At 32.1% G+C, this 72,089-nt stretch overlaps 4 protein-coding genes, 1 long non-coding RNA gene and 1 pseudogene across 5 annotated transcripts; 2 read left to right on the top strand and 4 right to left on the bottom strand.

Annotated features, from left to right (window-relative positions):
* The first annotated feature begins 1,472 nt into the window (after positions 1 to 1,472).
* Positions 1,473 to 3,571, top strand: LOC125812235 (uncharacterized). The gene is made up of 2 exons (XR_007441989.1): positions 1,473 to 1,561; positions 3,515 to 3,571. It is a non-coding gene; the product is annotated as an uncharacterized LOC125812235 (long non-coding RNA).
* Positions 3,572 to 6,528: 2,957 nt separating this feature from the next.
* LOC125812233 (rapid alkalinization factor-like) lies at positions 6,529 to 7,344 on the bottom strand. Its single transcript, XM_049491759.1, has one exon. It carries the CDS (start codon positions 7,205 to 7,207, stop codon positions 6,803 to 6,805), a length of 405 nt encoding a protein of 134 aa, XP_049347716.1. The 5' UTR covers positions 7,208 to 7,344; the 3' UTR covers positions 6,529 to 6,802.
* Positions 7,345 to 39,987: 32,643 nt separating this feature from the next.
* On the top strand, positions 39,988 to 44,256 carry LOC125812222 (probable 1-deoxy-D-xylulose-5-phosphate synthase, chloroplastic). Its single transcript, XM_049491748.1, has 10 exons — positions 39,988 to 40,387; positions 40,851 to 40,979; positions 41,067 to 41,231; positions 41,335 to 41,485; positions 41,806 to 42,077; positions 42,163 to 42,436; positions 42,720 to 43,027; positions 43,155 to 43,436; positions 43,534 to 43,818; positions 43,903 to 44,256. Exons 1-10 carry the CDS (start codon positions 40,244 to 40,246, stop codon positions 44,050 to 44,052), a joined length of 2,160 nt encoding a protein of 719 aa, XP_049347705.1. The 5' UTR covers positions 39,988 to 40,243; the 3' UTR covers positions 44,053 to 44,256.
* A 3,702-nt stretch (positions 44,257 to 47,958) lies between these two features.
* LOC125812226 (peroxidase 24-like) lies at positions 47,959 to 49,375 on the bottom strand. Its single transcript, XM_049491752.1, has 4 exons — positions 49,154 to 49,375; positions 48,893 to 49,084; positions 48,610 to 48,775; positions 47,959 to 48,356 (listed from the first exon to the last, which is right to left on the bottom strand). Exons 1-4 carry the CDS (start codon positions 49,373 to 49,375, stop codon positions 47,959 to 47,961), a joined length of 978 nt encoding a protein of 325 aa, XP_049347709.1.
* Positions 49,376 to 63,442: 14,067 nt separating this feature from the next.
* On the bottom strand, positions 63,443 to 68,743 carry LOC125812273 (uncharacterized; annotated as a pseudogene).
* Positions 68,744 to 70,058: 1,315 nt separating this feature from the next.
* LOC125812309 (SKP1-like protein 1B) lies at positions 70,059 to 70,514 on the bottom strand. The gene has a single exon (XM_049491821.1). It carries the CDS (start codon positions 70,512 to 70,514, stop codon positions 70,059 to 70,061), a length of 456 nt encoding a protein of 151 aa, XP_049347778.1.
* Positions 70,515 to 72,089: the final 1,575 nt, after the last annotated feature.

The raw sequence follows: 72,089 nt of genomic DNA, 5'->3' as shown, positions 1-72,089 counted from the left end.
CAAATAAGTACTAATGTATCAAGTGTATTTGCACATAGACACATACTTAGAAAAAGAAGATACAATTATTATTATGATGGTGTAATATATCACAAATATAATAAATTACAGTTGAAATTAAAATTAACAAAATGAATAAATAATTATTTAGGTTGAGGCACAAATATCTCGCTCTCTTTAAGGAGATTCAAGCCCACTGCGGCATAATCTACATCGATCCAGCAGTATAACTCTTGACTTGTCCCCTCCAGGATACAACAACCCAACAACATGTACAACTCAAACAACTCTAGATTAGTTGAAGAATCCAAAGCTCCACATAAAAACACCTTCCTTTAACATACAAATATTCTCTTTTGTATAGTGAATATAGTTGAAGACTTATTTTCTATTTCTCAGCTCTCTCTTTCACTACACTAAACTCAATATAAACTTTTACCACAATTTATAGTTTTACACCCACAATTTATACCCACTAGCATATGCACTTAATATTTTATTTTAATAATAAAATGCATATACACCAACATATTATCTAATGACATGTATCTTGTATCAAATATACATTGATTTATTTATCAAATAAGAAAAGATACCATCTAAATACGTGTATCCAATATTAATTATACACTGATAAATTCATCACCTCCCAATATCTGCCATCTAGTAACAAATTCTCATATAATTGTAATGATCACACCTTCAATTTCCTTTTCAATAATGAATCTTGTCACGATCATCTTCTTTCAATATTCATAATAACATTTTTTTCTCAATCCACTTTCCCAATTTTGATCGATTAGTTTAGATAATCGTCAAAGCTAAAAACTTGTTCAATAATTCACTTGAAAAATGATTTATAAAGAGCTTTACTTTTTGAAATTTTTCTAGAGAAAAAAGTTACAGGATAAAAGGACCAGACAGAGAGAAGGAGAGATCTGGAAAGAAAAAACCATTGTTGAAAGTGTTACAAGAGATCTAGAATGGAAAAACCATTGAAAACTTAGCTTTAAGAGAACACTAAATAAGACTACAATGATAAACTTACCTAGTTTCTTAATCGACGTGAAATTTAAAATGATGACAACTAAATAGAAACTTAGAATGTACTCCTCTATCCGGGCAATAATTATCAGCTATTGACTTGACATAAGAATTAAGAAGCGGTAAATGATAAGAATAACTTTATCAAATTACCTTTATTAAATATAAGTCATTTAGATTTTAAACATTAAAAATGAATAATATTTAATAACAATAATAAAATAGACATAATATTATAGATTATTCATTGAAACACCTCAAAATAATATAAACAAATAAAGATGAACATAATTTGCCCGTAATAATTCTAATCAGAGATCCTTTTTTTTTTCCCTCTACACATGAAAGCATAATTGGGTTGGGGGCCCAGTTTGGTCATTTCAAATTTCAAATATATTTGTTTCAAATTTTAGTCCCTTTCCTCACAAAAACAATTTCGCCATTTTTGTACTCACAATCTCTTCCCTATTCTCTCTGCTCCGATTAACCTGAAGCTTCTCTCTCCGACGAACAAATGGTAAGGACTCATCTCTCTAGCACTCTCAATTTCGTCCAGAAGCAGAATGTCAAGTAAATTCCTACCTCATTTTCTTCAGATTTAGGTCCTTTATTACAATCGAATTCCTGATTTCCTTTGTTTACATTTCGCATCGCGATCTATATATACTTTATTGCACAACATAAGGTAAATTTTTTACTGTTTAGTTGCTGATTTGTAGTATTTAATTCACCTTTTAATATTTGAGACTCAATCGTATTTGTGACCAATTATTTTCAATTTGAAAAAAAAAATTAGGTTCTTCCTTTTGGTAAGTGATAAAATTCATTATGCTACTCGCAAATTTAGAAAGGATGAGGAATCGAGTACGATGTGAAACTGGCTAATTTTTGTCTTAAATTAGATATTTATAACTAAAAAGGTACTGGTATAACATACTGAAACAGTTTCAGTATGTTAAAATGAAGTACAATGAGGTTCTTATAAGAGCATAGGGTTGGGAGATGAATTGAAGTGTTATTAAATATTTTATATCTTTAATCTGTTAGATTATATGGTTGCAAAATAATTTAGAACAATGTTTTAGTAGCGTTGTATTAAATGTGGCACATGTATTGCTTTGTTTAAGCAAATAAGAAACTCTTCTGCGATGTTTGTTAGGTGGGAGTCCGTGTAAGAAGAAGGTTTAAGAATACATTGAGGGAGAGGGATATGATAGCTTCTTTTGAAGTTGGAGATATGGATATTTGCTTTTGTTTTAGTATGTAAAATAGAGCTGAATCAGCTCAATGTATGAAGATTCATACGCATGTGATAGGATTCACTCTATGTTCTTTGAGCTAAGAAGAGTCGGTGATAAATGAGATGAAGAAGAGAGAAGTAGGAGGACAGGGGGATTTTCATTTCTGCAAAACCTTAGCTATTACAAGAATCAGTTAGCATTTATACCCTAATGCTAATCCACATGACTATATGAACTAGGGGTGTCAAATGGGCGGGTTGAGTTGAAATTTGAGATATTAAAATGGGTTGAAATAGAAATTGGTTTGGGTGAGTTGCCTATATTTGGGCTTGTTTTGACATCCCTAATAACAACTTTTAAACAAACTCCACTTACTTACTCAACAAACTCTTCTGACTAGATATTACATAAGAACTCACATAAAACTGTACCTTTGTTGTGGTGATAACACATTGTTTGGAGGCTAAATTGTGTTACTTTGCATTCTTGACTGATTAAACTTGGATTTATATGATTTCACTTATAAGCTCGGGCTTTGTGTACTTTGAAACAACTATCATGGTGAACTTTCTTGTCACTTAAGTTGAGCTTCAATCAGTTGAGTCGAAGCACTAGGTTAGAAAATGGCAGTGACTATTAACTCTAATAGAACACCAATTGGCATCAACAACATGCTTTGTTAAGAGCCAGTGTAGCCAAATTTTGATTTACATATGGAAGAATGTCCACAGTAACTTTTGTATTGACATCATTCAAGCTGCCTAATGTACTAGGCCTGTGCAAAAATAGTTACAGAAACATACATCTCAAAACGTGGTTTTCTCCTTTGCAATTTTGTTAGGTATAAGACAATTCCTAGACTCCAATTAAACTTCGTAGTATAACCAAATGACTAAACCTTCAGCAGCATTATCTGTGGGAAATTAGATTCACTAATTCTTCAGTTTACATCTTTGTCTGTTAAACATTGATCAGAAATATAATTGATTAAGAGAGGGTAGAGGTTAAGGATTATTGTGCTCTGAGAACTTCTGGTTATGTTCTTCTAGCTGAAAGCTAGTTATTCTGGAAAATAAGATAAATAGTACAGTAACAGATTTCTGGATTTTAAACAGAATTTGTAATATGGAGGTTGGAAGATCAGTTACATACATTTCTACTTTTCTTCTGCTTCATAAGCTTCTTAACTTGGCTCCCTTCTGACCCATAAGAATTGGATCTTCTTGCAGGATGGGCAGGATGCAGATAATACAAAACAAAGCACCGCTGATATGACTGTATTTGTAAGTTTTTTTACTATTTGAATTTATTTGATTGATGTTAAACATTGAATTTTCCTGTCTGGGAGATTTATATGCGAGTAGAAAATATTGACAACTCTGGCGCCTTTAATTTTTATTTTACATAATATTGGTCCGAGAAAGCCTAAATGTAGTGACATGGACGGTGAGGATTCACATAGTCGACCCCAACTTGGTTGGGATTGAGGCGTTGTTGTTATTGTTGTAGGTTATAGACTGAGTTTTTACTCCAGTCGATACTCAATGATAATCTGGAAAGGTTTCTATAATCCATCTCAATCTGCTAACCTCTCTGATACTGAAGTTTGAGTCTTAAAAGTTGAATCCAGGAGTCATTAGTTTCTATTGTGATATTTTCATCATTAAATGCAATTTTAACCTGCTAACCAGATCACTTATAATCTGTCTAAATTAAAATTTAAATGTGGCTATATGATGTTAGGACAAAAACATCAAAACCAATTGTGATGCAATTCTCGGTGGCTGACACATGATACATTTGGTTCTCTGCTAGTTTCTCCTTTATTGGCCTTATAAACAGCTTAGTGTTATTCACTAGCACGATGTTATATATGACATCACAAATAAACACATCTATTTTGCTAGCTAACTTTTCCTACTTCCTTTCTGCTCTTTGCAGGTACAGAATCTACTTCAACAAATGGTGAGTCTACCTCTCTGCACCAATTGGGTCCTTCACTAGTTTTTATTTGATATATCTTCTAACTGGTTTGTTCTCTCTTTGCAGCAAACCAGGTTTCAGACTATGTCTGAATCAATCATCTCAAAAAATATCCTTTTCTAATCTGTTGTTCCTTTTATCTAAGTAACTAGTCATTGGTCTTAATCTAGTTTAATTAGTTGGTGTATGAGTGTCATCTAACAAATGAAGTAGGTTGTATATAGCATGTCATAAAGCTCTGATTTTAAGAACTAGAAATGTGCCCACAGTTTTGAGACTCGAGGGTCTCGTGAAATCATTTTCTACTTCAGTTCCAATTTGATTATAACTTTTCAAGTTAGTATGACTTCTGGTACACCGTACACCTCAACCAGATTTGATTATATCAGTTCTGGTACTCAATCAGAATTTAGCCTTCTTTAGCTTCATGAAATTTAGTTCCTGTCATCTTTTTTTCGTGTATTCGTATGTGATGATTTCCCTATGTCCTGCTGGTCTGTTTTTTCTGATTGATTGCCTTTTTTTTGACGACAAGTTTTCGTTTTCAATCTTAATGCTGGATATGCCTACTTTGTCATTCTCTCTAGTACTAGTATATTATACAAAATATCTGTCTTTGTTTTGTGAGATCAACTTGGAGTCCTTGACAATGCTGCACTAGATGATATGGGGAACCGAATTGATGAATTGGAGCAGAGCATCAATGATTTGAGAATTGAAATGGGCCAAGAAGGTTCTTCATCACCTTCGGCCGCAGTGAAGTCAAAAGATGACACAAAATCTGCTGATGATTCTGCCTAAGACGATGCATCGAGGTGGTTTATGTGGTGTTTGTTACGATTGTTTAGCTTTAAAAAAGAGTGTTATCCTTTTCTGGTTGTGTGCTGGTCATCGATGCGATTATCAATTTAACGTTTTAGGTATGAATCATATGAGACATTAAAGGGTGTGTAACAAAGAGTTATTTTTCTGAGATTTTAGAAATTCATTTATCCTTGTTCAAAAAGTAAAAAAAGAAGAAAATATTTGCAATTGTATGAAAAGGAAGTGGGCAAAAAAGAATGAAGGGAAATTGGTTGGATCACAGTTGTAAATGAACTAGTGTATGGAAAAGATGATAATGACAGGGTTCACTTGTGTATTGTCTTGTCTATGAATGGGTAAAAAGTAAAGTAAAGAGAGTTTACTCGTGAGGTTTGAATTTTGATTATTAACACTTGTCCCTACACAAATAAATCTTCTTTTTTTCTTTTTTCTTCTCTTATTAATGTGGTGCACACATTCAGATAGTATTAAATGCCTGTCTATGCGTAGATGTGCCATATTCCACATTTTCATACCCCTTTCAATTATTGTATTCCAAATAAATCTATCTCTTCCTTCTTCCGGAAAAATAAATGGCAATTGGGCTCTAGTTATTTCTTGAGTTTATTTAGTTAAGAAATGAGTATTATATAAATACCTCATCAAAATATTAATAAAAATGAACATAGAAACTAGTAAGTATTAAAAACTTTTGAGATTTGTTTGGTAGATGGATAAGAAATACGTTATAATTTTCATATAATTTATACTACGTTTGATAGGTAGATAGAAAATTAATTATTCAATATATATACTTCATTAAATAATACATAATTCATTCACAACTAATTTCAATATTACACAACTCTAACCAGCTACTCAAACTTCATAAATTAAGGAGTAGCTAGTAACTTTACATTGTATCTTTATTTAGCAATACATATTTTCAAAGCTAGTAATGTTATTTATGCGTTGATTTTGAAAACAATACTTATAACTATTTTTAATAAGAACGACAGATAAAGATAAATAAAAATGGAGGGAGTAACTTATTTGCCGTATTAAGCTCAAGACGAGATTCCACTTCAACCTACTCATATCTCAACATAGAAACGGCAGAGCTATTATTTGTATCTTAAATTCGGTGCTAAACTTATAGACAAACATTTAAAATTGACATGAACGTTTCATTTACGCATCTAAACTTCAAGTTATTCTAATTAAACACTCAAACCTACCAAAAAAAACTATCATATCAAACTCCATAGTAAGCAACATTTACATAGAATAAGATCACATATGTATGCACTTTGGACATATTTGCAAATTAATATTTGTCTAACAATTGATTTGCTATTCCAACTCAACTTCAAATAGAAAATCATTTGCCAAAACAAATAACCTCTAACTTAATTATTATCCCACCAAAAAAAAATTAAAAAAATTCCTCAACAAGTGCTAAAACCTCATTTATTTCAAATAAATAGTAAAAGATTATAGTAAGTGGCATGATAAATTAAATATTATTACAACATCATACAAAAAAAAACTACAAGAATGTTTCTCTACCACACAATTCACAAATACATTAATAATAACCATACTCGATAATAATAATAATAGTAGTAAATAGATCACACAAAGCTCAAAAAGAATTTTTAACTTTTTTACCACTACGGTGAAAAAAGTGTAAATACAGTAAATCGAGGAATTTACTGTGTAGAGGGTTTTCAATTACGGCAGCGCGTGATGGCACTGCATCCACGTTGGTAAGGGTTCGCCTGAGCTCCGGGACGGCAATTGTAGTATGAAGCTCCTCTCCTTGAACACGGCACTCTGTTACTACTAAGCGCACCGTAACTAATGTATCTCCGGCGGTATGCTAACATGCGCCGGCTGCTCTCCGATTCCATCCCGAACTCATCATCGTCTTCTTCAGCCAAACAGTCCCCAATCGAACCGTCACAGATCGGTGAAGAAGAAGACAATGTCATCGGAAAGTAACCCAGCTGGTGGGACCCACTAAATGCTACTGCCGCAGCGGAACCAGCAACGGCCGGCGATGAAAGCGCTACAATAACGATGAAGAAAATGGATGAGATGAACATAATAGAGAGAGATTTCACTTTCGCCATTTTTTTTTGGGTTATGGAAAGATGGGAGAAAACTAAAGGAGGAGATTTTTGATAAAGAGAGAGGAAAGTGGGAGTGGGGTAAATTTATAAGGATTTAAAAAGGGTTTTTTTTTTTGAGATGTGGAATAATAAGGGGAGAGGCATGTGATTTTTGTCATTTTGTTTGTAAATAATGCAAAGGGAAATTTAGGTTGGGGAGGAATAATATTTTAGTATATGGACAGCTATAATAAACCTCAAGTTTCATTTTTTTTCTTTGTTTTTTTGGTTAATCTAGTTTCTTTCCTAAGGTTGTTATGTAGTCAACATTAATTAATATACAACCCACACATAGATATTCTTGTAATGTAATGCTTCTAATAAAACTTTCAAATTCAAAATAAGATATATGAGTTGCGAAAGAAAACCTTAATAATAAGGGAGTATTTGTTAAGTGTTGAAAACAGTTTCAAATGTCGAAATTGAATTTGGAAGTAGTTATGTGCTTGGGTAAAAAATATTTAAATTGATAGTAATAAGTAGTTTCAATAAGTCGTTTAAGATGGCAAATATGTTAGAAGAAAGAATGAGGGTGGAGTATGATGGTTCTGTTGTACAAGAGTAAGGGTGATATTCAAAATTGCAGTAACTATAAAGTTATCAAGCTGCCATTTAAGTTACATTATAAAGATTTGAGAGAATGGTGGAAACAATGGTGAGGAAGAATATGTATATTTTAGTTCGAATTTATGTCAGAGGTGTTTAACTACATAAGCCATTCATCTGGGTACGAAACTGATGGAGCAATATAAGGAGAGGAAGAAGGACGACTTCACATGGTGTTTATCAACTTAGAAAAGGCTTATGGCAAAAAACTGAAAAAGGTTCTACGGAAGTGCTTATAAGGCTTTCGTGTGGCATACACCTGGGCTACTATGGACATGTATGATGGAGCCAAGACTCGGATAAGGACAGTGAGTAAGGACTGAGAGCACTTTCCAGTTGTGAACGGGTTGCACCAAGGATCAATTCTTAGTTTATTTTTGTTTTGCCTTAATAATAAATGGATGACACATAAATTCAAGATGAGGTGTTATGGTGTATATTATTTGCATATGACGTAGTACTGATCAACGAAACTCGGGATAGAGTTAACACTAAGCTTGAGGTTTGGAGACAAACCTTGGAGTCTAGAGGCAAATGAACAGGACCAAAACAAAATACTTGTAGTGCAAATTGAGTGACATACGCGTAAGGAAGGCATGGAGGTGCGGCTTGATGGACAAGTCATCCATAAGAAAGGAAGTTTTAAGTATCTTGAATTTATTATCTTAAGTAATGGAGAAATTTACGATGATGTTACACATCGTATTGGTGGAGGCTGAACGAAATGGAGGCACACATTTGGAGTCTTATGTGATAAGGAGTCACTAAAATTTAAAGACAAGTTCTATAGAATAGTGGTTCGACTTACTATGTTGTATATGGAGCAAAATGTTAGTAGTCAAGAATTCTTATGTTCAGAAGATGAAAGTTGCAGAAATGAGAATGATGAGATTGATGTGTGGGTATACTAGAAAAGAAAATATTAAGAATGAAGATAATCGGGGCAAGGTAGGAGTGACCTTGATAGAAGAAAAAATGTGATTAGTGAGGCTGAGATAATTCAAATATATAAATATATATATATATATATATATAAAGTGGAGATGCACCGATGGTGCGGAGGTGATCAAAAGTTGACTATAGATGATTACATGAGAGGTAGAGGTAGATCGAAGAAAGTTGATTAGACAAAACATGGTGTAGCTTCAAGTTACCAAGGACATGACCTTAGATATAATGTTATATATAGAGGACCCAAATTAAGATAGAACACTAGTTAATTGAGAGTTGTCTCACTATTCTTTCATACTAGTTGTTAAAGAATTGCTCTTCAGTTTCTTGTTATTTCATTTCTGTTACTAGTTAATGTTTCTTGTACATCAACTATCGTATTCTTTTATTTTAGTTATTGTTCCTTTTTTAATATGCATTGTCATGTTTTTATAGCAATTTGTCTCTCGTCTTCTTCACTTCCGTTTTTTTATTGATCTGTTTTGTAATACTTTTACTTGAGTCAAAAGTCTATTGAAAATAATTTCTCTATCCCAAATAGAAATAAAATTTATGTACACATTATCCTTCAAACCCCACTTATAATGGTCATAATAAACAGTCGGTGCATTTGGTGAAAAAAATTGACGATAAACACTTTTTCTATTAAAACAACTAAAGAAATCCTTAAATTTTTTTACACAAATTGAAAATTCAAAACTATTTTACTCGAAAAAGGACGTATGACAAAAATGAAATAAAGATGAGCAAGGGGTTTTGTTTTTGGAAATAATATTTTTAAAATTATAAAAGATACTACTATATATGGACAAAATAATAAAAGAACGGATCAAATCGAAAGTATTTATTAGTTAAAAATTCACGAAAATAAGCAAATAAATACTTGTAAACTTACTCAAACAATTTTCAATGTACAACATGTAAGTTTGGCATTCCCATCATCTTATCTTTGTAAAGCTTATAAAATGTAATGAAGGTACTACCTTTTAAAAACCAAAATTCTAATCATTTTATACTTTCCAAACTAAAATTTAAGTAGGTAAATTCGTCATTTCGAACATAATTTTTGAATTTTTTTCAGTATTACACCAAAATTACTAAAAAAGGTAAAGTTTTTTCGGCTTAAAATCATAAGAAACTATATAAGCTAATCAAAGAGTGTAAAATAACAAAAAGATTACGGCACATGTAAAATTTAATCATAGGTATATTTTAATACTACTATTTTATTAATGAGCACATTTGAGTATTTGATCACGTTCTGTCACGATCCTGACCGTTATGAGTGATACCTACACTAAATCACTTGATGGGAGAATCAAAACTAACTCAAACTACCCAATACTATATAAATAAAAAAAAGTTTAACATAAAATAAAATAGTTTGGTTAACTAGAGAATTGAATCCTCACAAACTCAATCCAATAGTCAAAACATTTAACGCGTAAATAAACCCCTAAGAACTGAAAATCATCATAACCAAAACTGTAAAATAGTCAAACTAGGGATGCAAGAACTAAACATAAAGCTAAAATTAGTGTGTGTTCGAAAAGATGGACAAGAAAACCAGAAGAACCCATAAGCTTCTTGAAAAATATAGCTCATTCTTGGATTCAGAAATCAAACGTCTCTCAATTGAGGTCTCGGATCAACAACTAGAAGATGCCTTGTACTCCACATGGAAAAGAACATGTTCAATATCAGTATTCAAATCACAGTGTACTGATAAAATTTGTGCGACCAATCCAAGATATGACTGTAAACTGCCACTATGATACAGTAACACAGAATAAGGCACAACACAACAAGAAGTATCAACCATATAGGCTTTCGGTCACATGTCATGAATAACAAAACTTGGGTCAACCAATGCATAACTATATGTCCCACATTATTATAATGTAAATGTGTAGTCCTCTCACAAAATCCAAACCCAAGTTGTTAAATTACCGACGGGTACTCGAGCCAACCAACAATCATGCACAATCACATATCACAATGAACAAGACTACTTGAAAATCACAAGTAACAATCACAAGTTCATTGCATGAGATTACCTACATGATGTCATTTCATATATTTTCTATCATGCATTGCACAAATAATATTACGAAGCAATAAACATGCATATATACATAAATCGGAAACATACAACCATCACCTACCTCAAATCAAGCCTCTTGAAAACTCTAAATAACCCGACCTTTCCCCTAGCAAAGTGTCGTGGTTTGTTCTTGGTCTAAAACAAACAATATAACAACAATCAATCACTAGTACTGACCTATTAATTTACCCTAATTATTAATAAATCCTAACCTTAGACCAAAATATGATCATTTTCCCCAACATAGGGCTCCTTCCCATCATGGAATCATGTCAAAACCTTCCCACAATACCAATAACCTAGATTCTAAGGCTTAAGAATCAATGCACAAGGTTGGGGAGTCGAATTTTTACCCTTATCAACGAACTATGTGGGAAAACAAGTGTTAACTGCCCAAATAGCCCCTCCCAAGTCCAAGAACTTAAACGGCAACAATAGGAGTTTTGAGGTTGTTTCTGCACTGAAACTCGATTCGGCCCGCTATAGCGATGCCACCATAACGACAATTAGCCTCGTTATAGCGGTCTGCACACTCCACCATAGCGAGACGCCTCCCGCTATAGCGGGATAGACAAAAATTCAAAAACTCCAACTTCAAAAAAATGTCATTTTTACAACACAAACTCTTTTCTTGACGTCCAAATCTAAACCTTTCATGCCAAGTTCAATTTCGGGAGTTCTACTTACCCAAATTCTATTCCGGAAGGCCAAAAGGACCTCTTAATGTCTTGGCTACAAGAATATGTCAATCAAACCTCAGAATCACTCCCACCCATTCCTGGATAGCCCTTGACCTCATCTAGCCCAAACTTTGTCTGAGGTTGGCCTAGCCGAAAATTTTAAGTCACTTTCCAAAAGTTTTTTGACTCAATTTCTTTCCCTATAGATGCACTCATAACGATTAGGTTAGGTCGTTACACTTTTTTTTTTTGTTCTTTTTTTTTTTTAGAATTTTATGATCTATATTTCTGGTATAGAGTTCATTTGTTTTTTAGTATCTAAGATAATTATTTTTTGGGAAAATTACTTTGAGATACAAATTATGTTCCTCTTTGTTTTTTGGAAAATGTTTTTGAAGGCCAGCTTTATTACCAACTTATAGTAAATATATATATGATTCGATATCACTACGATAATCATCTATAATGATAATATTTCACTAAAAAGCTAAAAATATTTAATATAAAATTGACCATCATATTATGTTTAGAATCTAATTATAGAAGTTTAAAAAATTAGAGGCATTAATATTGGGGAGTGGGACATCAATTAATTTAAATGGAATAAGAGGAGTACAAATGATGAGCTGTGTTTACTAATTGATGAAGCAATAGTTGGTACACGTGTCTTGTACTCAATGCACATATTTATTCTTTATTTATATTTTTAAAAATGTATAAAGCTAGTCGCCGTTTTAGTCTTCTATCATTGAGTTAATTTCGGCTTTATTTGCGGCATTTTAAAAAATAAAATAAATAGATAATAATAATAATAATAATCTATTACCAAACACTTCAAAACTAATCTTATCTTGGTTATTAACTTCAAATTATGTTTCCAATAAAAAGCCTTCTCAAAATTTCAAAATATCTATCACCATTTTAACTAAGTAATATTGAAAGTGGAGGTTCAAAATTTTCTAAAACTGTGTTAATCTTATTTGGGAGCCACCGATTTTAAAATTATGGTATACAATGGAATTTTATTGATAAAAATAATATTAAATTTTGGATTAATATTTAATTTTATGATATGTTGAGCAAGTCAAATTAGTTAATAAAATTGGATTAATATTTAAGTTGAGATTATATGATTTAAATGAAGTCTAAATTATGTTTGGGTCAGTCTATTAAAGTTAACAAGATAATCAAACTCATGCTTTTCAAGCCTAAGATTTTCTAAAATTTACTTGAGGACCAAAATATGCTAAAATCCTAACTCACAACTATATAAAGGGATCTTCATAAGACCAGAAAGAGAGGAAGAAAAGAGAAATACATAGAAAAACTATGCCTCTCAATGGTAATCCGCAAATCTTCCACATATATACAAAGGATTCTTCGTTTTCAAATTGTGAGCCGCAAGTTTTTGTATAGATCTCTACGGTTGTGATCAAAGCTTTGGCTCCACATTCGTAATGAAGTTTCAACAAGTATTCATCGATTCAAGAACAAAGTAAAGATTCTTGAGTTGATGATCGTGAGGAGAAGAATCAGAGGATTACATCTATTTTCTTAGATTTCTTGTAACATTCGCACTATCATTCGAATATAAATATAATTTTTTCCTTGTTATTTTCTTTCTTGATTGCTATATTTCAGGAACAAAACTTAGTCTCTTATCATAAATACATTAAGATCAAACTTAAAAAATAAAATCTATATCATAAAATGATGTCACGCAATAGTACTTTAATACAATGAAATGTATTAATATGTAAAACAAAACTGAGTATAATATATATACATAATAACTGATGAATTGTGAATCTGAATGTCAACAATATAAATAAAATAATTGAAAGACCGAGAGTCAAGACAAAAGCATGTGAGATAATCATTTAACATTCTCCAATAAATTGATATCTTAAAATAAGATTAGAACTGAAACTTTGAGTTTGAGACATGTACTGAAAGTGAATATTTGTAATACATCATAAGTGATACTTTAAGTAAATGAATACAAAGTTTTCTATTTGGAGAATTTTATACAACTAACATACATTATATGAGATTATGATGTTTAATTTATGACCCGATAAGGAGAGCTACTCTATATCTTATCGGGATATAGAACCTAATAACTCTAGATTCGAAATTAAGCCTCTTAAGCTATAGAAGAGTTGTTTGGACTAGCAGTATGATTCTAACCTATATTGACAACATAATTTTAGGTCAAATGTAATCAAATTGATACACATCTTGATGCTAAATAAGACCCCCAAAATTATATATATACTCATAATAAATCTTATAAATTATTTGAATACATAGTATGAATCTTTACTCAAAATCTATTTTGTAAAATTATACGACTGTGAGTCTACACTCAATTTTAGTATAAGATCAACTTTTGACTCATGAGCATGATTTTTTCCTTTCAAAATATATATAGAGTGGGAATTAGTAAAAGCATAACAATACTTCAAAATCACAAAGAAAATACACTATAGAATTTATGAATTCAATACTACAAACCTTCAACAATGCGAAAACTTTGGTAACAAACAAGTTAAAATTAAGATTGGAAAATGGAGACGATGCAAAAACTCATACTGAAAATCACACACAAATAAAAAATAAAGAGAACGAAAAGGTCAAAAATGTCTTATTCAAGAACCTTTTAAAGTTAAAATGGCTAAAGATGCAAAATATATAAAAAAAAATTCAACCAGATATTACTTAACTGGCAGTCTGAAAATAGAACGCCTCATGAAATTTTTACTTCCATGCGATTTTAAACCTATTAAAGGGTCAATTAAGAAATTTAACTGTAACACCACGAAAATTTCTAAGCTAAGATCTGATCCATTCTTTTTTTGCGTATAAGGTCGTATTGGGTGATTCTTAAATCATGCTTAGGTGCTAAGGTCAGCTCTTTAGTGGGGGAATAAACTTGAAGGTGAATTAAGGTCACAAGAATCTCTTGCACAAAGTTGAGTTGAAAGTTTTCTTACCGAATGAGTTTTGATAAAAGGTTATTTTTCAAGGTCAATTTTAAATTAATAATTATATCTATCAGCATATAATGAATTAGAAGGACCATGACCTATCAAATTAAAGATGTATGAGTCTTTTTTCCAAGACCACCAAGTTTGCATCAATCAGAGTTTGGATTAAAATGGCATGCTCGTTTTACTGGAAATGGACATAAATAGTTTCATATGCATTATTTGAAAATTGAGAAGAAAAGAGCATATTTGATTTTCTGAAAAACATTTCAATAAAGAAAAAGTAAAGTAAAGTCTCTTCCGTGAAAAGGGTTATTGAGCATAATTGACATTGATTATTTTAGGAGTAGTATTGAGCATCGATTTAGATAAGAATTCATTTTAATTCAAGCCCCATAAACTATGTAGCCAACGTAGGATAGGATGGCACCAATTTTTGGGTGACTCCCCACTGCCTCTTGAGAAGGCATATTTGATGGATCCACAAACTATACTTGTTGTCCTATACCTCGGCAAAGTATAGGATGACTCTAACAACGTGGGCATGACGTTGTATCATTGCTAGACTCATATTAATGGTTGTCGGTTAGAGAAACTCCCCAACAGAGTAAAGCTTATTATTTTCATATCCTTTGTAAAGCATAAATGATTCTCATCTATTAAAGCTTCCGTGTATCCATAGAGTCATGTGTACCATAGTTCGCCAAACCAAGGGTTCGCTTGGGGCCTGCAATAGTCTTTGAGTGTCGGCCATGTCCAAGGTGTAGGCTCGAGGCATGACATGAACAAGTGACAAAAATTAATCTTCAACAAAAATGGTTGCATGTATAATGTATCAATATTGTATAAATAATGTATATATTAAATAAAAATACATGTATACATTCATATTCTTCTAGCCAAAATAGCTGCTCCTTTAAATCAATCAAATCTACTCCATCATTCTTGAAATTCGAGATATGAGATCCTTACAATATTCTCAATCTTTTGAAATAACACTCACTCAAAATGAAGCCTAATTGCAACAACTCAAATTTTAAAACTTGACTTCGAAGCTTCAATAATGACTGATAAGGTGTTCTTAAACTACTTGCTATAAATCAACCAAAAATCACAATCAAATCCTACAAAGAGGAAGGAAGAAGAAGATAAAAGAAGATTGTTTTTGCAAGAAAGAAAAAAAATGGCCAAATGGTTATATTGAGTAATAAGTGATGATTTAGATTATTTTGGTTAAGGAATTTTGAACCAATAATCATGTTGTATAATTTCGCCCCTTTTAAATAGCACCTTTATGGGCCTATATTGGTCTTTATCAACCCCATAAGAAGAAGCCCACGTGCAAAATCTCTGCAAGAAGGGACTCAATAGAGACAATTTCATAAATAGCAAACAGATTAAAAAATTAAATTTAATAAGCTTCCTTAACTATAGTTTATCTAATTACGCTTTATACTTATAGTTTCGTTTGCTATGAATATTTTTATTTGTATATTTCTCTTGTCTATATACAAATATGATAAGTATATACAAATTTTGTATTTATATATTTAGTAATTTTTCAGAACTTATACAAATCAAATGTATCAATAAGTCATATTCAAACAAGATAAACAAATTGTATACAAATAGCTAAGTTAAGTATATATAAATTCTGGATTTATACAATTAGGAACCGAATCATACAAACTCTAGATTTATATAATTAGGAATTAAATTATACGAATTCTGTACATGGCCTACATAAATATGGTTATATGTTAGTGGTGAAAAGTAAAATTTTCAAAGTATAACAATATTAAATAATTAACTAGTATATATTTATTTGCTCATGTAATTTCTCTTCAATTTTCAAAGTATAACAATATTAAATAATTAACTAGTATATATTTATTTGCTCATGTAATTTCTCTTCCCTATTTCCTATATTCAAATAACTTAATAGACCAAAATAGGGGAAGTGTTATATCACAATTGTGTTACATCTAATACAGAGAGACTATACATTGATCAGTACCCCTATTGTAGTGGATTTTTCACCAGAGAAATTTCCCTTATTATAAACAAGCCTACAACTGAGAAGAAATATATCTTATGGGAAGAGTTGCAACCTGTTTAATGTATAAAACTATATTATTCAAATTATATTTTTTTCCCTGATATATATTTAGCAAAATATATATTGTATTTTGTTTCTTTAAAAAATTTAAAACATTAAGACACTTGCCGCTTATATATCAGAAAGAAGAGGTCGTCGTTTGATTGAAAACAAGATATTCTGGGATTAATTATCTCACTATAAGTTATCCTTCCATTACTAAGATATAAATGGTGAGATAAATAATCCTAGAATTGCATAATACCTCAAACCAAATAAAGGATATAATAATCTTGCACTTTATCTCTGAAATTATTATAACCTTATACCTCACCTCAAACAAAGGAATATGAAAAATTTATTAGTTTCTATTATAACAAAAAATTATTATGTTAGTAAAAGGATGTCCCAAAGACAAATATCAATTATATAATATTCTTGTTAATTGAGAACCACATAATAATTGTGAGGCTAGCTCAAAAAATGTTGTTTCAAATGGCATTCTCCACTTTAATTCAATGGAAAGTTTTAACACGTTTTAAAGTACCAAAAAGAAAATATAAAAGGAAATTTTGCATTTCTAGTAGTACATTATTGCTTTGTTTTATTTTAGCTTCCATCAATTCTTCAAATATCAAACAAGAAGTAACTTCTACTCCTTCGCTTTCATATTATTTGATTCTTATTGATCTGATATATACTTTTTAAGAAAGTTTTATTTATAAGTGTATTTTGTTAAATTAATTTTTTAAGTAATATTTTTAATCTCTAAATTTGACTATCACAATTTTATGTTATTATTTAATACTAAGAAATTGTTTGATAAAATGTGTTAAGAAAAAAATATTTTTATGATGGCTGGCCCCAACTAAATCATGACAAGAACCATGCGAGTCCGGAACCAAAAGGGCAACAAAATTTTTCAAAAATTTCAAAAGGGCAACTCAATTAATTATGAAATTAAAAGGGCAACAATTTGTAACGGTGTCTAAATTAGGGTTTCAAAAACGAGGCACAAAAACCCATGAGCCTTACAAGGCTCAACAACTTTTAGCCTTGTAAGGCTCAGCCGCCATGAGCCTTACAAGGCTCAAGGCTGTCAGCGCCTTGAAGGCGATTTTTATTTTTTTTTTAAAATTATTTTATTTTCTTGAGTTGTTATTAATTTATTTGTTCCTAGTTATTTTTATTCCCTTGCAAGCATAAGTGGAAAAATATTTGATGTAAGTTGTGGTCTACTTTTTAGAATTTTGTACACTAATTATATGATAAGTTAGAAACTTCTTGCTAGATACATGAGAACAAACGAGAGAATTAACAAGAAAAATAAAAATAAAAAGAATGATAAAAAAAATAGTTAAAAAATACTATTTATCATTTTTTTTATTTATCAAGAATAGGATAATTAATTAAGGAAAAATCCTTTTGGCCATAATTTGGTCAGAATGGTAAAAAGACATGTTCACATTATAAACTAGTTTATTTTTAGACATTTTTGCCCTTTAACTTAAATATTGAATATATTCTTCAATTATGTTTCCAATACATTGAAAATGATTAATGAGATTAATTATTGATGATTTCATCATTAAACATGAGAAAGAAACCACAAAATTAACCAAAGAAAACATAAGTTTCACCCACTCTTCTTACTTGAAATTTTCAAGATCTAAAAAGAAAATTAAAAATATGATAGTAGTAGTAAAAAAATAAAAAAAATATATCTTTTTCAATTTCTAAATTTCCTCCTTTCTACTTATTCTTTTTTGTTTATTTATTTTTCATTTCTTATTTCTTAATGATAAAAAAAATAATTAAAAAGTACAAAAGTGGAGTAAAGTGTAGGCTATCTATTTTACTTTATAATTTCTACTCGCGAAAAGATAAATTATATCTAAATTTAAATATTAAAAATTATATCTATAATACTCAAATTAAAAATATGAAATTCACCAAGTTGACAAACCAATTACTCTTATTTATTTAAAGGAGTTGTTGTTATGCATGAATTTTCTAGAAAAAAGTTAAATGATAAAAATATATTTTATCCAATTATACTTAGAATGTATGTGAGCGAAATATGAAGAAAACTGAAATTACCATCATGTTTCCTCCATTATGTGATTACTTTTATATCCTCGAACGTATATGAATCACATCATACACAAATAAAGACTCATTAAAATTAATGAATCATATTATAACGCAAATGTTGATGGTGCTTCATTGAAAATTATAATAACTAGGAAAGGATATAGAAAGTTCTTTATGATTTCAAAATAAACTTTTATAAAAAAAACTGAAAGACAAACATCTTCATAGTTCTCTGATGATAACGACAACACAAATTTGTTAAACATGAACTAGATCAAAGTTTCATCACACATATATTTTCTTTATTAGTATTATTTGTTGTTTTATATATAAAAAAATGGTTGCTATTAAATGATATGTTAAAATATTAAGTATACATAGTTGTAGTCACATTAATTTTTTTTGCTCTCAAATTAATATTTTTTTGAAACTGATTAAGAATTTTTAAAATTAAGTAATCTTATTGTATATATTTTATGAATAAATTTAAATTACCTATATAAATAATTTTTTAAATTCAATTTTAAATAATTTTTTAAATATAATGTAAAATAGTTCAATAATAATAGTCAAAATTCAAAATACTTTAGAATCGGTAGATATTGATACAATAAAGAAATACTAAAAATCATATGGTTCATAAGTGTCGATCCTATTTCACAATAACCCAAGATAGTTACACATTAATGTTGTTGTTTTGATATTTGTTAATTATTATGCTTTAAAAAATTAAACTACATATTTAAATATTATGTTTTAAAAAATTAAATTACATATTTAAAACTACATATTTAAAAATTAAACTAAATATTTAAAAAATTAAACTACATATTTAATTATTATGTTTTAAAAAATTAAATTACGTAGTTCTATAATGTGTTGATTTTTATCAATTCTAAAGTATTTTGAGTTTTGATTATCGTTATTGAAATATTTTTCAAATTATATTTAAAAACATATTTTTATGTATATTATTAACATGAATTTTAATTGTCTCCTTCGATAGAAAATTCTATATTAAATGAAAATAATTTTTAAAAAATGTATATCCTAATGGGAAAATCCTTTTGGGCATAAAAAAATTGGCCAAAATTGTAAAAGGACATGTTCACACTATAAACTAGTTTATTTTTGGACATTTTTTCCCTTTAACTTAAACATTGAATATATTTAAGTTAAATGAAAATTCTATATTAAATGAAAATAATTTTTTTTAAATGTATATCCTAATTATGTTATACTTTATTTACGTAGTACTAATTATATTCTAATTTAATATAGTATCCTACATAAAATACATCTATTTTAAAGTATTATAATTGATAAGTAAGTATTGAGTGATCTTTTTTTTTTTTTTTTTGAAACATCCTCAGTTAATTAATATTATTGGAGTAACTGTATTTTGTATTCATGGTTAAAATTAGTAAAATAATTTCACCAATTTTTATATATCTTAATTCTTGTTTGGAATGATTATGATATAAAAATCCAATGTGTTATATATTCATGACATAGTTATAAATGTCTTATCATCAATTATTTTATAGAAATATCTAATTTCCAAATGACATTTTTTTTCTCTTGAAAAACATCCATTATATATATAGACTAATCTATTTAGTTGATTATATTTAAAGAAAAATTCAACCATTTTTTAATTACTATATTTTACTAAATTTGTAGTTCAAAATAATTAAGTATAATCTTAAGTAGATAAGATAGTCATTTGTAGTTATTATTAATGAGAAATTTAATTGTCTTCTTCAATAAAGAGATTTATTGTAAGCGAAAAAATAATTTTTCAAAGGTAATGCATTGGTACCTCATGATTATTTTTTTAAGGTACAATTCAAAAATATTTTTTAAACTAAAGCATACAATTTTTTTAATTATTTGAACAATATTTATTTTAAAAATAAATTGAATGAACTATACACAAAAAAAAAAAAAACACAAAACCACTTTTTATTCCCTTGGTTGCCAAAGAGTTTATATTTTAGTAGTTCAAGGAGTTTGAGAAACAGAAAAAGGTTAATTTTGTTTTGGAGGGAAAAGTATTGAGGTAATAAATGCAAAAATTGAAATAAGAATATTATAGACTTTAGCCAAATTTTAGCCAAATTTTTCTAGCCATTTTGCATTACTCTTAATTATAAAAAGAGCCAAAAAAAAAAGAGTCAAGAAGGAGAAGTAAAATGACAAAAGAAAGAGAAGAAAAAAGAATTGAAGAAGGAATAAGGCCATTAACCAATTTAATAGGTGGGACTAGGGTGTGCATTCAGTTTGGTTTTGTACTATTCAATTTGGATTTTTGGTTTTTCGTTCTGAAGAAGTGTAATCTAATCCGAACCAAAATAAATTTGGTTTGATTTGGTTTTTCTCTTTTTGGTTTGGGTTTTTTCGGTTCGGTTAATCAGTTATGTCAATAATTAGAAACATAACAAAGTTATATTTGCAACAAATAAATAAATAATATATATATAATGAATTTCTTAAATATACTTTTTAATATAAATCACAAGTAAAACGTAAATCACAATACTTAAAAGTATATCAATTATAGATGTATGTCCAAACATAAAAAATAAACTAAATCATAATGAAAATAATTAAAAAGGGACAAAAGTGGTTAACTCCAACTTAATTCTAAACATTATATATATATATATATATATATAATTCATTTTGTTTTTTGTTTTTTGGTTTTCATTTTTCGAAATCCGAAACCAAACCAAAAAACCAAACAAAGTAAATTATTAATCCAAAACCAAACCAAAAATCTAAAAAACCAATCAAAATTAGAATTCGGTTTGATTTTTCGGTTTAATCCAAATAGTGCACACCCCTAGGTGGGACCCAAAAAGTTCATCTTATCAAAATAATAAAGGAAAAATTACAGAAATCCCACCTTTTAGTTTACTTATTACCATTATCCCCTATAAGTTTTACAAATCTCCAAAATCCCTTATTTTCGCGCATCAGATTAGTGTATCAACGCTTATATTATTATATCTCGCACATCAGATTAATATATCAACACTTATATTATTGTATCTCGCGCATCAGATTAATGTATCAACGCTTATATTATTGTATCTCTCGCATGTATCAGCGCTTATATTATTGTATTTCGCGCATCAAATTAATGTATCAGCGCTTATATTATTATATCCGTTTGAGGGATTTCTGTAATTATAAACTTTTAACTGATAGATTGTAATTTTGCCTTTAAAGTATGTGATTTCTGTAATTTGCACAATAATAAATGCTCATACCATTTAGAAAATATCAAAGAGTTAATTTTATTTTGAAGGAAAAAAGCTATTACAATCTTTCTAACTATTCTGGCCAAATTTTTATGTCCATTTAGCACTTTCCCATATCCTTATTAGGCCAAACATCAATTACTTGATTGACTTCTCATCCCTATAAATGTGTAATCATCATAGACATTAATTAAATGTAATTAGATCATTTCCATTTTTAATGAAGTTGATCATTAATTACCTTTATCTTATCATTTTTAATTTCAAAAGAGAGCATGCTATTCTTTACAAGTAGTGTTACTTTATGCCCATGCTATACTGTTGATAATTTAGCAAAGTCCATTTAGGTTTCATGATGTAATTAATGTATAGACAGAGGTGGAGTTAGTATGTAATATACAAGTTCACCTGAATTCGATAATTTTTACTTAAATTTGGTATATAAGTTAAGTACTTTACTAAATATTTATAAATATTTCATTATGAATCTAATTTTATATAAAAATTAGAATTAAATCTTAGATTCACTAGTCATAACAATTAAAATAGTAAAGTACAACAACAACTTGCTTCAAGACTTTAACCAAATGCTAACAATATATAGTATCCTAGATGTTTTACTTTATTGCATCCCCTTTAACTTAATAAAAAAGTTTTTGTCACGTTTCAAATATCATGAATAATTTTCCAGTTCCTTTGCTATCATCAATTCATCATATATCAGTACAACTTTGTTTTGTCTTGGGTGACATAAAAGTAAATCAGGGCGTATTCAGAATTTTGGAAGAATGGATATACTATTACGAGAAGATGCGTGCATCTAAATATAAATTTTATTGGTTTGAACTTTAGATTTTAAACATTGAATCATTAAATATTAAAAATTATAGGTCCAAAATATATAATACTATTAACTAGTTTTAAATTTTAATTTACACATTTGATTTAATTATATAAAATTTTATAGTGCTAATTTTTATATAGGAATTTTCAGTGTAATACACTTGAAAGTTTTGAAAGATTAAAGAAAAAACAAAACAAACAATTAATTTAAACGTCAAAAGTGTTACCAATAACAATTTGAAGATGTGTTACCAAAAAAACAAGATAGATATAAGATTAAAATTTTTATTCTCACTTAGAGAGGTGCACTCAATCATTATCATATTATTATATGATACTTTGAACGTGGGTTTATTTTAAAAAAATATAACACTACTAAATATGATCTAGAAAGGGAAGCATGAGTTCACGAGAACCTACGGAACCCTACTAGACACGCCACTAAGTAAGCACGTTAACTTTACATATTTTTCAACAAGTATTTAATAATTTCGTACATTTTTCTCCATATATATTTTTTTAATAAATAAAAAATCCACAGCTACATTATGGACCTAATAATTATGAAAGTAATACTTAGAAGGATCGATCATTTTCCTGTCATTTGGGTAATCGTATCAACTTAAACTGAGAAAATATCAAATATCATTTTTATAAACAAGAGGGGTTAATTTTAAGAAAATAATGATTTATATAGAGTTATTAACACGTAAATTTTATTTTTAAAAAAATAAAGAACTAAAATTACATTTGAATTATGTCGTACATTAAATGCGTTGTTCATTATGCTTATGTTATATGTTAATTGTCTCTTACCGGATAAAAGAGAAATGCTAATGATGAATTTAATTTATAAGTAGGGCTGTGCATGAAATATCAAAAATTAAATTATCGAATCAAATACAATTTTTTTGTTATTTGGTATTTGATAATTGGTATTTGGTATTTGGTATGGTATTCGGGAGTAAAATTTTAGAATTATGTTATCCGAGTTTGGATTTGATATGAGACATTAGTACCATTTGGTATTTTCCAAATACCAAATTATTTACTTAATGAAAGTCATATATCAACATGTCAATTACTTATTAATACAAGTCCAAAGAGAAAGTTAAAGAATAAACATAAACAACCCAAATACATGTCTTTTAGTTGTATCAATTTGATTTTTTTTTATTTTTTTTTAATGTTTTCTTACTTATTGATCTTCTATTATATCGTGCATCCACATAAAAAAATAGAAATGATTGGAGAAATAGTATTAACTTTGTAATATAATTGACTACAACTTCAATACGGTATCACCGAATACCATACCAAACCGTAATTTAATTTACCGATAACCGAATTACCAAACCAAAATTTAAAATTGTGATATTTGATATCTACTTTTAACTACCAATTACCAAATTGTCGAACTCAAAATTCGATAATTCCGAACCGAATACCGAACCACCCCTAATTAAATGGGTTCTTCCACCCTATCATATTAGTTCGATGCACACATGGGGTCGTGACTCAAAGTGGTGTCCAAGACTTAAGAAGGGTTCCACCCCAACCAACTAGGCCAGTCATGACCAAAAAGATCATTGATTCTCAAGTATGAACAATTTTTATGTGTCACTTGTCAATCATCGGATAAAGAGAGAAATGTTAATGAATTTACAGGATAAATGAGCTTTCTCACATTGAGATTAAATTTTTTGGGTTGGGATCTCTTATTTAGTCTGGCTTTGACCCAAGAGAGGTATTGACCGTGACCAACTATGCTCATCTATGACCAATAAGGTCGTTGGTTTTCAAAAGGAGGCAATTTACATGTGTTAATTATCACTCATCAAATAAATTGAGAAATGTGCCTCTTCTGTTTAATTTGGGTTATAACATCAATATCAGAGTCGGTCGATTTATACATGTGTTGCAACTCAGAATGGTAACCTTGACCCAAGAGAGATACCAATCGTGACTAACTGGGCCCAGTCATGACCAACACGGTCGTTGAGTTTTACGTATGAGCAATTGTTATATGTCAATTGTTCCTTATCATATAAATGAAAATTGCTAATATGAGTTTATAAGTTAAATGGTTCCACCTATCAAACTAGTGTTTTGAGTTGGGACCTCATGTGTGGTCTCTAACATTGGTATTAAAGTTGATCGATTAATGCATGGGGCAACAATTTGGAGTGGTAGCCTGAACCTAAGAGGGGTTCCAACCATGACAAATTGGGCCAGTCGTGACCAATGAGGTAATAATTGATTCTCAAGCGGAGACGATTTTTATTATGTGTCAATTTTCCTTCATTGAATAAAAAGAGAAATGTTAATGGATTTATAAGATAAATAAGCTCTTTCACCTATAAGACTACGTACTCATTTGGTTTGCGCTCTCCAAATAGGTCTGTAACATTGGTATTAGAATCGTTTATTCATGCTTGGGTCCACAACTCAGTGTGGTGGCCTACACACGAGAGGGGTGTTAGGCGTAACGAACAAGGTCGTCTTTGATTTTCAAGTGGAGCTAATTATTATGTGTCAATTATCTATTTATCAGATAAGAAAATGTTAATGAGTTTATAGGCTAAATGAAATCTCCTACCTATTAAGCTAGTCTTTATATAATTTGAGTTGAGCTCTCTAGCTAGTTTGATTTATAACATTGATATTAGAGTCGGTCGATTCATACTCAGAGTGGTGGCCTAGACCCAAGAGGGGTGCCATCTGAGACCAACTGGACCCAATCGTGGCCAATGAGATCGTTGATTCTCAAGCGGAGACAATTGTTATGTTCCAATTATCTTCATAGGATTAAAAGAGAAATGTTAATAGCTAAATGAACTCCCCTATTTATTATACTAGTGTACTGTTTTTGGTTTTGCTCTCTTATTTTGTGTACAACTCAGAATGGACACTATCAACTATGTTGCATTCGAATATTGAGAATAAAATCGACTTTGATAGCCGATAGGTCGAGTTAAGACTTCTTCCTCCGAATTACTCATATATTAAAATGCCGATTGATAAATAACAAGACTTAGTTTTTGGATGTAAACTAAAAACCTAATCAAATTAGGATTTGGTGAGTTTACTGCAACAACCTTTCTCCCCTTACATGAAACAAATATAACCTTCCCAAGGCATTACACCAAATAAAAGAATAACCTAAACCAAATCTTTGTCAATTAACCTCACATTCTGCTTCTTTTGATAGGTGTTAGATTATTTAGGTAATTTTCACAAAAAGTGTCACCCCTATATATGTCATGAAGTGAAGATCAAATGCCTTTACTGAGAAGAGAATGACAGCAAATTTAAACTCAATGGATCCTCAATCGTTGAATTTGAAAAAAAAAAAGAGGAGCAAAGCTAAATACATTTTTAATCATGAACTTTAATCAATGTACAATTTTAAAAATATTGTTTATATCACACGTGACTTAAAGGGGGGTTTGACATTGTATCAAGATGAGAATGACGCAAATTTAAATTCAATGGATCTCCAATGCTAGATTCGAAATAAAAAGGAGCAAAGTTGAATACACTTGTAAAGAACTTTAACCAACGTGTGGTTTGACAATACTTTTTATCACACATGGCTTAAGGGGTTTGAATTGATTTATTTTAAGTAGCTTTTGACATTTAAATTTTTTTCTATTATAGGCCTCAGATTTTGCAAGCAGCACTATTCAGTAATTAATATTCCTTCCTTTGAATTTGACATAGTTTTGAAATAGGGCATTTAGTTTAAGGATATTTTTGGCAAAAAATGCTACTCACTTCATTTTAATATTTTCTGTCTTGTTTTGACATGACATGGAATTTAGAAAATAGAGAAGATTTTTTAATCTTATGATTTTAAATTAAAAATATATAAAATACATCAAAATGTCCTTTAATCTTAGGGAAAATGGTTCAAAATATATTCGAACTTTAGCCAAAATTGTTGTAACAATCTCAAACTTTGGGCAAGACCTATTATCCCCGCACTATTTAATAGTGTATTTTAAAAATATATAAGTGCCCACATGGATATCATAAATATTGCATCATTATAAATAGTAACTTTTCCAGCTGGACACTTATATATCTTTAAAATACACTATTAAAAACAGACTAAAAAAAGTAGAACACGCAAATTGAAATATTTTTAATTTTTAAATGGACTGATAAAAAAGTATATTACGTAAAAGATTTCTTAGTAGTATAGTTTATATACGTCCTTTTCACTTGCACCTATTAAAATTCTTTTCTTTCTCTATGCATGCATGCATATGGTGCTCAAGAAAATTAATCCGTGTCAAGAAAATCCATTTATTAGCGGCTTGATTACTAATATTATTAGTTAAGACAAAATGAATATAACAAAATAAAACAATTTAAGAGTAAAATAGTCAAGTCCGGATGAATTTGATAGCTTTGGCCCTAGCTCCGAAAGTAACTTCACATGAAGATGCAAACATGAACTAAGACAAAGCAAAAGTATGCTTGATGCTCAAGAAAATTGTATTGTTGTTGTATTTGCTCATAAATGAAAGAGATCAAATATTTGTAGGCAGGCTACAACATGAGGCATTAGCAAATGATGTGTGCCATATGTCAAAAACCGTTAGTGACGCTAACTAATATTTCTACACCCCTCACGTGCACTTAACCCTTCTGCCATTCTTGTCTTTCTTTCTTATTCTTTCCTCCACGTCATCATGAGTGACGTCCCTAATCATTATCCTATTGGAGAAAATTTCTCCGGAGTTGATTTTTTGGAATTATGTATTTCCAAAATATCTTACGTTGTATATTTAGTAGGCGTTTGGCCATGTGATACCATATCACGATATGGTGTTGTGAGATGGAATCAGCGTTTGGACATGCAATTTTACGCTGATTCCATCTCATGATTCCATATCATGAGAGGTGATACCATATTCTCCAAAAACCATGATATGGAATTATATGGTGATTCCATATCATGATTTGAGATATTTTAATACAAAAATTGATCCACGAGTTTATATTTTGTTAAAACAACCCCACATTTATATCTACTAACCATTTATTTCATATGTAAATAAAATTTATAATCACATCATTACTTTTTAAAATTTATTATTCTCACCGACATAAAATTTATTATTCTCACCAACATATAGTCACTTTAACTCACACCAACCGATTGTTGAGTAATAAATTTATTTTATGGCCTTAATAAGTGCACATTTATATTTTATGTGTAAGTTATTAGTACTATTTAGTTACATATTTCCTATCAACTTTGTTTAAAGAGATAATATTTATTTTATGACTTTGCATTGTCTTGGAAGCACTACTTTTATTACTCTTACAAACATTATTTTTATGAAGTGCATTCTATTATGCTTCCAATTTATTTTATGTTCGCTAAACTAATATTGATGTATTTTTTATTTGCTAGGATTGTGTTGGTGCGATTGATGGAACATATATAGAAGGGGCGGTTCCTAAAGCGGTGCAACAAGCATATCGTAATCGCAAAGGAAGAGCATCACAAAATGTCTTATGTGTTTGTGATTTTGATATGCGATTTACCTTTGTTGCTACTGGTTGGGAAGGTACTGCACATGATAGTAAAGTACTTGGGAATGCACTTGTTGAACCAACGTCACAATTTCCATTTCCGCCATATGGTAACTTTAAATTACATCCTTAGAATAAATATTATTTATTTACACAAAGCTGTCTCATTTACGTCACATATGCTTTTAGTAGTTCTTTATAAAATGTTGGTAGATAAATATTATGTTGTTGATGCTGGTTTCCGAAACACAAAAGGATTTTTAGCTCCATACAAAGGACTACACTATCATTTGCAAGATTACCGAGGAAGTGAAAGAGAGCCCTAAAATCCCAAAGAAGTGTTTAATTATAGGCATTCATCTCTGCGCAATGTGATTGAACGGACTTTTGGAGCTTGGAAAAATAGATTTAGAATACTGAAACAAGGCATGAACCATTATGATATTGATACACAAGTGAAAATTGTCATAGCTTGTGCAGTGTTACATAATTATTTGCGAGAATACCAAAGTACTGATGAAATATTTATGGTCTATGAGCATGGAAATATAGTTGCGGATGATTGACCAACAAATGGCTCAAAGTAACAATGTTGATTCGTCTTCTCGGTCACATGATCAAGAAATGCAAGTTCAACGTGAGGAAATTGTCTGTACTATGTGAGAGGATTATATTAAAGATTAGTACACTACAAGTTATGTTAAATGTTTTTATTAAATTAAAGTTAGATGAAACAATTACTTAAGTGGAGAACAAATAGCTTTGTAATAATTTATTATGCGATTTTATAAATTTTTGTTTATTTGATAAAATTGAATAAACAATTGGGGCTATTTTAATAGTTTTACAACTTATGAGATTTTTCTGTTTATGAGAAAATATACAATACAAAAATTTCATATCGCATGTCCAAACAAAACTTCAATTTCATATCATGATTCCATATCATGATACCATATCATAATTCCATATCATGATACCATATCGCATGGCCAAACGGGCCCTTAGTCTCCCATCATGTAACATGTCTCAAGTAGATTTTTTCCCAATACATGGCCCATTTTTTTTTCAACAACTACTGAATTTTTCATATTTTCTATAAATAGGGCTTAATAAAAAAGTGAATAGCTAATAATATGGATATTTTTTACTGTGAAATACTGAATTTTTTCTTTCCATTTGTCATTTGTTAATAGATACATAAAATCTTAGGGTAATAAAAAGTGAAAAGTAGAATGACGTATTTATTAACGCATGAATTATTTACGTGATGAACAATAATATGGAGATTAATGTTTTGTTAAACAATAATATATATACATAATTTTGAAAAATTATAAACACGACAAAACAATTCCCCTCAGGGACTCAAATATTCTCTCGTTGTCATATCTATATGATCCATTTTAGTTATCGTGTTTCTCTGCTATACATTTTTAAAGAATATATTAATAGAGAAAACTTTCTTTAACAAATGTAACACACATATGACTTATTCACGTTGAAATTGGTACAGTTAAATTTAGAAGAAGCCAAGACTACATGTCATGATTTAAATCTTTTTAGATTCATTTATTAACAATTTGATTACTAATTATTAGTTAAGACAAAGTGAATATAATGAAATAAAACAATTTAAGAGTAAAATAGTCAAGTTCAAATGATTTCAGAGTGCTTGCATGTGAGTTTGATAGCTTTGGTCCCGACTCCAAAAGTAACTTCACATATGAAGATGCAAACAGAGAACTAAGATGTTGAAATTCTGACCCCCAAATTTGCCTAAGGAACAAGTATATTTTATCTGTTTCTTTGCAGATTACAGCAGTTACGTTATGTAAAACAAATAAAGTAATGACACAATATTTCACGCAAAAAACCCCGGCTCATAAAGGGTAAAAACCATGACCTACACCTCTATAGGATTTAACTCCTCTTCATTAAACTCTGAGCCTCAACAAAAGATTACAAACCTAAGCAACCTAAGGAATTATAAACTCTAATTCCTAGATGCTAACAACCAACTAGATCGTCGACCCACTTCAAGTTAGGAATTCAGATTACAACTCTTGCAATCCTAGGAACTAACTTTAATTCCTAAACTCCAACACAAACCCCCCAAGGTTTATGTTCCCAAGTCTTTAGGTCGCCCCAACTTGAAGACTCTATTCCTACTCCAGTTTATACTTCACTGGATCTAGAAAGAATTAAAGATACAACTCGATAAAAACTCAATACAAGCAAACTTGACTTAAGAACTACAAAACATAAGCCTATGAATCAGTTCTTCAATTCTTGTTTTCTTGCGTTGACTACACTTCGGAATTAGAAATCACTCAAATATGAACTCCCTCTATTTGAATGTATTCTGCTTGTAACTCTCTGTTTAAGTGCGCAAGTTTCACAAAAGAAAATATTGCCCTATTTATAGATTTGGACTTAAGTCCAAAACCTATTTCAACTTGGACTCCTACTCATACTCGACTTCCTCTTCTGCGTAGAAATTGGAAGCTCACGTGGTATGCTCTTTTTTTCCTACTTCATGTAGTTTTCCTATTTGATTAGGCTTTGATTTATTTCCTTCTTCAATCTTTATTCACACTACTTCCTTCTTTGCTTATGTTTCCTACTTTGTTTCTGCTTCCTACTTCGCTTAGGATTTCTTTAAGGAAACCTTTTTGCACTGCTTTCTTGTCGAATAAGCAACCCTTCCACCGCTTTATAACTTCTAATTCGCGTGGTTGACGTTCTCCTTATTCCAGTCGAATTTGATCTGAAAGGAACATGTTGGTGCAATCGGTTCCTTTCATCTGTTCCTCTATTTGTCAATTATCAAAATCTTTCTCGATCTAACAAATTCCCCTTTTTTGATGATGACAAACCATTGCTTCTTGTGTGAATAGAATAATCTGTCTTATGTCAATTTCTTAAAACTCAATACACAAAGCAAACACATTAGAGGATCAAGTTAGACCAATTGGGTTATAAATATTACACAAGTATGCACTTCCCCCTTTTGACATCATAAAACACTGTGAAGGCATACACCCCACTAAGAGAAGCAAATTCAATACTCATGGCCATTGGGGCTATCACCTATATAAACCCTTCAAACGCAAGAACTCAGTTAGCTATACCAAAGCATTTGCACAAACATAGGAGATAGACATGAACCTGAAACTCAAACCCAACATTAGCATTAATCAAAAAGCATATACAACACAAATGTAATCAAAATTAAAGATAGAATCAAGCACTTGTGGTGAGAAAAAAAATGAAAAGTTAAAGGCAAGAGTGGCTAGGCAATAACAAAAGATCAGGCATGAAAGGGTAAATAAAAGTCCTCTTTAAGAACCTCAAAAAGCATCTTTTGTATTAACAAAATTAGTAGTCTTCTCAATTTCAAAGGTAGCCTTGGTCTATGCAAGCTCAGCCTTGAGCATTGTGTTTCATGTTTCTTTAGCAGGCCTACATGTTCAAGATCATGGTTCATATGTAGCTGGTCCATGACATTCTGGTGAGTGACATATATGAATTCAAGTTCAACTTATTTTTTTCTTTTTTTCACCTTTAAGGAACTGGTTCAATCTCCGGAGAAACAATAATTCACTCATCTCTAGCCCCCAAAATCAGTAATCACCTTGCCTAAGAGCACTGTCCGTTTCCCACAATTCAAAACTCTAATTTCAATAGAGTCATCTTTAATTTCAATAGAGTCAGTAAGAGGAACAATTTTTCTTCAGCATCATTTGTAAAGGAACATGTTCTCCCAATCTGTTCCCTAGACGTGGTACTGTCAGGTGCAACACCAACTATAATAATTTTTTACATCAATCCTATATTCCAGTTTATATGGATCTTCAATAGAAGAACTAAGTTCGACATAGGGGTCTCCCATTTATTCCCCATCACTAGAAGCACCCACATTGAGCCTAAAAAGTGAACTTTGTTCAACTATAGGGTCCCCAGAATATTCCCCCTCACTAGATGCACCTACGTTGAGCCTAAAAAGTGAACTTTGTTCAACTATAGGTCCCCAGAATATTCCCCCCCACATGGTACATACTCCAAAACTTCTTTAGTAATTTTAGACACACAATATATAGATTCCCCCTAAGAACGAGCACTACCTACTTTCTACACCACAACCTCTATTTTTTAAGGCACCAAAGTAGAGGTGTCATACACCGAAGTCATCTCAACCATAACATTAGATAGACCATCACACTTAGGATCTCCAAGAATGTCATTAAGAACCATAAATTGTAATTAATCAAGCATGAACATGTTTCTTGAAGAACACTTTATTCCATAATTTTAGAAAAAGAGAATTTCTTGATTAAAAAGTATATGAAAGAGAAGGGTGTGAGTTGTAGAGACACGCTAAGATAAGGCTTTAAATAGGCTTTTAATAGCGGTATTGAGAGTCCTTTGAGATGAAGAGTTTATTATGGGTAGAGACCTGGTTATATTTATCACAAGAAATCGTGATTAGATTCCTTTTAGAGAACGCCAAAAATAAAGCATAGGACATGAATATATATTTTGGGACAAGTGAAAGGAACAAGTTCAAGTGCATTGATTCTATATTTAGTCATGAACAATTGTAGTATACATACCTTAGATCGTTGGATAATGCTGAGTTTTGCTCCAATTTTACTAAGTCTCTCTCCTATGACAGATGCAAATACAATATTATAATGCATGAGTGACTTGACTTTAAAAGTGGTATAGAGACATACAACTTAATGTACAAAATTGAGCATAAAATTCAAGATTAGAGGGCAGTATGCGCAATGTACATTAGCCATTGAGGGACACTCATGTGATCTTAATCATCCCAAGGTCCAACTTGTTCCTTTTGAAAGTTTTTTCCTAGGTTGATCATCCTTCTTTCAATTTATGTTCTTTAGTCTTGCCCATTTTTTCAACTTTCTTTTCCACTGTCAAAGCTATTATTCCATCCTTTTCTTTGCAAGTGAGAGAAATTTCTTCTAGTTTCAATCATGCGTTTGGAGCAACATGTGTTCATTGGTGAATGTTGCCTGCTTCCTCTCACTTTTCTTGCAAATTCAAAGGTTAGATTTAGGAACCCAAACTAGCTTGGGTCCTTTGTATTGATAAAAAGGACGAATGAAAACTTTATTAATCTATATTGGTAAAATATTTTTAGTTTTTTTCTTTTGCCACAACATGTTCCTTTGACGTGATTCCTTTCTTTTAAGAGGGTTGGTTTTTCTATTGAGGCAGCTTTGAAGTTTTTATTCATGTGAGTTATAACTATTGGGCAGGTACCCCTTGAGTGACCAATACTACCACAATGTGTGCACAAATAAGAGGTTTTCTTAGGGACTTCTTTAACAATACCTATTCCAGCTTTAGTGTTATGTGTTCTATTACTGAGCTGAGTCACAATCATTGAGGACTGAATCCATTTGTTTGCCCTCTCAAGCTCAAGATTTATTCTTCTAGATTTTTTCCTTTCAAAATATAGTTCATTTTTTAACCTCATTAGATCTTGATCACATCTGATTTGGTCACCACTAATTTTTTCTTTCCCATTCCCAAGTAACACTTTGTTTCAAAATTTCAGACTTGATAGCCAAAGTGCAGGAATCAAGATGTTGCACCTGTTCCTTTAGGAATTCATTTTCTTTCTTGAGATCAGAATTAATTTTTTCAAGATCAATATTTTCAAATTTTAAACTGGTCAAGGAAGTCAATAATTGATCTCTATTTTCATTCAACTCTTGAAAATTATCTATGGGAGTTAGAATAAGGGAAGATAATTTTTTCTTTGAAAAACATTTTAGTTTATTTTTAAGGTCAAGAAGATTTAACTCCTTTTTTTCGATGTCTGATTCAGATTCTGGTTCAGAGTCTTCCATGGCAATCAAGGCCATATCTTCCGCATCATCTCCATTGTCTGAACTTGTTCCCCAAACATCATACATTGCGTTTTCAGATTCTTTTTCTTTGCTTGAGGGCAATTTTTTCTCATAGTTTCCACCTTTCTTGAAGAGTTTTTTGAGGTGTTTGCTGATCATGGCTATGTCCTCATCATCCAGATCAGATTCATCACTCTCAGTTGCTTTGAAAGAGAAAATCATATCTTTGTTTCTTCCACTCATTTTTGTTTCATCAACATTCATCTCGTAAGTCTTTAGATTCCCTACAAGTTCATCTAAACTCATGGTTGCCAATTTTTTTGCTTCTCTAATTGCAGTGATCTTGATCTCCCACGACTTAGGTAGAGTCCTCAGTACTTTATCAACAAGTTCCTCAGTAATGTATATTTTTCTCAAAGACACTAGTTCATTCACAATAATAATGAATCTAGTAATCATATCTTGAAGTGATTCACCACTCTCTATCTTAAATGTTTCATATTCAGTGCATAGTCTAGCAATTCTAATTTTTCTTACTTGGGGAGTTCTTTCATGTGCATTGACCAGTGTGTCCCAAATTTGTTTTGCTGTAATACTATCAGAGATGCGATTAAACTCGTCTGGTACAAGTCCACATACAAGGATGTACTTGGCTTTAACATTCTTTGCGAGCATTCTATAATCAGTTTCTCCATATTGTGCCTTGGGCTTTGGAATGACTTTCCCTTCATCATCCATCATCATATGAATAAGAGGACCATCAGTAACTCTCATCCATAACTCATAGTCTTGGGCTTGTAGAAAATCCTCCATTCTCATCTTTTACCATGTGTAGTAATGTCCATTGAATAGTTGTGATATGTTGATGTGCTGACCTTCACCGTGTCCAAGAGGAGGTGCATAATTCATAGTGATCTTATCTTGAGTTATTTGACTCTACAAAGATAACCTGATCTGATACCAATTGTTGGAATTCTGACCCCCATATTTGCCTAAGAAACAAGTATATCAGCAGTTACATTATGTAAAGCAACTAAAGTAATGACACAATATTTCACGCGGAAAACCCCGGCTTATAAAGGGTAAAAATCACGACCTACACCTCTGTAGGATTTAACTCTACTTCATTAAACTCTGAGCCTCAACAAAAGATTACAAACCTAAGCAACCTAAGGAATTATAAACTCTAATTCCTAGATGCTAACAACCAACTAGATCGTCGACCCACTTCAAGTTATGAATTCAGATTACAACTCTTGCAATCCTAGGAACTAACTTTAATTCCTAAACTCCAACACAAACCCCCCAAGGTTTATGTTCCCAAGTCTTTAGGTCGCCCCAACTTGAAGACTCTATTCCTACTCCAGTTTATACTTCACTGGATCTAGAAGGAATTAAAGATACAACTCGATAAAAACTCAATACAAGCAAACTTGACTTAAGAACTACAAAACATAAGCCTATGAATCAGTTCTTCAATTCTTGTTTTCTTGCGTTGACTACACTTCGGAATTAGAAATCACTCAATTATGAACTCCCTCTATTTGAATGTATTCTGCTTGTAACTCTCTGTTTAAGTGCGCAAGTTTCTCAAAAGAAAATATTGCCCTATTTATAGATTTGGGCTTGAATCTAAAACCTATTTCAACTTGGACTCCTACTCATACTCGACTTCCTCTTTTGCGTAGAACTTGGAAGCTCACGTGGTATGTTCTTTTTTTCCTACTTCGTGTAGTTTTTCTATTTGATTGGGCTTTGATTTATTTCCTTCTTGAATCTTTATTCACACTACTTCCTTCTTTGCTTATGTTTCCTACTTTGTTTATGCTTCCTACTTCGCTTAGGATTTATTTAAGGATACCTTTTTGCACTGCTTTCTTATCGAATAAGCAACCCTTCCACCGCTTTATAACTTCTAATTCGCGTGGTTGACATTCTCCTTATTCCAGTCGAATTCGATCTGAAAGGAACATGTCGGTGCAACCGGTTCCTTTCATCTGTTCCTCTATTTGTCAATTATCAAATCTTTCTCGATCTAACATAAGACAAAGCAAAAAAAAAATGCTTGATGCTCAAGAAAATAGTATTGTTATTGTATTACTTAGAATCAAAGTGTCTTTATAAATGAAACATATCAACTATTTGTAAGTTACAACAACCGGGGCCTCAACAAATGAGAAAGTTTCACTAGTTTCCTAAAGTACTAAGGGGTCGTTTGGTTGGGAACATGTTATTCCAGGATTAGTTATCCTGGGGTACTTAGCTATCCTGAGATAACTTATTCCACCATGTATATGGGATAACTTATCCCATCACTATGATATAAATGATGGGATAAGTTATCCCAAACATCGCAACCAAACAAGATACAAAAAATTTATCCCATCACTATTTTCATTATGGGCGAGGTCCCTAATTGATACCCTACTGGAGAAAGCTTTTCCAAATTTATTTTTTGAAATTCTGTATTCTTAAAAAACCTTATGTTGCATTTTAATCTCCCATCATGCCACATGTCTTAAGTAGATTTTTTTCCCAATACATGACCCAACATTAAAATAGTTAATAAATATTAATTACATGACTAAATATTAAAAAATAAAATAAAATAAAGTTATACATTTTCATTGTATAAAGTAATGCAAAACTTAAGAATGGATATATATCTAATATTATTGTCATTTCTCGTGTTGAAATGAATTTCTTTTGTGAACATTTCTATTAAATTGGTTTGAATTTTATTTGAGTTATTAATATTTATGAGTAATAAAAATTATTGGACCATTAAATACTTTTTAGTCCAAGCTTGAAATTATAGGTTAATAAGATTGATTTTTTTTTGAAAAAGCTCTAAAAATATTTATAAATCACATTACAATAAATCTTTATGCATCAAATATTCTTAAAAATTGTATACATGTAATGTCAGATTGGGATGGTTCGATTTGGATTATTTCTATCCAGTTGAAAACCAATTATGATAGTTTTTTTTCCAATACCAAATTATGACTACTATTCGTTTTCTTCTTTCAAATTGACTCGAGTTATTAGTTTGGTGCGATTTGTCAATTTTTTATGTACGCCCCTACTTTAAAGGATCGTTTGATTTGAGGAATAAGAATAACTATTTCAAAATAAAATGAGAGACTATTTTATTTTGTATTTGATTGATTTCTTTTTATTTTATGATTTTATGATATATTAGTTATGCTGTGATTAGTTATGTATGGTTGAATAACAATCTCATGATAAACTATCAAAATGATAAGATGATTCTTCTCTAAGACACTTTTCTCAAAGTCCTTTAAGTAATGAAAAGATTAAAATTAAAAATAAAAATCTATCTCTAACTTATTTAGTGTAAGATCAAACAATGTATAAAATTAAGTTTTGAACAATATAAGTATAAAGAGAAAGAAGATAAGATAAGTAGATAGAGGAGAAATTCTTTCTTCTATATATAAGTGTATCTTACAATGCTGAATGATATCTCTACTTATATGTTGAGATATCACCCCAAAAATTACCATGTTAAATATTCAAACTAGTAGATATATTATTATCCACAAAGTTCATATCACCTTGAAAAGATACATACATGAATGCAAGTAGTTCATGAATAAATTAAATGGACAATTCTCTATTCAATGTATTTATATAACAAACACATATTATTTATTTTATAGCTTGTTTATCCCATTTTCGTCCAATAATCTACTAATAAAAGTTTATCTATATAGTTCTATCTTATTCAATCCTCATATTATGACAATGAAGAAGACATTTCGAATATTTCGCTAATTTTTTTTTAAAATATTTAAATTTGAAGTAAAAAAAAGAGCTAAAGATTTGTGAGTTCAAGATATTATTTCATAAAAAATATCCCATAATTATGTTTTCAAATATTAAAATTTGATGTGTGTATTCTTAAATATTGAAATATTATTTTATAGCTTAAGAAGGAATAAAATTTGGAAATACAGAGGATAATGTGATACTCCTATGAAAGACAAGATAAGAGTAGGAGTCAATTGGAAGTGACACCACTTGCCATTGAGGGGTTATTGTAAAGTAAATAAAATCTCTTTCACCCCTAAGTAGAATTTCCAATTTAAGTGCTCATAATTTTAAAACTTTTAATGGTGAGTGCAATATTTTTTTTTTAAATAATGAGCTTTAGGCTATTTTACCACATAAATTCAGATTAATCTTTGAATATCGAAAGAAGATTGGACAATTTTATTTTTAAATACTTATTTGATAATAAACTTTGATATTCAAATATTTCTGAGCTTCCAAAAATTAGGTAAAATCAATTTTTGAGACTTTTACTCACATGACTTCAAATTTCTTTAAAAAATCAGATGCATGTTCAAATATCAACTTTAAATTCCAAGTCTATGACTAAATGAGAATCTTTCGAACATATAAAAAAAGATTTGAAAACTGTATCTTCAAATATTTGTTTGACTATAAAATTTGATGTTTAAATATTTTTGAGTTTCCAAAATTAGGTCAAATCAATTTTGGTACTTTTACTCACATAACTTCATTGTTTTTTCTAAATTAGATGCATGTTCAAATATCAACTTTAAATTTAAAAATCTATGACCAAACATGAATCTTTGGTCATAAATTTAAAAGAAAATTTTAAAAAAACTATCTTCAAATATTTGTTTGACCATAAAATTTGATGTACAAATATTTTCTGAATTTCCAAAAATCGGGTCAAACCATTTTTTGGGACTTTTATTTACAGAACTTCAATTTTTTTTGTAAATTAAATGCATGTTTCAAATATCAACTTTAAATTTCAAAATTTATGACCAAAAAAGAATCTTTGGTCATAAATTTAAAAGAACATTTAAAAACTTTATCTTCAAATACTTATTTGATCATAAAATTTGATATTCAAATATTGTTTGAGTTTCCAAAGATAAGGTCAAACCAATTTTAGGTACTTTAATTTACATAACTTTAATAAATTTTTTTCTAAATATGCAGTTCAAATACCAACTTTAAATTTTAAAATCTATGACCAAATGAGAATTTTTATTTCAAAAATTATCTTTAAATATTTATTTGATCATAAAATTTGATATTCAAATATTTTCTGAGATTCCAAAGACTAGGGTCAAACCAATTTTTGGTACTTTCACTTACATAACTTTAGTTTTTTTTCCTAAAAATGTTAAAATATCAACTTTAAATTTTAAAGTCTAAACCAAATGAGAATCTTTGATCATAAATTTTGAAAAATTATCTTTAAATATTTGTTTGACCATAAAATTTGATATTCAAATATTTATGAGTTTCCAAAGACTAAGGTCAAACCAATTTTTGGTACTTTAACTCACATAATTTTAATATTTTTTCTAAATATGTATATTCAAATATCAATTTTAAATTTCAAAATCTCTGACCAAAGGAGAGCTAAATTTGGAAGGTGGGAAGATTGTTTGAAAAAAAAAACAAAAGAAGGTGACACAACCCTCCATTTCTTTCCATCCCAATAATAAAAAAGAACCATTATCATATCTTTCTATCTAAATGTGATTTCTGCTGACGTGGCCCAATAGAAAGTAGTGCACCTTTTTCAAGATTTGAGTTTCATATTCCTGGCTAAATACAATGCTTATAAATATATGTACATATTCATACAAGTGTAGTTCACATTCCTCCACATTGGATTAACACCATTTGATACTTTTTATCAAGATTCAATTTTTTTACTTCCATTATCAACCTTTTCTCATCCCTCCAATTACATCTTCATAAACAACATTTTAGTGACAGTAGCACCAACACACCACTAGAATTTTCTTGAAGATAGTTGAAGTAAACCCCTTTTCAAGAATCAAGAAACCACTTATAAATTTGTGGGTTTTCATTGAAACAAAGAAAAAAAAAAACACTTGAATTGACTAATCATGGCTTTGTGTGCTTATGCATTTCCTGGGATTTTGAACAGGACAGCTGTGGTTTCAGATTCTTCAAAGACTGCCCCTTTATTCTCTGAATGGATTCATGGAGCAGATCTGCAGTTTTTGTTCCAACACAGGCTTACTCATGAGGTTTGAACTTTTTTTTTTTTAATTTGAGTAAAATGCTCATGTTCAAGTTGAACCAGTTTTGGCATGTGTAGTTCTGCTGATTGGTTGTACTAGTGTTTCTTGGTTTTCTTTTAAATGGTGGTCATTGATTCAATCAATTTAAATTTATTTGTTGAGGTGGATTCAAGATTTGAAGTTTAGGAGTTTCTAATTAGTTATACAATAGTAATTGGATTGTGTTTTGCTATGTATGTACAGAAGTTATTGGGTTCTCGTGAACTCGTAACTTGTGCTCTAGATCCGCCTCTGTCTATTTGGAAGTAAATTTCTTCATTGGAATTGAAAAGATATGTTTTTTTATAAGCTGTCAGTATCTGGATGTAAAAAATGATATATTTATTAACTTTAAGTGCATTTAACTGTCAGTTTGAGATTAAATTATACTGAGTTTGATGGTTTGTTTTTGTACTGATTTATTATGAAGGTCAAGAAAAGGTCACGTGTGGTTCAGGCTTCCTTATCAGAATCTGGAGAATACTACACGCAGAGACCGCCAACGCCTATTTTGGACACTGTCAACTATCCCATTCATATGAAAAATCTGTCTCTGAAGGTAGAATTTTTATGCCACTTAGTTGTCTCCATGAAAAATGAGTCAACAAATTATGTTCTTAAAGTTTCAAAATTGATTTTGATGTAGGAACTTAAACAACTAGCAGATGAACTAAGGTCAGATACAATTTTCAATGTATCAAAGACTGGGGGTCACCTTGGCTCAAGTCTTGGTGTTGTTGAGCTAACAGTTGCTCTTCATTATGTCTTCAATGCACCTCAAGATAGGATTCTCTGGGATGTTGGTCATCAGGTGATAATCTTGTTTTCTGATTGATATGGTAAACTTATAACAGAAGTTTCACTTGTGGGGTTAGTAGTATTCTCATTTTGATGGTGTGTTTTGAATGTTGCAGTCTTATCCTCACAAAATCTTGACCGGTAGAAGGGACAAGATGTCAACATTAAGACAGACAGATGGTCTTGCAGGATTTACTAAGCGATCGGAGAGTGAATATGATTGCTTTGGCACCGGCCACAGTTCCACCACCATCTCAGCAGGCCTAGGTATATATCTGTTCCACCCTTCTGTGTGCTGAGTTCAATACAAACAAGACTCGTGATACTTGAATCGATTTCCCCTTAAACATGGATCCGGTTTGAACATTAGTGATAATTCAATCCATCTTGGTGTTTCATTTGGCGATATGAATGCGGGGGCTTTGTTTGAATTGGTGTCCCTACATCCATACAAGTTAATGTCACTTGGCATATGTCTTGCTCTTCTGGTGATATAAATCCATCATAAATGTACATTAATTATAAATCAAGTATAAAGTCTGATATTTAGTTATTCAAACATTAAAGTGGTTTCTTTGAATGATCAGGGATGGCTGTTGGAAGAGATCTAAAAGGAAGAAACAACAATGTTATTGCCGTAATAGGTGATGGTGCCATGACAGCAGGTCAAGCTTATGAAGCCATGAATAATGCTGGTTACCTGGACTCTGACATGATTGTTATCTTAAACGACAATAGACAAGTTTCTTTACCTACTGCTACTCTGGATGGGCCAGTTGCTCCTGTTGGAGCTCTAAGTAGTGCTTTGAGCAGGTTACAGTCTAATAGGCCTCTCAGAGAACTAAGAGAAGTCGCAAAGGTTTGCATACTTATAGAACGATTTGAATAAGGGTTTTACGAGTGAAGAAACTGAATTGAATTTTATATATTTGAAATTGTTGCAGGGAGTTACTAAGCAGATTGGTGGTCCTATGCATGAGCTTGCTGCAAAAGTTGATGAATATGCTCGTGGCATGATTAGTGGTTCTGGATCAACATTGTTTGAAGAACTTGGACTTTATTATATTGGTCCTGTGGATGGTCACAACATTGATGATCTTATTGCTATTCTCAAAGAGGTTAGAAGTACTAAAACAACAGGTCCAGTACTGATCCATGTTGTCACTGAGAAAGGCAGAGGTTATCCATATGCTGAGAGAGCTGCGGATAAGTATCATGGTAAGCAATCACTTATCCAGTTACCGCTACTAGACTACTTGAAATCTTTAAACCGATACATGTGTTCAAGTGTGTATCTCATTTTCACATTTCAATGGATACTTAATGGTTCTATAATCTATCTGACATTTTGAATGTTCTTGAGAAGTCATTGGACATTGTACTTCTGATGCTGTGCATGAGAAATGTCTTGCTGTTTGTTGTGTTTTTCTTGTGTGTTTCGCAAAGGTTATTCTTGTTTAAATAGAAAGCACAAAATTTAAAATCTGTTTATCGCTTGCAGGTGTTGCCAAGTTTGATCCAGCAACAGGAAAGCAATTCAAAGCCAGTGCCAAGACACAATCCTATACAACATATTTTGCAGAGGCTTTAATTGCAGAAGCAGAAGCAGATAAAGACATTGTTGCAATCCATGCTGCCATGGGAGGTGGGACTGGAATGAACCTTTTCCACCGTCGCTTCCCGACACGATGTTTTGATGTTGGAATAGCAGAACAACATGCAGTAACCTTTGCTGCTGGATTGGCTTGTGAAGGCATTAAACCTTTCTGTGCAATTTATTCGTCTTTCATGCAGAGGGCTTATGACCAGGCAAGCAAAAATGCCTCCAATTATTCTCATTTTATAGAATATAGTGCAGTTTCAGTGAATGTTATAATCTGCTGATACAACAGCCGAGAAAACGCTCTAACCATGTTCATGGTGGTTCTATATTCAGGTAGTGCATGACGTTGATTTGCAAAAGCTGCCTGTGAGGTTTGCCATGGACAGAGCAGGTCTTGTTGGAGCAGATGGTCCAACACATTGTGGTGCATTTGACGTTACTTACATGGCATGTCTTCCTAATATGGTTGTAATGGCTCCTTCTGATGAAGCAGAGCTATTTCACATGGTAGCAACTGCTGCCGCCATTGATGACAGACCAAGTTGTTTTAGATACCCAAGAGGAAATGGGATTGGTGTAGAGCTTCCGGCTGGAAACAAAGGAATTCCTCTTGAGGTACTTTTTAATTTCCACCATGCCTTTAATGCTGTCTGATATATCTATCAGACGATTGATTGATGACATTTGACTTTTCCTGTAAAAATATATTCAGGTTGGTAAAGGTAGGATATTGATTGAGGGGGAGAGAGTGGCTCTATTGGGATATGGCTCAGCAGTGCAGAACTGTTTGGATGCTGCTATTGTGCTAGAATCCCGCGGCTTACAAGTAACAGTTGCAGATGCACGTTTCTGCAAACCACTGGACCATGCCCTCATAAGGAGCCTCGCAAAATCACATGAGGTGCTAATCACTGTTGAAGAAGGATCAATTGGAGGTTTTGGATCGCATGTTGTTCAGTTCATGGCCTTAGATGGACTTCTTGACGGCAAGTTGAAGGTAAAACTTTTCATACCTTATTTGTAGTGTGCATTTGGTTATTTTCAAAGTTTACTCAAACTGTCACTTGTTTATTTTGTGCAGTGGAGACCAATAGTTCTTCCTGATCGATACATTGACCATGGATCTCCTGTTGATCAGTTGGCGGAAGCTGGCCTAACACCATCTCACATTGCAGCAACAGTATTTAACATACTTGGACAAACCAGAGAGGCTTTAGAGGTCATGACATAAGATGGAAGAAGCGTAGAAAGATGGTATATTGTAAAATATAGTTTTAGGTCATGACATAAGCAGATTAACATATACTTATCCTCCAAAATATGTTTAAGTTTCCATGGCTGAGTTCAAGCCCTCCTCTTAGTCTCCTACATGACTTGTGATTAACTCGTATGGTTTCTGATTGTGTAACCGGTGCTTGATTTTTCGAGTTATGAAAGATAAATGAAAATGAAAGATTTTACATTAGAATGTATGGATGAAACCATTTTCTTCAATAGTAAACTTTGCTATGTATGTTTGAAGAACTGTTAGAAACTTGTCATGTAGTAACACACAAGAGACTACATTGATGGAAACTAGGGGTGTACATGATCGGGTTGGTTTGAGTTTTTCAAATATCAAACCAAACCATTTGTGTAAAAATTTTAAATTTATAAACCAAACCAATAAAATTCGGATTTTTTCGGGTTTTTCAACCTCGGGTTGGTTCGGATTTTTCAAATATCAAACCAAACCAATGTGTCGAATTTTTAAATTTATAAATCAAACCAAACTAATAAACCTCGAATTTTTTCGGTAAAGTTTGCATACAAACATATAATTAACTTGTGTTCCAAATATTTCTTTAGTCCAACCAAAATACAATTATCTAAGGTGTTTCTTAAAAAAACAACCCAAAATATGAGATGAGTACTGATGACACAAAAATATTCAATAAAAAATAATAATGAAATCATCATATAAAATAAATATTGCAAAGTCATAATGAAAATGATCATAATTTAAAAGTACTAAATCATGCTAAAATAAGTTTAATAAGTAGTAGTTACATTACTAAATATTTAAGGAAAATTAAAATTAGATTATATATTTTAATTGTCTAAACCAATGTAAAACTAAAGAATAAATATTCAATATTATTGTCATTCTTAGTGTTGAATTGATTTTCTTTTTGCATTAGTATTAATTTGATTTTGATTTAAGTTTTATTATAATTATCAACATCTATGAACTATAATCTTTATTGGACCATTCCGAATTCTAAGTTTTAAACTTGAAATAATATATTAAAAGATAAAAACTATGAAATAGTAAGAAATATTTTAAAATTATATCAAAGTAAATATTTTTATGTATAAAATAAAATTTTAAAATTACATATATAATGTTGGGTTGGTTTGGTCTCATGTTGATTTTTTTTTAGTTAAAACCAACCCAACCCAAATATAGTCGGATTTTTTTCCAATACCAAACCAAGTCAAACCAAATCACTAGTCGGATTTTTTTCCGATTTGACTCTATTTACGATTTGGTTCGATTTTGTACACCCCTAATGGAAACTATTGACCTTTGATTGAGCATAAAACAAAGAAACTTTATGTAGAGACCACAAATGTATCTCTTTTTTTTCAATAATAATCATATTCGAGCTTGTTTGCTGGCACCTTCATTATTACATTGTGTACCTATTACCTCCTATCAGTACAAGTATGACATGACTCTAGTGATCACCAAGTCCACAACTGTATCTCTTTTGTTTCAATAACAATTATGTTCGAGCCTATTTGCGAGCATCTTGACTGTTACATTGTGTACCTATTACCTCCTACCAATACAAGTATGACATGACTCCAGTGATCACCACGTCAACAACTGTATCTCTTTTGTTTCAATAACAATTATGTTCGAGCCTGTTTGCGAGCACCTTGATTGTTACATTGTGTACCTATTACCTCTTACCAGTACAAGTATGACATGACTCCAGTGATCACCAAGTCCACAAATGTTACTTTTTAGGTACTTATTTTGGTGGATGCTTGGTTAGGCAGAGTTGTCAAGTCACAAGCGTTCCAGATGCATGTATCAATATTACTTATAACTATAACCATTCATTTGGTCTGTCCACTTTCAGATAATGGAATGAACACAAAAGAAAAGAATCACTTGATCACTGTAGACCCTCAGGCTAAGAAGATTCTCCAAAGTAGGGGAGCGCGTTTGGGTCATTCAGATTGGATACGAAATTTTTGATTTTGATTGAAGAAATTATAATTCAAGTAAATTAGGATTGAACTGTTTAAGTTCGATTTTTAATAAATCGATTTGGATATTTTTTGGTTTTGCCTTTTAAGTTTTCAAGGTATGACATAACAACTAACAACTTCAATTCACCAAATAATTCGCTTATTAGGATATAAAACTTTTTGTAGCTAACAAAGATTGAGATGCACCATTCTACTCATATCGTGCATTAAGCTTTAATTTATTTACTCAATATGGGTGATGTGAGAAAGCAAAAAACCCTATAATATATTTGATTTAGTATAAATTTCCACATTAGATTTAATACTATAATGGATATGGTTGTTGAGTACTCATAAGTTTGAACCTTTGGAAATTGAACTTATTAGTATTGTGTACATATGATATTGGGTAAAGCACTAGACCTGAATATAATAAAGTATAAAAATTTCAGATTTTCGGAGTACTAAATCTGACATTTAATCCGAAACTCATAAATCTTAAAAATAAAATTCGAAATTAAATCCATAATGCAAAAATTCAAACAAAAAATCTAAAAAGTTGAGATTTGAGATTAATCAAAAATTATGCGCACCCTGCTCCAAAGTGCTCTGCCATCGGCTTAAACGTCAATTTTTAGGTTTTGTTGTTTGCCACTAAGTTCGTTAATTGCATTTCTAAATATGATGAGGATTAATCTAAGATACTACAACCCACTTACAAATCACTAAAGATAACGTTTTTTTAGTATATTTATATAAATAATTAAAGTTCGGATATATTGACAATAATTTGATGCACTTAAACTTTCACTATATGGCAAGGGTCTATTAATATACGCAATATTTCTTATTTTTTATTTCTGTAAGATGTTATTTTTACGACTTGAATATGTTAATAAGATAATAATTGCTTCTGGCTAGAGTTAATTTCTTTTAGGTTATGGTGTGTGAATTCACACATGTTTCACAGTCTACTTGAGTCATCATTTATTTATATTTAATTAATTAAATTTACCTTATATTGACAAAGAAAACCTTTAAAACCAAAAATGACTTGCAAAAAAAGAGAGAAGAAAAAACTTTATTTTTATACCAAGCGAAAGAATTGAAATAATTTTTCTCTGTGTATTCATCTTTGTACAATAACATGTATAAATACAAGCAAAAAGTAGAAAAGAGTATTTTAGTCCTCTAACTTATCCAAACGTTGTCCTATACATGATTGGCTGTAATTTAACTAAAACTATATTCAGCATTACGATGAAAACGACGTAAAAGGAAAAACCTATCTACAAAATACGTACATTAGACATTTATTTGTAAATGAGGCGTAGTTCAATTGATTGAGAAGGTCTCAATATTTCCCAAAATAAAAAGTTGGGTCAAGTTAGGCGCGTTCAATTATAACCCTTTAGCTCATTTTGAGAAAGATATTTCAAAGTTACTCAGCCAATTTTGTTTTCTAAAATAAGTCAAGTTTGAGAACATCAAATTCAAAATAAATAAACCATGACATAAAAACTAAAATCTTAATATTTTCACTTGACAAACTATTTTACTGTTGATCTTGAGAAGTCATATTTAAAGTCGAACTTTCAAATTAATTTGTAGAGGATCATTATTAAAAAAATTATCAAAGATTTGAACATATAACTAATTTATTACCACAATTTGCTTGTTCCAACAATAACACTACAATTTAATTAACTTACATAAAGTTAACTTAATTGGTATCATACACACAATTACTAAAGATCATTAAAGACATAACAAAAAAAAACACACATGTTGTACACATTGTTAGACAACATATATATATAGACGGAATAACCTGAGACCCTTATACTTGATTCGAATCGTCACCTGGAGTGACCTGAGATGAGAGACCCTAAAATTAGTTTTTGACGCGACAATTCTTCCTGATTTGTCCAGCATTTCCAGTAAGAACTTCAATGGTTCCCATTTTCTTCATGGATTTCCCAAACTCAACGAAGAAAGCCTTATCGTTTTGCAATTTCTTGACAACATTAACTGAGTTTGTGTCTTTGAGAAGTGCTGCATCTGATTGGAACAATCCTTTATTCTGATTAATAAGAATGTTGAAATAATTGCTATCAAATGAAGTTGAGCTCATAGGGTCCATTTCCACTATATTGGCTAGATTGGTGCATGATTTCTTCAAAGATTCAGCATATGTAGCATTGAGAGATGGATCCATGTCACCTTTGCCAGTGAAATTGAAGAGTCTTTTTGAGAATGCTCCACAATGAGCAAAACCGATTGTATGAGCACCTACATGCAGAAAATATATACAAATTTAACTTATATACACTGACAATATACATAAATACATTTTGTTTTAGTCACAATGCTACTGAGCGCATCATTTAAGAAAGAAAAACTTTTGAAACTTATGCAGGTTTTAAAAGAAGCTATGGACATTAATTTGTATGTTATTCTCCAGGTTTATAGTCACAACTCACATTTTTTTATGAAATTCATTATCTTTTAAATGACCTGACAGTATGGACCCATAATATTTTACCTGATAATGCAACGAGATCATCGACATTTAGGCCTTTCTTTGCAAAGAGTTGCTGAAGAGTTGAAATATTTGAATCTGGTAAAGGTAAGTTTGAGCTCACTTCACTTGCAAGGGAAACATTTCCATCTTTTCTTCCGGTCTCCACTTCCCACATTAAAGTTTTAAACTGCATGCAAACAATTAATCAGAGAAGAACATTTTTACATTCTTTTATATAGTCAGCGTATATATTATTAACTTCTTAAATCTACTTTTGAATATGTTGACTTATTATATTACTTACAGGGAAAGAAACAGCATCACGAGCAGATAAGGCTAAAATGTCAGCACAAGAAACAATGCCAGGACATTTAGCCTCAACTTGTCTCTTGATATCATCAATTACATTGAAACCACCCAAAGAGAGATTTGGTCCAGCCTCCTTCTCTGATTGTTCTGTTCCCTCTGTATCCAGCAATACTGATGCATCACACCCCTACAAATGTCACTGTCAGTGTATATAACTTAAATTTTACTATGATATTATTCTAATTCGTATACGTACCCTAAGGAAACAATCATGGTAGTGTAGTCGAAGCAATCTAGCACCCAATGTAACATCATTTTTAGCTTTGCTCCAAGTAATATCTCTAATAAGTTGTTCAGCATTTGGACAACGAGTGCTCTTATAGAAGTTGTTGCGGAGTACATTCCCTGCACCCGCAACAACTTCACAAAGAACAATACACACAAAAACAAGACAACTTAGTACTAATTGAGTTCTCATTTTATTTTCTTAGCTAGGAATTGATGAAGCTAAGATTATTTAAGATGAAGATAAAGAAAATTGATTAAGGCACAATGGCTTTACCCTCGAGGAGAGTTTCCTTTTATAGGCAAACATGCATGGTGAGACACCTAGTGGGAAGACATATAAAAATAACTATTCTCAAAGTCACTAGTAAAACAAATAAACGTGTTTTTAAAGTTGGCCTTAACTGACATTTATGACTTTTTACTTTGAGTCTGTACAAGTAGACACTCAAACTTGTATAATATTGAACAAGTAGATACATGTTAGTATGTATCAATTCACGACCTACATGTATCATGTCACAATAACATTTATATATTATGCCAAAATAATACTATACTTTACTTCCTCCATTTCATTTAATTTTATTTGACTAGACATAATTTTTTTTTTTTTAAAATAATTAAATAGAAGAACTTTTAAAACTTACGGTATCAAGTTTCTATGTCATAACACTATCATATTTTAATACTTTTTAAATCTTATGATATTAAATATATATTATTTATAACATTGTTGTGATTATAAAAATATGTCATTAAACATAATATGAAAAGTTAAAGCAAATAGAGTTTAGAAAAAGAAAAAAAAATTAACTTAATAATCGGAAAAGGAAAAGAAACTTAAAGAAATTAAAAGGGGTCACCTACAATAACAGGTCAATTTTAGGTAATGATTCAAAATATTTTATACAACTTTAAGTTCTATACTGTCAAGCCATTACAAATCAACTTCTACATTTACACTAAGAATAATGCAACAACATATTTTTTTTTTAAAAGAAAGGAGCAAGTTAAGTAAAATCCCATTAAATATATGTTTGTCCAAAGGAGGAAAATAGAAAACAAAGAGGTTATCATAATTGTCTAACCTTTTAAAGTAATTAAATTACGCATTTTCGGCAAATCATAATTGTCTAAATATTGTTAAGATATTGGCAGAGAGATCACACTAATCAAGACTGATCTAGTTGTATGTTAAATTTTAGAAATTAGATAATCTTAAATTTTTAGGCTTTGGGGAATAATGTAGGAAAATAATTAATTTAGGAATATTAATTTAGAGAGTTCGTGAGTTTTGAAATAGTAAGTTGCATGTTTGTCGGAAAAATCGTGAGGGTGCAATCAAAGTTAAATTTGTGAAAGGCGTTGAAGGAGAAGGGGAATGAAAATAAGGAGGACCAAGAAAACGGTGAAAGAATTCTTTTTATTTTTGGTAAGCCAAATAAGAATCTTAAACAAACTCTTATAATTAATTTAGAGTCCAAGTTATCATATGATGCTCTTTTTGTTATTTTATTAAATATTAATATGAATGTATTAAGAGAGATAAGTACTTCTAAAAATGAACTAACGATATATTTTCTTGTCCACCGTAAATGGATAATAGTTAATCTCTAAAAATTAAATGTGAAAACCACCTTATAATAAATTGAAATAATTTAATGATCAACAATCAGAAAACTTAAAAGTAATAAACTCCAATTAAAAACAAAAACAAGAAACATTGTGATTAAAATCACCAAGAACAACTCAATTGAAAAAACAAAAACATAGGAGATCGGTAGCTAGACAACTTTAATTCTAAATATAAATAGATAGGAAATGAAGGTGACTCAATCAATTAAAGATGCGGCCAAGCATATTCTCTTCGTGAATCTTCTTCTCAGTCATTCTTGATACCAAATTCTTCATGCATTTCCTCAGTGGTTTTCCCTTTGATCCTATCAACAACTTCTTGGATCATTACATCCCTCAATAAATTATCGTCAAGATTATTAATTAGCAGGTAAAAGAACATCATATACAACTGAGTGGTGCACTTTCAAGAAACTCTTGTCAAAATTGTTCAACTGGTTTGTCAAAACACCTTTCTCTGAGTGTTTCTTCCAATATTCAATCACTTTGGTCATTGTTTTGCCATCAATATTAGACAAGGAAATGGAATAGAAGCACGTGACACATTTTCTACTATGTTCTTGATGACTTGGGACCTAATAATTACAGCCTTGTAGAATTTGAATTCCTCACCATCGTTTGTCTCGAGAGTTATGAGCCTTTTTGAATACATGATGAAAATAAGAGAATCTATGTGTTAGTTGCTATGTTTTAGGACTGCAGCCTTTTATTTATTTACTGCAGTAAATTAGCTTTAGTTTTCCTCAAATAACTTCTTTACCTAGTCTCTAGGAGTTTGTTTATCTTCAGCAAATGTGTTGCTGATTTTTAGGACCATGAAGTTAGTTCTTTATTATAAGTGTAAGTCTTAGGCAGTGAGAAATGACTGAATTATCAAATAAAGTTATCTCTTCTTTCTTGTTCTTCATTGCTTTATAGTTCTAATCTTTCATTATTCTTAAGTTCTCCTTTGTTCTTTTTCTGGGTTTCCACATTAATTTAACTACAATTGGTATCAGAGCTTTTTATTCTTGAGGGACTTGTATGTTCATTAATCTGTTTTAGTGAATTCCATGGACGGAGAAGCAAGTTTTTCTTCAATGGCACCACCAGCTTTTAATGGAGAAAGTTATCAGATCTGGGCAGTCAGAATGCAGACATATCTAGAAGCTTTGGATCTTTGGGAAGCTGTAGAAGATGATTACGAGATTGTTCCCTTACCAAACAATCCCACAATTGCGCAGATTAAAAATCACAAGGAAAGGAAAACCATGAAATCAAAGGCAAAGGCATGCTTGTATACAACAGTTTCATCCACCATCTTTACTCGTATTATGTCCCTGAAGTCAGCAAAAGAGGTATGGGATTATCTCAAGACTGAGTATGAAGGAGATGAAAGAATTCAAGGGATGCAAGTGCTAAATTTAGTACGTGAGTTTGAGCTGCAAAGGATGAAGGAAAGTGAAACCATAAAGGAGTATTCTGACCGACTTCTTAATATAGCAAATCGAGTCAGATTATTGGGTTCCACTTTTAACGATTCAAGGATTGTTGAGAAAATCTTTGTAACAGTACCTGAAAAATTTGAGGCTACTGTTACAACCTTAGAAAATACTAAGGACTTGTCCAAAATTACACTAGCGGAGCTCTTAAGTGTTTTTCAAGCACAAGAGCAACGACGTGTAATGAGACAGGAAGGAATTGTTGAAGGAGCCCTATTAGTTAAACATCAAGATGATGGAAGAAACAAGAAGAAGCAGAACAAGAAGATACAAGGACAAAATAGTGAGAATTTTGCTAAAAGCAAGAAGGCTAGCTCTCCTCCTTGTCGGCATTGTGAAAAAAAAGGTCACCCTCCTTTCAAATGTTGGAAGAGACCTGATGCAAAATGCAGCAAGTGCAATCAACAGGGTCATGAAGCTGTAATCTGTAAAGCCAAAATTCAGCAGCCTGAAGTTGAAGCTCAAGTTGCTAATCGAGAAGAAGATCACCTTTTTGTTGCAACTTGTTTCACAAGCCTAGATTCAAGTGAAAGTTGGTTAATTGATAGTGGTTGCTCTAACCACATGACATCTGATAAGATGTTGTTCAAAGAATTGTGGAACACTGAGACAAAGAAAGTTAGAATTGGAAATGGTGAGTGTCTTGCTGTGAAAGGCAAGGGCACCATAGCCATTACCAGTGGCTCTAGAACTAAGCTTATCGCAAATGTTTTGTATGTTCCAGACCTTGATAGAAACCTTCTCAGTGTTGGTCAATTAATGGAGAATGGATTCAATCTGTTCTTCAAAAACAAAACTTGTGTGATAGAAGATCCATCAGGCGATGAGATATTTAAGGTCAAAATGGAGGGGAGGTGATTCCCGCTCAATCCTTTGGAAGAAGAGCAGACGACTTTTCTTATGACAGACAACTCTACAGAAGTTTGGCATAAAAGAATGGGTCATTTTCATCATCAAGGTATGATGTTCTTGCAAAGAAAGGAACTTGTGAATGATCTACCAAGATTGCAGAATCGGTGGACAGATTGCCAAGCTTGTTTACTTGGAAAGATGAACAGGCTTCCCTTTCCCAAAACAACTTGGAGAGCATAAAAAAAGCTTCAGCTCATTCATACAGACCTGTGTGGACCTCATAGAACACCATCTTTAAATGGTAGTCTTTACTACATTGTATTTATTGATGATCTAACAAGACTGACCTGGATTTTTTTCTTAAAATTCAAGTCTGAGGTAGCTGATGTGTTTTGGAATTTTAAGGCAAAAGTGGAAAATCAAAGTGGCTGCAAAATTCAGACTTTAAGGTCTGATAATGGGAAGGAGTACACTTCAAATCAGTTCAAATTACTCTGTGACAAAGCTGGTATAAAACATCAGCTAACAGTCCCTTATACTCCACAACAAAATGGAGTTAGTGAGAGGAAAAACAGAACTATAATGGAGATGACTAGGTGCATGCTACATGAGAAACATCTACCGAAAAGGTTCTGGGCAGAGGCTGCCAGCACTGCTGTTTTTTTGCAAAACAGACTTCCTTCTAAATCTGTAAAGGATAAAACACCATATGAAGCATGGTATGGTCATAAACCCTCATTGCAATTTCTCAGAATTTTTGGCTGCTTGTGTTTCTCTTATATACCACAGGTTAAAAGAGATAAGCTTGACAAGAAGGCAGTTCCTGGCATCTTTATAGGCTACAGTGTTTTCTCCAAAGCATATAAGGTCTATGAACCTCAAACAGAGAAAATTGTCGTAAGTAGAGATGTCCACTTCATTGAGGATGAGCACTGGAACTGGGAGAAGCCTGAAAACAATCCACCAGTTGACAGTCTATTAGATCCAAAAGATCTAGTAGATGATCCTCCTGTTAGAGGCACGCGGTTGATCTCTGATATCTATCAGAGATGCAATACTGCAATTTGTGAGCCCGCAAGCTATGAGGAAGCAGAAGGGGATGACAAATGGGTAGCAACAATGAAGGAGGAAATGATGATGATCGAAAAAAATCAGACCTGGGTGCTTGTTGAGAAACCTCTAGACAGAAAGATTATTAGTGTAAAATGGGTCTTCAGGACAAAGCTAAATACTAATGGTTCCATTAACAAACACAAAGCGTGGCTTGTAGTGAAAGGTTACGCTCAGATCTTTGGAGTAGACTACTCAGAAACTTTCGCACCAGTTGCTCGACTTGACACAATCAGATTGCTACTAGCCATTGCAGCGGAAAAAGGTTGGAGAGTTTATCAACTTGATGTTAAGTCGGCCTTTCTCAATGGTCTTCTCCAGGAGGAGATTTATGTTGAGCAACTAGATGGCTTTGTTGTCAAGGGGCAAGAAAATAAGGTTTATTTGCTAAAGAAAGTTCTCTATGGTTTAAAGCAAGCACCAAGAGCTTGGTATAGCAAGATTGATGATCATTTGCTCAGTTTAGGCTTCAAGAAGAGCCTATCTGAGTCTACACTTTATATTAAGTGTTCAGGTGCAGACATACTTATTATTTCTTTGTATGTTGACGATCTCTTTGTCACAGGAAGTAAGGTTTGCCTAATTGAGGACTTCAAGTTGGAAATGATGAAGGTCTTTGAAATGACAGACCTTGGACTGATGGCGTACTTTCTTGGAGTGGAGATCAAACAAAATGAAGACAATGTGTTCATTTGCCAGAAAAAATATGCTCAATAAATCCTAAAAAAGTTTCATATGGAAGACTGCAAAGTTATGAGTACTCCAATGAACCAAAAGGAAATTTTTTTCAAAGATAATGGAACTGAAAAGGTGGATGAGGCATATTATAGAAGTCTTATTGGCTGTTTGATGTATTTGACTGCAACTAGGTCTGATATTCTGTATGCAGTGAGTTTTTTGTCTCGGTTCATGCATTGTGCAAGTGATTTACACTTGAGAGCAGCTAAAAGAATTGTCAGATACATCAAGGGAACTATCAACAATGGTGTTAAGTTTCACAAAAGTCAGAAGTTTAGACTTAACGGATTCTCCGATAGTGATTGGGGTGGTGCACCTGATATGAAGAGTACTTCAGGTTTTTGTTTCAATCTTGGATCAGGAGCTTTCTCTTGGTATTCCAAGAAACAAGATATAGTAGCACAATCAACAGCCGAGGCAGAATTTATTGCTGCAACAGCAGCTGTGAATCAAGCACTATGGTTGAGGAAAATTATGTGTGATCTGAATATGGAGCAAAAAGAAGGGACTGAGGTTTTTATTGATAACCAAGCTGCAATATCTATTGCTAATAATCCAGTTTTTCATGCAAAAACGAAGCATTTCAATATTAAGTTGTTTTTCTTAAGAGACGTGCAAAAACATGGAGATGTAAAGCTTCTTTACTGCAAGAGTGATGAGCAGGTTGCTGACATTTTCACCAAGCCCCTTTCTCTCGACAAGTTTGAGTTTTTCAGAGAAAAACTAGGAATCAGCAGTTCCTAAACCAAGGAGGAGTGTTAGTTGCTATGTTTTAGGACTGCTGCCTTTTATTTATTTACTGCAATAAATTAGCTTTAGTTTTCCTCAAATAACTTCTTTACCTAGTCTCTAGGAGTTTGTTTATCTTCAGCAGATGTGTTGCTGATCTTTAGGACCATGAAGTTAGTTCTTTATTATAAGTGTAAGTCTTAGGCAGTGAGAAATGACTGAATTATCAAATAAAGTTATCTCTTCTTTCTTGTTCTTCATTGCTTTATAGTTCTAATCTTTCATTATTCTTAAGTTCTCCTTTGTTCTTTTTCTGGGTTTCCACATTAATTTAACTACACTATGAATGAATGATTTTAATACATGGGGCTAGCTTGGTCTTTTATAGTGCATTAGAATTTTAATTACTTTGCAAACTTGTAGTAGGAACATGGAAAACAAAATATTATATAGACCAAAAGTTGTTAATTTTCTTCTTTTTTAAAGTTTAATAAATTTTATTTACAAAGTCTAATAGTCTCATATTACTAAGATAAGGATTATTATGGCAAGTTAATTAAAAGGAAAGTTCTAGAACACATTACTTTTCCAATAAAAATAATTGGAAAACTAAAACAGTTAATTAATCTAGTACTCATTCTGTCTTGTCTTAAATTTTCATATTATTTAAAAATATATTTATTCTAATGTCATATACTCAGTATATAACATTGCATTCTCAGTTAGCATGTTAGTGTTTTGAGCTATTCAGTATTTAGTGCATTTTTTGCTTCATGAATATTCAGTTGGAAGTAGACTTAGCACCGAGTTGGACTAGGGTTCAGCGTATCCTCAAAGTCTCAGAACTACATGTTTGCATAGGTTTATAAGTCCTTTATGTTGGGCATCAGTTTTAGTGATCACGCCACAATCATGCCTCTATACCCCTAGAAAGATATATCGGTCCTCTCGATGGGGCGTATACATCGGACTCCACATTTAGCTCACGTGTTTTATGTCGATTAATAGTAGCTCCCACAGTCAGACTCGTAGTGCATTGGCCAGATTTTCAGCAGTTATTTCAATATACAGTTCAACATGTTATCTTCATGATTAGTACTTGGCCATTGCATCTAGTCTATCTTTCAGTTATACTTCAGTTTATATCTATATCCTTGTTCAAATTATATCATTGCTCAGTTATGCATTATTCGACTTATATTTTTTGTTCATCTTAGCATATCTGTTTCCTGCATGCTCTGTATATTCCAAGTACTGACACATAATTTGCGCTACATCGTTTCATGATGAACGTTCTAGCACTCAGCTTCCAGATCACACTTAGATTGATTCTCGATTCGACTTCAACAACTTCGGTGGTGAGCCCTCATACTTCGAGGAAAATAGACATGCTTTCTATTTTAGTCTTTACTCTGAGTTTTCAGTTTTGTTAGAGTTAGTTGGGGGCATGTCCCAACAACTCAACTCAACTTAGTTAGAGGCTTTTCAGACATAACAATAGATTCAGCTCGAGTTGTTAAGTGGTTGTTTCAGTCATCACTAAACTCTTATTATTTATATTTACTTTCAGACTTGTTGGATTTTTCCCCATTTAAGATATTCACTATATTTAGCTTCCGCATAGTATATGATTGACTTAGTTATATTTTTAGCATGCTTGATATATGTCAGACTTAGGGTTAGGTTGGGTAACTCGTGATCGTAGGTCCTATGTTACGTCTAGGGGTAGCCTCGGAGTGTGACAACATTCCTCAATTCCTTATTGTCAGGATTTTTAACATCTAAAAAAACATCAATTAATACCGAGTGGTGCACCTTCAAGAAATTCTTGTCAAAATTCTTTAACTTATCTTCTCAAACGCCTTACGCCTTTCTCTGAATGTTTCTTCCAATATTCAATCACTCTGGTCATTATTTTTCCAACAACATTAGACAAGGGGATGACTTTAGAAGCACAATCTGGGTCTTGAACTATTATTCTTGATGATTTCGGACTTCAGAGCTACAGTCTCATCGAATTTGATCCTCGCCATAGCTAGTCTTGAGAGTTATGAACTTTTTTGAAGACATGATAAAGAAAATGGAGAGAGCTATGAATGAATGATTTCAATACATGAGGGTTAGCTTGGTCTCTTATAGTGCAGTAAGATTTTAATTACTTTCCAAACTTGTAGTAGTAACATGGAAAGCAAAATATTATATATTATATAGGAGATTTGACCAAAAAAATTTTTAAAAAAAAGTTTGATAAATCAGATTTACAAAGTCTACATAAATATTACCAGATTATTAAGATAAGGCATGTTATGACAAGTTAATTAAAAGGAAAGTTCTAGAATTAATTACGTTTCCAATAAATATAATTGAAAAACAAAAACAATTAATTAATCTAGTACTCATTCTGTCCTGTCATAGTTGTCCATATTATTTAAAAATATATTTATTCCAATTTACTTGCCAATTTATAAAATCAACAATAAATTAATTTCATTTTCTCTATTTTACCCTTAGAATTTTAATTGATTTTTAGTATGAATTATAAGTTTGTAAAGTTCAAAAGAAAGTCTATTAAAGGGAATATTAGTTAAACTATCTTTCTTATTATTAAATTAGGGAATTTGGCCGCGCTTCGCGCAGTTATGAAATATATATATAAATTTATTTTAAAAAATCAATTATAGAAATAAGAAAAATGATAAAATCACAATACAAATATTTTTGTAAAATTAGAGCTTAAGTGAATTACATTTTTATTATTGAATGTTTTTAAAAAATAAAAGACTAATTTATTAAGAAAAAAAATTCATGTATTATGATGTTAATACGTAAAATTCGGATAAACATATTTAAGGACTTGATTTTTTTTCTTATTTTTGTCAAATGATAAATTTACTATCCGATGAATCTTCCTTTAGTTCGGAAAAATAAATGATGAAACTAAAAATAGGAGGAAATAGAGATAAATATTTCTATTTCATTTCTTCTTCGATATTTAATCCTTTCGTCTAAATAATTATTATTCTCTATTTTTCATTATCATCTAAATAAACCTCTATTGCTCATTTTTCGTATATATCTTATATTATTATGGTGATTCATTAGAAGTAGAAGAAATGAACAAATTTAAATGGTTCTTCATCATAAGAAATACCTAATAATTATGTATTTCAATACTTAATGTGCATTTTTTTGAGCCATGAGTAATAAAATTTAAACGTCTAGTAGTGTAGTTAGTTGTGTTCTGACAAAGTTACAAATAACTAATCTGAGCCTAAATGAAAATATAATTTAGTAAAATTAAAAACATTATAAGAACCTAGCTAAATTTTAAAAAATATATAGAGAGGGAGAACATATGAAAAAGTAAGTAAAAAGAGAAAAATAACAACACAATTTTGTCAAGTATAAAAAATCATATAATCAATGCAATTATTTTTGAGCTTTTATTAGGCACTCCTTCTATCCATATCCAAGAGTCTTTTCATGGAGTCAAACTAAAGTATAAATGTCACGACCCAAAAATGGACGTGATAGCACTCGTCTTATCCCACCAAGACAAGTCAGCCTAAAACTCAACCTAATCATAATAAGATGCGGAAATTTTATAATCAACTCAAAAATACCCCCAAAAATCTGGTTGTCACGTGTACAAGCCTCTAAAGTATTACAATTGATTCAAAAGAAAACACTAGTCTCAAATGACCTTGTTCTAGAATAAAACAAGATCATAAATATGAGTAAGAAGGTCCGCTGAGATGATAAACAGCTACCTCACAAATCTCCAAGAACCCTCGAAAGAAGAGAATGACAAGTAAAATCCAGGCTCGTAACCTACAAAAAAAAATTGTAGAAGCAAGGGGTGGGTACCAAACCACACGGTACTCAGCAAGTAAACTTATAAACACAAGCTAAGGGAATGAAATACGGGTACCCCTTACACACCAACCAAACCTCCACAATTACAACCTGCATAAAACCAACCCAACCTAACAGTTCACAGTGTACATAACACCAAGCTCAACAACAATCACTTTAACCAATTACATATCCTCAACAACAAACTCAATATTCATCAATCACAACTTTCATAAAAAAAAGGGCACTCACAATATCAGCAACACACAAGATCAAGTTCATCAAATAGAGGTAATCAAATATCAAGTACTTTCCAACTACCAATAAAACACAAAATCATCAAGAATGAAGGATGCCATGGGATGCAATGCAATATGACACCATGAAATGATATGCCTCAGAACACCAAGTACTCTCTCAACTGTATATACATGATACTCATCGGAAATACATCGAGAGTTCATGACCCATGGGGGACTCGCGAGGTCCATATACCGACACGGACGATCTCCACGTGTCTGTGCGGACGATCTCAACGCACTATCATAAATCAAACAAATTTCGCACGGACGATCTCCACGTGCCCAAATTATAATCTTAACATCTCACCATCCCCAGCACAGACGATCTCCACGTGCCCAACTTATACTCAATCTCATGTCAATGCATGTGCAGAATATGATTTCAATAAAAGGGATGATGCATCTCAATCAAATATCAATATGATATGTAATCACCTCAGTTATCACCAGTATACGGTTCAATAAAGAACACAATCACACATAATAAATCAAGTCAATAATATATCAGATAATGCCCATATGCTTTGACATTCTCGGATTACAATCCGCATTCTATAGTAATAAACTTTTCCCTTTATAACATCGATACTCGTACCATTGCCCATCACCAACAATTCTTAATACATCACACACAAACAATTAATCACATTGCCTTTTATTACCCCTTTTTCATTATTAGAAATAATCAATGTGGATAAGTCAACCCATCACCAAGTTCCATTACCCCCAAACACATATTACAAGGAAATACACGAATTTCATACACTTAACAAGGGTTTAGAAATCCGCTTGCCTCAAATAATCAAGAATTCACTCTGGCACTTGAGCCTTCCACTTTCGTTGAGCTCCCAAATAAATGCAATCTATTCACATTAATAATCACGATAAGATTTCGAAAGTAACAACACCCATATTACTATAGGTCTAACCTAGACCCAAAAACTCACTCCATCTAAAATCAAGTTCCTAACCTTGATACCAATAACATGTCAACTCTTTCAATTTTCTCCAAATTTCAAGTGTAGGGTTAAGTTACAATTTCTCCATATATCATCAACCTAATGATATTCATATAATTCGGTAACCCAATATTTAGTTACCTATCTCAATATACTAAATATTTAATTTATAATATGATAATTAAAATAGAAACAACTAACTGTGAAATCTACTGGTCACGCAAATTCATGGCAGAACCATGAAAAACACACGGAAAACCCAACACTTATCCATTCATGACAATGATTACATAATTTCACTATAACAATCACACCCACCTTGATTTTCAATTCAAATTTCCCTTCTGTTCAACACCAACAATGTACTGACACTATTTTGTCTCTTTTCTTTTAAAAACAAACAATTTCCAACCATATCCCTTAACAATAACATCACCCTAAGATATATATATATATACAATTTTATAAAGAATCTTGGTTAGAACTAACCTGAATCACTCAAATTTTCCTGCTTCTTTGTTTTCTGTCGCACGTCTAGGTTGGTTTTTCTTCCGCCTCTTTCTTTTTTCTTTAAACTAATTATATATTAAAAGTAATAATTCCTACTAACCTATTTTAACATTTCAGACTTGGGCCATTATTTTTAATAATAAACAAATTACCCGCAAATTAATTAACTATAGATAAATGACTATTCAAAATTATCAAAAATGACCTTTCGGGTCCGGCTCATTACAATAAATCTGATATTATAACAATAATATAGAATATCACTATTTCAAATATGGAATAAAAATAATAATCTTGAGTAGGAATCTAATGAAAAAAAATATGAATTTATATAGACAAAATTGAAGAAATTAATATCATAAGGTTTCTTAAATTTTGAAATTAAATAGTTGGGGGTTATGAATATAAAAATTTAAAGAAAAAGAGTTAATAATATTAATTAAAGTAAAAGTTCAATTAGGTATAAGTTATGGAGAAAATAATTTTAAAATAAATAAAAGAAGGAAAAAATAAAATAATGAAGACCAAAAAAAACTCATGAACTATTCAACATTTGTTGGGTGTTTAAGTTTTATTAGGAAAGCAAGCAAATCAACCTCTTCTCTTTTTGTACTACTCCATTGTGTTTAACAAAAGTGAAAAAGGAAAAAAAATACAATAAAAAAATAGACAAATATCTTGAAATATTAAAGTAGTAAATATTGAGACTTTTAATTTTTGTAACAAAGAATAATAATGAGTGTAAATAATTTTTCAGACATTTAAGTATAACAATAAATAGAGGAGTAGTAATTGATAGATTTATTTTTTGTACAATAATAAGTATAGAAATATATGAAAAATTGTGGAAAAAAGATAAATAGAATCTTTGGCCAAAGAGAGGTGCAACTTCATTTCTCTATGAGATTTTTATGTATAACAATATGTAATAGCTATAAGAAATGTATCATAGATAACATACTTTCAAGCATGACAAGATTTTAGAATATTGAAATCAAAACAGTACATTAATGAATCTTTAAAATATTGGAAGCATTCAAACTTTATACTAATACGATCATCTCTCTTGATAAATCTTTCAACATAAGTAAACTTCCTTCTTCATTTTGATGATCTTGTACTAAATTAATGTGAACATCTCTTTATGATGAATCTTTGAAGAATATATCTTTGATCTTCATCAAAGTGAAGAACATATCATGTCACTATCTTTTCTATGATTTCTTATGGAAAAGATGAAGAATAATTTTTATTTTTTTAAACTACACTATTAGAAAGAAAGAATGAGAAAAAAACTACACTAATAGAAAGAAAGAATGAGAAAAAAACTACACTAATAGAAAGAAAGAATGAGAAAAATGAAAAATGAATATTCAACATCTCCATGGATGATTGTAATTTATAGATTTGATAATCCATAAGAATAAGTTGAAGAGACATGTTATTTAAGTAGAGAATATGAATAGATGGAGGTTTTTTGTAACTCATTAGATTAAATTAGAATAGTAAATATGATTTTTTTTAATTTAATAAATAAAATATTTAATGAAAAAAATTAAGAAAAAAAATCTCAAAAAAGGCAAAAAAAAATGGAGGCCATAGAGAGGTGCCACATCACCTAGTCTATGTTTCTCCTTTATATTATATATAGATTTTCTAGAGATCTTTAAAAAGAATGATGGATAAATAATATGAAACGGAGAAAAAATTTATATATAATTTATAGAATATCAATACGTATATATACTTACAACCTTTTTAATTAATAAAAAATTGGCCAATCATATATATCTATTTATACATTTTGAAAATTTTCAGAACTCCGTTTGTATATTTCGCTTGACAATATACAAACAGGATAATTTATGTTGATTTTTTTTTATAAATCGTATAAAAATAGCTAGGGTAAACATATTTATATGAGAAATTTACACAATCAGTGTCACAACCCAAAAATGGATGTGATAGCACTCGTCTTATCCCACCAAGACAAGCCAGCCTAAAACCCAATCATTTAATTAACTCAAGTTAAACGAATAATCCAAAATTTCAAAAATGACCTTCCGGGTCATTACATTATCCACCACTAAAAATCATGTTCATCCTTGAACATAAGGTGAAAGAAAGTACCTGAAGCTTAAAAAAGTTGAGGATATCTGGCACGCATGTCAAACTCCACCTCCTAAGTTGCCTCTCCCACTAAACGGTGCTTCCACTGCACCTTCACGAAAGCAATCTCCTTGGTCCTAAGCTTTCGAACGTGCCTATCCTATATAGCTATAGGCTCCTCCTCGAAGGTCAAGTTTGGACCCAACTCCACTTAATCGAGTGAAAGCACACGAGACTCATCAGGAATATACTTTCGAAGCATAAAGACATGGAAAACAGGATGAACTGCAGATAAACTAGGTGGCAAGGACAACTTATAGGCTACCTCTCCCACTTGGCTCAAAATCTGAAAGGTCTAATGAATCTAGGGCTAAGTTTGCCCTTCTTACTGAACCTCATCACACCCTTCATGGGTGATACTCGGAGCCACACATTATCACCTTCCATAAACACTAAGGCTTTAATTCTCCAATTTGCATAACTCTTCTGTCGACTCTGGGCTGTCAACAGTCTATACTGAATCATACAAAATTGCTCCATAACATCTCTAAGCAAGTCTGTATCTAAAGAGTCCATCTCCGCCGAATCAAACCAACCTATCGTAGATCTACACCGTCTGCCATACAATGCCTCAAATAGGGCCATCTGAATGGTAGAGTGATAACTGTTATTGTAGGCAAACTCTGCTAAGGGCAAATGTTGATCTCATCTAGCACCAAAATCGATCACACATGCTCTGAGCATATCCTCTAACACCTGAATCGTCCGCTCGGACTGAGCATCTGTCTGAGGGTGAAAGGTTGTACCCATATCTAACTGAGTACCCAAACCATGTTGTAATGCCTTCCAGAAATGGGAAGTGAACAATGAACCTCGATAAAATATAATAGAAATCGGAACTCTGTGTAATCACACAATATGGCTGATATATAGCTCGACTAACTGCTCCGCCGTATGCTTTATCCGAACCGAAATAAAGTGGGGCAGACTTGGTGAGCCTGTCAACAATAACCCAAAATGAGTCATAACCACCCACTGTGGTAGGCAAACCCACAACAAAGTCTATAGTTATCCGCTCCCACTTCCAAGTTGGAATAGGCATCCTCTGAGATACACCCCCGGGTCGCTAGTGCTCACACTTGACCAATTGGCAAATCAAACACCTAGAAACAATGTCTGAAATATCCTTCTTCATCCCACACCACTAGTAATCCTGACTCAAATCATGATACATCTTTGCCGCTCTCTAATGGGTGGAATATCGAGAACAATAGGCCTCCTTAAGAATCAATCTAATCAACTCGCCCGTCTTGGGCATACAAATTATGCCTCTGATTCTCAAGACACCAACAGAATCAAGGACAACCTCCTTGGCTTCCCCTGTCAACACTTTATATCGAATAAGACATAATTTCTCATCATCAAATTGGTGCTCACGGATCTGCTCGACTAAAGAAGACCGAGCCTCAATAAAATCAATCATCCCATCACTTTCCTCTGAAATCTTCAACCTGACAAAACTGTTAGCTAACATCTGAACATCTTTAGACAACAGTCTCTCCTCAGTACTAAGCGTTGCAATACTCTCCATGCTAGGATCTTCCTACTCAAAGCATCGGCCATAATATTGGCCTTCCCCGGATGATATAGAATGGTCACATCATAGTCCTTCAACAACTCAAGCTATCTCCGCTGCCTTAAGTTCAGATTCTTCTGACTGAAGATGTACTGAAGACTCCGATGATCAGTGAAGATCTCACAGTTAACCCCATACAAATTGTGACGCCATAACTTAAGTACAAAGACCACCGCTGCCAACTCCAAATCATGAGTAGGATAGTTCTTCTCATGTGTCTTCAACTGCCTAGAAGCATACACAATCACCTTCCCTTTCTGCATTAATACACCACCCAAACCGACTCTTGAAGCATCACAATACACAGTAAAGTCCACACCCACATCTGGTAGAGTCAATACAGGGGCCAAAGTCAACAAGGTTTTGAACTTTTGAAAGCTCTCATCACATTCATCAGATTACTGAAAATTCATACCCTGCTGAGTCAATCTAGTCAACGGAGCTGCAATAGTAGAGAAACTCTGGACAAATCGTCGATAATAGCCTGCCAATCTCACAAAACTCCGAATCTCTGCAGGAGAAGTAGGTCGCGTCTAACCTCTAACTGCCTCAATCTTGGACGGATCTACTCGAATACTCTCCTTGGACACCACGTATCCCAAAAATGCCACATAATTAAGGCAGAACTCACACTTTGAGAACTTTGCATACAACGTCTCTTTCATCAACCTCTGAAGTACAATCCTCAAGTGTCGGACATGGTCCTCCTCAATCCTGGAGTAAACCAAAATGTCATCGATGAAAACAATCACAAAAGAATTAAGGTATGGTCGAAACACCCCGTTCATCAACTCCATGAATGCTGCAGGGGAATTAGTCAACCCAAATGACATCACTAGGAACTCGTAATGCCCATACCGAGTCTGAAAAGTTGTCTTAGGGATATCTGATGCCCTAATCTTCAACTGATGATACCCGTACCTTAAATCAATCTTAGAGAGCAATGATGCTCCCTGTAGTTGATCAAATAAGTCATCAATTTGCGAAAATTGATACTTATTCTTCACTGTTACCTTGTTCAACTGTCTGAAATCAATGCATATTCTCATAGTCCTATCCTTCTTCTTCACAAACAACACAAGGGCACCCCAAGGTGACATACTAGGGCGAATAAACCCCTTACTCAACAAATATTGCAACTGATCCTTCAACTATTTCAACTCGGATGGATCCATATGGTAAGGAGGAATAGAAATGGGCTTAGTGCCCAACTCCGGATCAATAGCAAAATCAATATCCCTATCGGGAGGAACACTTGGAAGATCTGAAGGGAATATATCGAGAAACTCCTGAACCACGGGAACAGAATCCATGGAAGGTGGTTCAACACTAGTGTCCCAACTAAAAGTTAAGTAAGATAAATACCCTCTCTCCACCAATCTCTGAGCACGAATAAATGAGATGACCTTGCTAGGGTAAGAGCCACTAGTACCCTTCCATTTAAGCCCCGGAACACTAGGCATTGCTAAAGTCATAGTCTTAGTACAATCAAGAATAACATGATAAAGAGAAAGCTAATTCATACCCAAGATAACATCAAAGTCTACCATCCCCATAATGATTAAGTCTACCCAAGTGTCATACCCAGCCAAAGAAACAAGACATGAACGATACACGTGATCCACCACTAAGGGCTCACCCACGGGTGTTGAAACACAATTAGGCACAGTTATGTTATCACATATCATATCAAATTCAACAGGAAAATATGTAGACACATAAGAGAATATAGACCTTGGATCAAACAATACAGGCGCAAATTGATGACATATTGGATGATACCTGTAATAACAGTATCAGAGGTCTCCGCCTCGGGTCTCCCCGGGAAAGCATAACAGTGGCCCCCTCTGCTACCTCCAGCCTGGGTGGTACCTCTACCCCCACTTTGCTGAGTTGCAGTACCACTACTAGAAGCTCTACCGCCTCTACCTTGCTGAAAGTTGCCTCAGCCTCTACCCTGTGGTACCGGTGTTCTAGTCTAAAATGAAGAATTAGATTAGGGTCCTCCACGACCCCTCTGGAAAGTACACTGTCGCATCAGGTGATCGAGATCTCCACAACTAAAGAAGTAACCTCTGACTCAGGAACTGATGTGCCAATCCTGAAAACCCACTATAATTGCCTCTCCCTATAGGTCGCTGTTGTGAACTATACGAGCCCTGACCCGCACTATAAGAACATCGAGGTATCTACCCACCATCGAATGTCGGCATAGATGCATGAATGGGTCCCCAATGATGAAAGTAACCACTCGTTTTGTGTGATCCCCTGCCTCCAGGTGAGGCACCATGAAATTGACCTGATGTACGGGCTCTCTTACGGTCCAAGGCGAAAGTGATATACCACTACTTTTAACGTTATTTTACTTATTTCGTGAATTGGAAGCGGGGAACTGCCCCTCATTTTGGACCCAAGGCTCGCTTCGCGGGCCGATCCGGGAGGAAGACATTGTCAGGTGGGGAGTTTGGCTGGGGCGGCACATCTGTTAAAAGATAACGCAGGTGTCCTAAGATGAGCTCAACGAGAACAGAAATCTTGTGTGGAATAGAAGGGTAAAAGCTCATTTGATTCTGATTTTCAATATGAATATGAACTGTGAAAGCGTGGCCTAACTCATCTTGACTCATGGCGTCTTCATCAGTGAGTAAATCATCAGCATCATCCTCCGTAAGATAAAAGAACCTAACTCCCGGGACTGTGCAGACTCTTGGTGAGGCTGTTCCAAGTGTGTAGGCCCCACATGTTGCTCATCTCCCCCTGTTGGTGGTCTTATAGTAGCAATGGACGTAGAAAGAATTTTTTGCATGTCTTTTAACGTTTGGGTTCAATAACATTCACCTTAGTGGGGCCCCCAACACCATCTTTCCTTAGTAAATACTAGATGGATTCCCTATTGCTATGCTAGCTTCTTTGGGAATACCACCTTGCACTGCTTTAGGCGGTATCTGAGCCCTTTTAGAGGCAACAATCGACTTCTCCTTATTTATTGTGGTCCCAAGAGGCGTAATAACCTAAAAATTGTCCAGTCCTAAACAAGATAGGAAACCCCTTAGGCTTCTTCAGAAAAGGAACATCAAACGTTTACTTGGAAAACACGTTATATACTATATGATCCAAGTAAACGTCCAAACATCCCCAAACTCCCATCTCTCCATCAATTCCGCCTCTTTAGTGGCGCTCACAATGAACTGGAAGGAAGCCCCCTCTTTAGATGCTCTAAACACAACCGATCTGATAGAGAAAGTCAGCCCCCTCACAAATCTACGGATCCTCTCTGTCTTGTCTGGAATAATGGCCAAAGCATGACTAGACAACTGGCAAAAATGGGCCCCATACTTTGTAACGAATAAGTCGTCTTGCCTTAGATTCTCAAACCTCAAACGACTCTACTCTCTCACACTCCAAGGGATAAAACGGTCATGGAAGGCATTGGAAAATATCTCCCAAGTCACTGGAGGAGATCCAACTGGCAAAGCCCCCGAATAAGTTCTCCACCACTCTCTCACTAGCCCACAAAGCTGGAGTGTAGCATATCAAACCATGTGACTCAGCTAATCTAACCACCTCTAGCAACTCTCGGCATGTAGTTAGAAACTCATGAGCGTCCTCACTCTTCCCACCCTGAAACTGAGGTGGGTCCATCTTTCTAAATCACTCATACCTACGCTGCTCATCTTCTGTTAGAACAATCAATGGTGCACCTTGACCCCCAACTGCTGGTGCAAGATCATTCTCAACCACGGGATCCACTGTTGGCTGCATCCTGAATTACTTGAGCTTGTTGTTGCCCTTGGTTCTAAGACCCCTCTCTAGTCTGAGAGTTCTATGGTGTGGCGGTCGCGCCACCACGCTGAGTAAAGCTCTCAAGCACACTTAACACCCTCAATAATGTATCCTAAAGCAAAAGTGTGGTTGCAGTCTCTGGAGGAATCCTGATCCTCTCTGGCACGGCCCCTCATTGGTACTGCTCCACGGGCACGACCTCTGGCTAGTGCCATTCCATAAGCACGACCTCTAGCTCGAGATCTACCCCTAACCCTAGCTGGGGCCTCAACAACTATATCGGGAAGTGCTTCCCCTCTACCACCAGTAACAATAGCTCTAGTCCTCGTCATCTATCAAAAATAATATACGATAGCTCAGTACTAAAGATGGTAACAACGCACGATGAGAAAGAATGAACAAAAAGAAAATTTCCTAATAGTATTCATAGCCTCTTAGAGATAAGTACAGATGTCTCCGTATCGATCCTTGAGACTCTACATAAACTCGGTTTGTATACACGTGAGACCTATGAACCTGGGGCTTTTGATACCATTTTGTCACAACCCAAAAATGGATGTGATGACACTCGTCTTATCCCACCAAGACAAGTCAGCCTAAAACTCAATCATTTAATTAACACAAGTTAAACGAATAATCCAAATTTCCAAAAATGACCTTCCAGGTCATTACAATCAGGAATCATATTATACAAAAAATTGATTGATACAATTAGACGAATTATACAAATTTGGACGAATTATACAATTTAAACAAATAGCAAGATTTATGGAAACTATGATGGCTAATCATTTTTAAAAAATAATAGTAGCTATAACATTTAATAGCGTTTAAACATTTACTATTCTGCACAATTTTCCCTATAAAGTATGACGATTTATTAAGAAAATATATCAAGTCTATTGGATATGCTTTGAAATGACATAAGTTAAAATTATTGAAAGAACGGATTTAGATATTTCTTTTTGAGATATCAAATTATGTTTCCACCATTTGATGCATGTCTTTATCGAAAAATATAATTAGCTTGAATTTCTTTCAAACATAATTTATAAATCAATCAAAACCGAACAACATTTCTTTAGAAAGGAACAACATAGGATAGCAATGACAGAAATAAAAATAATAATCAAAAATAGGATATAGCTAAGGAAATAACATAAATGTTATAAAATCATTCAAAAGCCCAAGCATTCTCTCTACGGACCTCCCCCTCTTCCTCTGGAGTATAATCATTCACGATATCAAATTCTTCACGTATTTCCTTTGGTGTTTTCCCTGTGATCTTATCAGCAACTTCTTGGCTCATCACATCCCTCAATTCCTTATCGTCAAGATTTTTAGCAGCTAAAAGAACATCAATTAATACAGATGAGTGAACCTTCAAGAAATTCTTGTCAAAATTCTTTAATTGATTTTCCGAAACACCTTTCTCCGAGTGTTTCTTCCAATACTCAATCACTTTCGTCATTATTTTTCCATCAACATTAGACAAGGGGATGACATTAGAAGCACAATCCTGGTCTTGTACTATATTCTTGATGATTTCTGACATCACAGCTATAGTCTCATCGAATTTGAATTCCTCGCCATCGCTAGTCTTGAGAGTTATGAACTTTTCTGAAGACATGACAAAGAAAATGGAGAGAGCAATGAATGAATGATTTCAGTACATGAGGACTAGCTTGGTATTTTATAGTGCATTAAGATTTAAGTTACTTTCCAAACTTGTAGTAGTAACACGGAAAGCAAAATATTATATTGACCAAAAGTTGTTATTTTTCTTTTTTAAAAAAAGTTTAATAAATCCGATTTACAAAGTCAACATAATAGTCTTAGATTATTAAGATAAGGAATATTATGGCAAGTTAATTAAAAGGAAAGTTCTAGAACTCATTACTTTTGCAATAAAAATAATTTAAAAAGTAAAACAATTAATTAATCTAGTACTCACTCTATACCTGTCATAGTTCATTTTATTTAAGAATATTTTATTCCAATTTACTTGCCAATTTATAATATCAACAATAAATTAATTTCATTTTCTCTGTTTTACCTTCACAATTTTTTTTTGAAAGTATAAACTATAAATTTGTAAAGTTCAAAGAAAGTCTTTTAAGAGGTAAATTAGTAAAATTATATTTCTTATTATTAAATTCTTAAGAGATGTATATAAAGAAATGTGGGAAACTAATATAAGGAGGAAACAGTAATTTATAAAATATCAATAGTACATATACATACAACCTTTTTAATTAATAAAATTTTTGGCCAATGACATATATATACTTGAGAAGTCCTTGTAAATTTTGTCCTAAAATTTGAAGTATTGTAAGTATGACTTCATAGCAATTGTAATAGTTGACTTCTTCTGTTGTAATATGTGACGGCCATCCATTATTACCCTGCAATATGCACTGTTGTGCAGATCAAGTCATTAATCCTTTTTAAGCTCCAGCCCCAGAAACCTAAACCCTAGTTCATCAATTGTCATACATTAGGATCATTTTTTCAAGGTTGACAATTGGTAGTGTTCTAAAATGACATTTAAATCATATAACATTGTACTACAAAGAAATTTCATAATGTTTCCTCTTGTTTTTAAGTTTTGAAATAATAGCAGTCTTTTAAAGGAGGATTTTTGAGTACTTAGAATCATTTTTGCTGTTTTATGAGTAACTTCAAAGAAAATCTATGTTAAGTGGTTTTCTAGTATTTAAATTAGAGTAGATTTTAGAAATAGCAAACATAATAGACAAAATAAGTCTTTATAGCTATAGTTTCAATAGTTGCGCTACATAGCTATAGTTTCATTCGCTATGGAGGCCCTGGTTGTATATTTCACGCGGTTTGTATATTTCACTTGCCCGTTTGTATATATTGCTAAAGAATATACACATTACATTTAGAAATTTTTCAGAACTCTGTTTGTATATTTCGCTTGCTAATATACAAACAAGGTAATTTATTTTGATTTTTTTTTTATAAATCGTATAAAATTAACATGTGTCAGAAAATACATATTAGGATTTTATACAATCATGAATCAGATAAAAACAAAATTTTGATTTATAAAATTTGGTCTTGTACTATATTCTTGATGACTTCTGACCTCACAGCTACAGTCTCATCAAGTTTGAATTCCTCGCCATCGCTAGTCTTGAGAGTTATGAACTTTTCTGAAGACATGACAAAGAAAATAGAG

This window comes from Solanum verrucosum, unplaced genomic scaffold (genome assembly GCF_900185275.1).
Source record: "Solanum verrucosum unplaced genomic scaffold, falcon-dt-bn FXZP01000115.1, whole genome shotgun sequence".
NCBI classification, from domain to species: domain Eukaryota; kingdom Viridiplantae; phylum Streptophyta; class Magnoliopsida; order Solanales; family Solanaceae; genus Solanum; species Solanum verrucosum.
This window is presented reverse-complemented; position numbering and strand designations above follow the sequence as displayed.

What these genes read in the sequence shown, in the direction of transcription:
- LOC125812309 (XM_049491821.1), bottom strand. Translation starts at nt 70,514, where the DNA reads ATGTCTTCAGAAAAGTTCATAACTCTCAAGACTAGCGATGGCGAGGAA.
- LOC125812233 (XM_049491759.1), bottom strand. Translation starts at nt 7,207, where the DNA reads ATGGCGAAAGTGAAATCTCTCTCTATTATGTTCATCTCATCCATTTTC.
- LOC125812226 (XM_049491752.1), bottom strand. Translation starts at nt 49,375, where the DNA reads ATGAGAACTCAATTAGTACTAAGTTGTCTTGTTTTTGTGTGTATTGTT. An exon ending in GTGATGCTGTTTCTTTCCCT is followed by an intron (nt 48,776 to 48,892) that starts GTAAGTAATATA and finishes GTTTGCATGCAG; the next exon opens with TTTAAAACTTTAATGTGGGA. An exon ending in TGATCTCGTTGCATTATCAG is followed by an intron (nt 48,357 to 48,609) that starts GTAAAATATTAT and finishes TTCTGCATGTAG; the next exon opens with GTGCTCATACAATCGGTTTT.
- LOC125812222 (XM_049491748.1), top strand. Translation starts at nt 40,244, where the DNA reads ATGGCTTTGTGTGCTTATGCATTTCCTGGGATTTTGAACAGGACAGCT. An exon ending in AGCTGCGGATAAGTATCATG is followed by an intron (nt 42,437 to 42,719) that starts GTAAGCAATCAC and finishes TATCGCTTGCAG; the next exon opens with GTGTTGCCAAGTTTGATCCA. An exon ending in ACAAAGGAATTCCTCTTGAG is followed by an intron (nt 43,437 to 43,533) that starts GTACTTTTTAAT and finishes AAATATATTCAG; the next exon opens with GTTGGTAAAGGTAGGATATT.